This window comes from Arachis hypogaea, chromosome 19 (genome assembly GCF_003086295.3).
Source record: "Arachis hypogaea cultivar Tifrunner chromosome 19, arahy.Tifrunner.gnm2.J5K5, whole genome shotgun sequence".
In the NCBI taxonomy this organism is placed as follows: domain Eukaryota; kingdom Viridiplantae; phylum Streptophyta; class Magnoliopsida; order Fabales; family Fabaceae; genus Arachis; species Arachis hypogaea.
The window spans coordinates 55,083,440-55,155,528 of NC_092054.1; the positions used below are offsets into that span (position 1 = coordinate 55,083,440).

The 72,089-nt window shown below is 38.2% G+C and overlaps 5 non-coding genes across 5 annotated transcripts; 2 read left to right on the forward strand and 3 right to left on the reverse strand.

The window, feature by feature from the left end:
- The first annotated feature begins 8,563 nt into the window (after window positions 1–8,563).
- On the forward strand, window positions 8,564–8,670 carry LOC112780289 (small nucleolar RNA R71). The gene has a single exon (XR_003191136.1). It is a non-coding gene; the product is annotated as a small nucleolar RNA R71 (small nucleolar RNA).
- An 18,862-nt stretch (window positions 8,671–27,532) lies between these two features.
- On the reverse strand, window positions 27,533–27,640 carry LOC112782098 (small nucleolar RNA R71). Its single transcript, XR_003192837.1, has one exon. It is a non-coding gene; the product is annotated as a small nucleolar RNA R71 (small nucleolar RNA).
- Window positions 27,641–38,118: 10,478 nt separating this feature from the next.
- On the forward strand, window positions 38,119–38,225 carry LOC112780648 (small nucleolar RNA R71). The gene has a single exon (XR_003191470.1). It is a non-coding gene; the product is annotated as a small nucleolar RNA R71 (small nucleolar RNA).
- A 16,893-nt stretch (window positions 38,226–55,118) lies between these two features.
- LOC112782099 (small nucleolar RNA R71) lies at window positions 55,119–55,226 on the reverse strand. The gene has a single exon (XR_003192838.1). It is a non-coding gene; the product is annotated as a small nucleolar RNA R71 (small nucleolar RNA).
- Window positions 55,227–71,057: 15,831 nt separating this feature from the next.
- Window positions 71,058–71,164, reverse strand: LOC112781516 (small nucleolar RNA R71). Its single transcript, XR_003192291.1, has one exon. It is a non-coding gene; the product is annotated as a small nucleolar RNA R71 (small nucleolar RNA).
- Window positions 71,165–72,089: the final 925 nt, after the last annotated feature.

The following is a 72,089-nucleotide window of genomic DNA, read 5'->3' on the forward strand; positions in this document are numbered from 1 at the left end:
GGCAAACTTTTGGTCAAGCTTTTTGCTCCCTGGTTCGTTTTCAATTAATCCAAAAGTTTGAGCTAAAGTTTGAGGCAAACTTTTGCTCAAACTTTTTGTCCTCTCTTCCTCCTAGCCATTCCTTCTTGCTTCAACCTTTCTCCAAGCTTTCTTCACCTATCATTAATCAACCAAACACATCAAAGCTATGCTCAAAATCATGAGATATTCATTCTTTCATAATATGTGACAATTATAGCATAAAACCTCATGAAATAGCATGAATTCATACATGGTTGATTAAATCAAAGGAAGCATGAAAATCTACCCAATTGGCTTGCTTATGGCTCAAGAAAGTGCATAATTCAATTGAAAACAAAAGAAAAAGGCTAGTGAAACTAGGCTAAGATGACTTGTCATCAAGTTGTATTCCGTTTTTGTCTTCTTCAAGATGGTGATGAGCCGAATTCACACCCCATATAAAGATGGTGAATCCGTTCTTTGGCAAGCGCACCAAATATCATCAAGTAATAACCCACAATGGAGTGGGATCGTATCCACAGAGATTAACGGACTAAGGCAAACAATAGTTAATTGATTATCCTAGTTAGACTATTCATTAAGGAAAGATAATCAACAGGAAATGTAAATGACATAAAAGTAAAGGAAAGCAATAAAGTACAAGAAAGTAATGGCAAGGAAAGTAAAGTACAAGAAAGTAAAGTGCTAGAAAGTAAAGTGCTAGAAATGTAAAGTGCAAAAAATATAAAAAACCATAAAGTAAATAAAAGAAAGAAAGATAAAATAAGCATTGGGATCAAGAGATATTGCATTCTCTGGATTAATTGATTTCATCTCATCTTCAATCATGCAACTCATTGACCTCTTGGCAATCATGATTGATTGAGCCCCAATTCCTTGGTGACTCAATCTCTCAATTCTTGATCAATAGCTAATTCCTTGGTCTAATTTCTCATGAGAAGAGATGAAGCTTGTTCCTTGATTATACCACACACTTTTCTAGGTCCAAGTAGAGGGAGGATTATATGTCACCAGATCCAAACACCAAAACCCAAATCCTATTCAAGTGTGAGAAAGAATTTCAAGCATGGTTTTATGTTTCCTCTTCCAAGGTTCCCATAAAACCCAATTACATTCAATCTCTTTTCCAAGATAATTGAATGCTATCATGAAGAACGAAATTCTTTCTAGTAAATCAAAGAGAGATGAAGAGAAGAAGAAGAATAAAAATAATCAATCCATTGAAAAACAATAGAGCTCTCTTTCCCAATGGAAAGAGTTAGTAATTCATTACTAAAAGATATTTACAAAAGTAAGAAAGAAAAGAAAAGAAACTGATGGTGAATAGAGAGGGTCTGAAGACTTCCCCCAATCCAGCCATGACTCATTCTATGAAACTAAGGCCTTTATATAGGCTCTCTAATTACAAACTTAAATGAAATTAAAAGCAAATTACAATGAAATGAAAATAAACTATTCTAGATGCTTCTTGTGGCCTTGATTGGTTGAAAATTGTAGCTTGAATGAGATTGGAGTGGGCTTGATTGAAGGTTGGGGCTGCAGGAAGAAGTTGGCGTGTGGTTTCAAGTGCCACTCCCACTTGATTTTGCTCTTTGGAGTATGACCCACTTTGCAATGCTGAATTGATGGAGTTGTTTGGGCCTCAAATTGAATGTCCACTATGAAGTATTATATATTTTTGGAAAGTCGTAGATGTTATCTTTCAAACGCTTTGGAATCAACTCATTTGGACCTCTGTAGCTCAAGTTATGCCCATTTGAAGGTGAATAGGTCAGTTTGTCAGGTAGCCCGGCGTGCCACGCCCCATATGTTGTGAAGCTAGCGTGCCACGCCCAAAACTGGCGTGCCATGCCTTCAATGATTCACCAAAATCTCCTCTTTGGCCATTAGAACTGGCGTGCCACACCTAGAACTTGGCATGCCACGCCCATTATGAAAACAGGGCTGGCGTGCCACGCCTTCGATGTCAAGTGGCACGCCCAGATTTTGCAACGCTGGAATAATGGCCTTTTTACCTTCATTTTTAACGTCCACCCTAGAGTGTTATATATTGTTGGAAAGCTCTTGATGTCAGATTTCCAACGCCACCACGATCACATTATTTAGACCTCTACAACTCAAGTTATGTTCCTTTGAAGATGAAGAGGTCAGGCTGGTAACTCTGCAGTGATGTGTTTTGCTCCCTGTGTTTTCGGGGTCAATATCTTCCTCAATTCCAGTGTCCATCATGAAATGTTATATATGGTTGGAAATCCCTGGATGTCCACTTTCTAATGGCACTGGAATCACCTCATTTGGAGTTGTGTAGCTCAAGATATCTTCATTTGAATGAGAGGAGGTCAGGCTGGCATATGCCCCGGCGTGCCACGCCCAATGCTTGGCGTGCCACGCCCATAGTGGGGCTCAAAATCACTCCTCTAGAACTTAAGCCTAGTGTGCCACACCCAAAACACCAAGTGGCACGCCCTCTTTGAGATCTTGGCTTCATAACTTGGCGTGCCACGCCTAGAGCTCCAAGTGGCACGCCCATGTAAAATTCTTCAACCTTCTTTGCTGGAATGTTGGCCTAGCGTGCCACGCCCAGAGCTTCAAGTGGCACGCCCATTGTTGAAAGTTGGTTCAAAAGCTTGGCGTGCCATACCCTGAGTTTCAAGTGGCACGCCCAGCTTCACACGCCCATCCTTATTTGTTGTTTTCCTTCCCTTTTTGTTGCTCTTTTCACCTGAAATTCAGCACAAACCCATTTCAAAGTAATGTACCATAATATATATCATTTGGTTCATGAAATTGCATTGATTCAATGAGATTATGCTCTTTTTATGATCCTTTGATATAAGAAACAGGGTACATGATGCGCAGTCATCAGATGCGTCGCAAGGGAAAGGAGAAAGCCAACCCCTTGGCTCGCCCTCCTCCTCCCGTGCCGCTAAGTGACCATCCGGACACTTTCATCAACTCCGACGCCCAAGAACAATATAAGAAACTAGAAAAGTGTGCCTTTCATTATGAGAGGAAGCTAAACCTGCCTGAGAAGTATGCAGATGCCATTCTAAACAAAATCAATTTTTATCATTGGGGATTCATAAAATCTGACCCGGTGGAAGTAAATGAACACCAGGTAATTTTACGCCAATCTCCTCAAGAGGGATGCCCAAACTTTCTTTTTAAGAGGTGTCACCTTGGACACCTCTAATATTACTTTAGAGGCCCTCTTGGACATTCCACATATTCCTCCGGCTAGGGACGCTTACACTAAAATAATGACGGACGTCACCACGGGAAAGATTTCTTTGGATGCGGTCCTAAAAAAGATTGGCCAACCTGATGCTAAGTGGGAATATAGCAAGGGAGAGCAGCCTGTCCCCCCGAGCATTGCGTGCACGTACCTCAACCCAGAGGCAAGGATCTGGTAGCAAATCATTGTCAATTATATCCTTCCGAGCACGCATGCCACGCATATCAGGATTCGTGTGGCAGTGATACTATGGGCCATTCTGGAGGGGAAGAGGATCTCTGTTCTTCCCCTTATCAGAGAGTCAATGATGAAGGTGAACCAACAACTAAAATTTAACGTTCCCTTTCCATCATTGATTACCAGATTAGTAGCCTTATCTGGTGTAGAGAGACGCCCAACAGAACGGACGTCTGTCTACATCAGTAAGCAGCCGTATCTGCCATGGAAAGATTATGACGGGCCACCCCAGAAGAAGAGGAAGACCTTTGAGCCTTTATCAGCCACAGCAGAACCATCAGCACCTCCCACAGCTCCTGCACCCATACCTCGACCTCAGACACCATATGAGTTATGTCGAGATATCCTTCAGGCCGTGCACCGTTATGAGTGCCGCAACGCTCGTCGCTTCTAGTGGATAGTGGTGAAGTTTGAGGGTAGAGATCCTAGGCCACCTCCTCCTGATACACCAGAGCCAGAGGCCGAGGAGCCTATATCGGAGGAGCCAGTAGCTGAAGCTGGCCAGGTCGTCGACAACCCAGACCGGAGACTGGCAGAGACTACGATTGAGGTGGTAGTAATTGAGGAGGTCGTAGCTGAGGAGCATCGAGTTGAGGAGTAGAAAGTTGAGGAGCTTACAGAGTATATGGTTGAGGAGCCCACAGTCGAGCAGCCCAGCATCGTTGAGCAGGCAGCTGGACTTGAGCAGCGAGTAGAGATGGTAGTTGAGAGACATGACCCGACACTTGATCAGCCGAGAGCTGAGGCTGCGCCAGTGACATCCCGAGAGCTGATTGTATATCACCGTCATCATCATCACCGATCACCTTCTCACAGTTGACCTCTCCCAATTGGTTCCTTTAGCACTGAGGACAGTGCATGACTTAAGTGTGGGGGAGGATCTTCTAATTTTGGGTGTAAATATTCTTTCTTGAACACTTCTATTTAGTTTATTTTGAGTTTTTATTATGCTTTTTGTGGATATTTATAGTACTTTGACTTATGCACTGCTGTTTAGTACTTGGGTATATATATATATTAGTTGCTTCTAGTTACATCTAGTATTGCACTTTCATTCTAGTATAGACGTACATATTGCATTACTTATATTGCTGGTATATAGTATAATTATGGATTGTGATTGAATGATGTGAATAGCTTATGCCTGGTTATCTTGATCCTAATTGTTCATGTTACTTTTTTCTTGTTGAAAATTAGGAAAAGAACTAGGAAATTTTGAGAAATTTTTGCATCCATCACATCATACATACATATAGGGAATAATTTTGGTGAAAAAAAAAACAAATTTTTAAGAATTTTGTTTCAAGGGTATTCTATTGAATTGATTGAGAAAACTATTTTCAAACTTGCTTGAATGATTTTATTTTGGAACATAGAAGAGTAAAGAACAAATATCTTGTGAGTTTTGGGCTTATATCGAGTGGTTACACCTTTTAACCACTAACTTTGTTCATTGTGTGATATATCTCTTCTATGATTGTAATCTTGGTTTTGCTTAATTCTTTATTTCCATTGGTTGATGTATTGAATTGCATTGAGCATGATTGAGGCCATCTTTGATAAAAGCGTACTTTACCCATATAGCCTTACCCTTGCATCTACCATTGTTCACCCATTTTGAGCTTTATTTACCCTATTGTTCTTGATATTAGCACATCACAACCTTAAGCGAAAAACCATGATTTACCTTGGATTGCATCCTTGATTAGCTTAGGTTAAAGAAGTGTGTTTCATGTAAGTAAGGGGAAATCTTTTGGGAAACAATGGTAGGGAATGAAAATGTTTAATTTGGGTATCTCATTGAAAACTTTGGAAAATGGAAAAATTCTTGTATGAACTACTTAACCATATGCAATTCTCACTTAAAAAAAAATCATCATCATCATAAAAAGGGGATGAAAGTTACCCCCTAAGTGAAAGAAAATCAACAAGAAATGCATATGTGATATGAATGATAAGCCATACATGAGTGTTTGTGGAAAAGAAATGATGGAAGGTTAGAATTGTATTTTGATTTTGATTTGGTTGATATGGGTTGAGTTGGATACACTAATCAAGGATTTAACCATTTTAGTCCACTTAGCCATATCTATCCGACCTTAACCCTAACCCCATTACAACCATATGAAGTCCTCATGATAATTGCATTCATGCATCACTTGTGTTGATTGTTAGATGAAAAGCAATCCCTTGAAAGCATGATTAGAGAAGACTTGAGTGATTAAAACCCTAAACACCGAGTGATTAGAGTTTATACACACCTAATGAGGGTTCAATTACTCAACTCTATGTTTCCATAATTCTTATCATGTATTCTTGTAAGTTGCTTCACTTTGATGAGTTGAATCAATTCTATAGATTTTTTATTGCATTGGATCATTTCCTTGCTCTGCCCTACTTGTCTATACTTGCTTGGGAATTTGATTGTTTGTTTTCACCAATTTTATATAGATACTATAGATAGATAAATAGATAGATATATGGTATTTGCATACTTGCATGCATATAGGTAGTTGCATTTAATAAGTTGATTACCCCTTTTTTCATTCTCCTTATTGGTTTAGCATGAGGACATGCTATTGTTTAAGTGTGGAGGAGTTGATGAGTCCATATCTGATGGTATATTTCAACTCACTTTGAATGGATTTTAGCATATGAAATCAAACTTAAGCACCAAAATAGCATACTTTTGTGTTTGATCCCTAGTTTGATCTTAAATGCGAAAACATGCAATTTTGTGCTTTAATAGAGCAATTTAATCCCATCTTTGTGCCATTCGATGCCGTGATATGGTTTGTAAGTGATTTCAGGCCTTGAAGGCAAGAATGGAAGGATAAAAGTGGAAGAAAGCATGTACAAGGGAGAAAACATGAAGAAAACAAGGAAAAGCACACACAGCAAAGTGTGCGTGTGCACAGCCTTGTGTGCGCGCGCGCAGACAAAAATTTCCATGTGTGCGTACGCACACACCTGTGCGTACGCACAGGTCGATTTTCAGCCGCGTGTGTGGACGCACGCATCTGTGCGTCCGCACAGGTCTCTGCACGTGAATTCATTAATGAAACACGTGCTGTGCGAATTTGGAGGCCCTTGGCTCATTTTTGAAAGGCTGAAATGCTATTTTTGAGTGCTATATAAAGAAGACTTGAACACTTATCAAAGGGGGGAAGCATTGGAGCAACTTTTAGATAGTTTTCATAGTAATTAGGAGTAGGAGTAGTGTAGAGTAGATAGCTCTCCTAGGGTTTATCAATTTTCATTGTAGCATTTTATAGCAAGCTTTGATTCTGGATTTTACTTCTTCAATTGTAAGTACTCTCAATTTCTTCTTTAATTCAAGCACTTTCACTTTCATTTCCTCTTGGTTCAAGTTACTTTGTTCATATTGCAATTTTGTGTTTCTTGAAGTTTTGATTAATGGATTTTACATTTCATGCTTCCTTTATGTTTGATTGCTTGTTTATGTTTGGTTTTGTTGATAGTTGGTTATAGGTTTACAATTTACTTTGCAAATTTCCATGGTTCACTTTTATGCACATAAGGTGTTTGTGAAAATGCCAACTCTAGATTTTGAGTAGATTTTCCAACCTTGGCTTGTGGTTTGAGTTCCTAGGATACTAGACTCATAATGTCCGACATTTAGTGGTAATTCTTGGGTAGTTAGTTGACTCTTGTTTCCATTGACGCTAGCCTTTTATCAACTAGTTTGGTAAGTTTGTTAGGACTTATGGATTAAGGTCAATCATGCTTCCTTGACTTACTCCTCGATGGTTGTGGTTGACTAGGCGAGATTGACTCATGATAATTACCATAGTTGTGGTTATGCCAATGATAGGATTCCTTGGATCCTCACTCCCAAGTCAAGGCTCTTTAATTGCATTTTCACTAGTTTTGATTCTATTTACCCTTGCTTGCATCAATTTCCAATTTTGCTCATTACTTAGTTCTTTTATTGCTTGGTTCTTTTAATCTTTTGTTGTTCGATTACAAACCCCCCTTTTGTCCTTTTCACAACCGAAGGAAGTAACATTTCATTTGCATTCATAGGGAGAATGACCCGAGGTTTAATTACTCTCGGTTTATATTTTGTACTGAACTTATTATTTGATGGTGAGAATTCATTGTTGGTTTGGACTATGCTACCAACAAATTGATTCTAGTTTTGATTGACTCCAAACTATACAAGAATTTTCTCATCCCATCGTAGGCTTTGGTATTTGTTTAGACAAGCTCCCTAGTTGTTCTTCCAGTTTTGAAATTGCTGCCCCTTGGTTCCTTATGTTGGATCTGAACTCCTCTTGGTTTGCATCTATCTTCCTATCAGCCTGCATTTGTTTCTCCAAAATAGTGGAAACGGTCCCTGTTTGTTGTGCTATGGCAGCCTCCAATTTTGTAAAATTGCTGCTGATATCACATGGTTGCATGGTTGAGGACGATGTATCTTGATGGTGGTTATTGTGTGGTTGTTGGGTGGAGTGGTATGATGCATTTTGTGAGTTGTGGTAGGGTGTATTTTGTGAGTTGTGATAGGGTCTGTTGTTGCCTAATTGATGGTTGGGGTTGTGGTTGTTGTATTGGTTTGATTGGTATGGTTTGTGATCTTGGCTGTGGTTTTGTTGGTTTTTTCACCCAAAATTTGGGTGGTTCTTCCAACCTGGGTTGTATGTCTTGGCATTGGGATCATATGGTGGTCTAGAGGGATTGTTCACATAGTTAGCTTGCTCTCATTCACATTCAACTTCTGGTGTATCTCTTTCTTGTGGAGGTGCTTGGGCTTGGATAGCTGAGACTTGGTTCTTCTCCATCTTCTTGGTTAAGGCTGCTAGTTGTGCAGTGATCACCTTGTTTTGAGCTAACAAGGCATCCATAGAATTGAGCTCCATCACTCCTCTCTTTTGAGTTCTTTCTGAGGCATAGAAGTACTCATTTTTAGCTACAATCTCTATGACATCTATGGTCTCTTAAATGGTCTTCTTCTTGTTAAGTGAGCCCCCTGAAGAATGATCTACTGCCTATTTTGACTCATATGATAGCCTCTCATAGAAGATGTGCAGTTATACCCACTCATTGAACATATCCGGAGGGAATTTCCTTGTCAAGTCTTTAAATCTCTCCCAGGCCTCATAAAGGGTTTCACCATCTTGCGGTTTGAAGGTTTGCACCTCATCTCTTAATCTATTAACTCTCTGTGAAGGGTAGAATCTTGCTAGAAATTTGTTCACAACATCATCCCAAGTTGTCAAGCTATCATTGGGAAATACTTCCAACCACTTTGCTGCCTTATCTGTGAGAGAAAAGGGAAACAAAAGTAGTTTGTAGGTGTCAGGATGTACACCATTTAACTTTACAGTGTAACAAATTCTCAAGAATGTAGTCAGATGTTGGTTGGGGTCTTCTTGGGCACTCCTTCCAAATGAGCAATTATTCTGGACAAGTGTGATGAGTTGAGGCTTCAACTCAAAGTTGTTAGCATGAATTGTTGGCTTTAGAATGCTACCGCCACAGTTTCCTGGATTTGGGTTGATGTAAGAGCCTAGAACTCTCCTCTGTTGCCCAACATGATTGTCAGCATCCTCTCCAACATGGTTATGCACCTCTTTCTCCATAGTAACTCCCAGATCTTCCTCCACTACTTCCTCTCCAACTATTCCTTTGCCTCTTGCTTCCCTCCTTAATCTAAGGAAGGTCTTCTCAGGTTCACTATCAAAAGAGGATAAAGTTTCTCCTCTTCTACCTGTCATACATCCAACAAACAGCAACAGAGGACAAGTAAAGGAATCACTCCTGTTAAAACTGTTGGTTACTTTGGCTGATGCAATTAATCAAATAGTTAATAGAGCAGTAAAAAAATGGAAGTATAAACAATGAACAACTGAAATGATCAAACCGAAAAAAATAAGAAAATTAAAGAACTGAAATTAAAGTAATTAACAAGGTAATTAAAAGTGCTTAATCTAGCTACCCATCAATTTAATCATTGTCAAATTCAAACCAATCCCCGGCAACGGCGCCAAAAAACTTGATGACCGGAATTCACTCCCCATATAAAATGATGAATCTGTTCTTTTGGCAAGCGCACCAAAAATATCGTCAAGTAGGAGGGAGGGCGCCCCTGCTACTAGTTCTATCCGGGATAGGTGATTAGCTACCTGGTTCTCTGTCCCTTTTCTGTCTCTTATTTCTATATCAAACTCTTGCAGAAGCAACACCCATCTTATGAGCCTGGGTTTTGAATCCTGCTTTGTGAGTAGATATTTAAGAGCAGCATGGTCAGTGTACACAATCACTTTTGATCCTACTAAGTATGATCTAAACTTGTCAATGGCATAAACCACTGCAAGCAGCTCTTTTTCTATGGTTGTGTAATTTTTCTGTGCATCATTTAAAACACGGCTAGCATAATTAATGACATGCAGAAGCTTGTTATGCCTCTGTCCCAGTACTGCACCAATGGCATGGTCACTGGCATCACACATTAGCTCGAATGGTAATGTCCAGTCTGGTGCAGAAATAACTGGTGCTGTGACCAGCTTAGCTTTCAGAGTTTCAAACGCCTGCAGACACTCTGTGTCAAACACAAATGGTGTGTCAGCAGCTGGCAGATTGCTCAGAGGTTTTGTAATTTTTGAAAAATCCTTTATAAACCTCCTATAGAATTCTACATGCCCCAGAAAGCTTCTGATTGCTTTAACATTGGCAGGTGGTGGTAATTTTTCAATTACTTCCACTTTAGCTTGATCCACCTCTATTCCTTTGTTTGAAATTTTATGCCCAAGGACAATTCCTTCAGTCACCATAAAGTGACATTTTTCCCAGTTTAAGACTAGGTTGGTCTCTTGGCATCTTTTTAGAACAAGTGCTAAATGGTCAAGGCAGGAGCTGAATGAGTCTCTAAATACTGAAAAGTCATCCATGAAGACTTCCAGAAATTTCTCTACCAAATCAGAGTAGATAGAGAGTATGCACCTCTGAAAGGTTGCAGGTGCATTGCACAGACCAAAACGCATAATTCTATAGGCAAACACTCCAGAGGGACATGTGAATGCTGTTTTCTCTTGGTCCTGAGGATCTACTGCAATTTGGTTGTAACCTGAATAGCCATCCAAAGTGCAGTAATATTCATGACCTGCTAGTCTCTCTAGCATCTGGTCTATGAACGATAAAGGAAAGTGATCCTTCCTGGTGGTTGTATTGAGCCTTCTGTAATCAATACACATACGCCACCCTGTAACTGTTCTTGTAGGAACCAGTTCATTCTTTTCATTATGAACCACTGTTATGCCTCCCTTCTTGGGGACAACTTGGACAGGGCTCACCCAGGGGCTATCAGAAATAGGATAAATAATCCCAGTCTCCAGTAACTTGGTGATCTCTTTTTGCACCACCTCCTTCATGGCTGGATTTAGCCGCCTTTGTGGTTGAACCACTGGCTTAGCATCGTCCTCCAATAGGATCTTGTGCATGCATCTTGCTGGGCTGATGCCCTTAAGATCACTTATGGACCACCCAAGAGCTGTCTTGTGTGTCCTTAGCACTTGAAGTAATGCTTTCTCTTCCTGTGGATTTAAAGCAGAGCTTATGATCACCGGAAAAGTATCACCTTCTCCCAGAAATGCATATTTCAGGAATGGTGGTAGTGGTTTGAGCTCGGGTTTAGGAGGTTTCTCCTCTTCCTGAGGAATTTTCAGAGGCTCTTTTATTTCCTCTGATTCCTCCAGATCATGCTGCACATCTTTAAAGATGTCTTCTAGCTCTGATTCGAGACTCTCAGCCATGTTGATCTCCTCTACCAGGGAGTCAATAACATCAACACTCATGCAGTCTTTTGATGTGTCTGGATGCTTTATTGCCTCAACAGCATTTAGCCTGAACTCATCCTCATTGACTTTTAAGGTCACTTCCCCTTTTTGGACATCAATGAGGGTTCATCCAGTTGCTAGAAAAGGTCTTCCTAGAATGAGAGTTGCACTCTTGTGCTCCTCCATTTCCAGCACTACAAAGTCAGTGGAAAAGGCAAATGGCCCAACCTTGACAATCATGTCCTTAATTATGCCTGATGGATATTTAATGGAGCCATCAGCAAGTTGAAGACATATCCGGGTTGGTTTGACCTCTTCGGTCAAGCCAAGCTTTCTGATAGTGGATGCAGGGATTAGATTGATACTTTCCCCAAGGTCACAAAGAGCTGTCTTGGTAAAAGTACCTTCTAATGTGCATGGTATCATAAAGCTTCCGGGATCCTTAAGCTTTTCTGGTAAGCTTGTTAGAATGACTGCACTGCATTCTTCAGTGAGAAAAACTTTTTTTGTTTCTCTCCAATCCTTCTTATGACTTAAGATCTCTTTCATGAACTTATCATAAGAGGGTATTTGCTCAAGTGCCTCTGCAAACAGAATCTTTATTTCAAGAGTCCTGAGATAGTCTGCAAAGCGGGCAAACTGTTTATCCTGTTTCGCTTGGCGGAGTTTCTGAGGATAAGGCATTTTGGCTTTATATTCTTTAACCTTAGTTGCTGCAGGTTCATTTCCTATAGAGGTAGGTTGAAAACCCTTCTTGAGGGAGTTATTATCAGCACTTGCAGGTGTCTGATCCCTCACTGGCGTTTGAACGCTAGAACTGGACATGGATTGGGCGTTTAACGCCAATTTTTCATCTTTTTTTGGCGTTTGAAGGCCAGACTTATTCCTCTCTGGGCTCTTACTGTCCTCAGAGGAATTTTGGGTAGCAGATTGCTCATCCTCTGTCAGCTGTTCTTTTCTTGGCTTTCTGCTGCTTTGAGTTGAGATATTTAATGTTTTTTCACTTCTTAATTGAACTGCTTGGCACTCCTCGGTCATCTGTTTTGAAAACTGTTGTTTTGTCTGATTCAATTGTGATTCTATATCCTTTTTAGAATTTTTAGTTTCTTGTAGCATCTCCTTAAATTCTGCTAATTGCCTTGTTATAGAAGATAGTTGCTGATTGAGTTCAACAACTTGTTCCTGAGGACTAAAGTCAATTGACACTGCCTTAGCTTCTTCTTTCATGGAGGACTCATTACTTATGTACAGATGCTGATTTCTAGCAACTATATCAATAAGCTCTTGAGCCTCTTCAATAGTCTTTCTCATGTGTATAGATCCAGCAGCTGAGTGGTCTATAGATATCTGAGCTTTTTCTATAAGCCCATAGTAGAAGATGTCTAATTGCACCCACTCTGAAAACATTTCAGAGGGGCATTTCCTTAGCATCTCTCTGTACCTCTCCCAGGCGTTATAAAGGGATTCATCATCCTCTTGTTTAAAGCCTTAGATGTTCAGCCTTAGCTGTGTCATCCTTTTTGGAGGGAAATATTGATTTAGGAATTTGTCTGATAACTGTTTCCATGTTCTTATGCTTGTTGTGGGTTGGTTATTTAACCACCTCTTAGCTTGATCTTTTACAGCAAACAGAAATAGTAACAGCCTGTATACATCTTGATCTACCTCCTTGTCACGCACTGTGTCAGTAATTTGCAAGAACTGTGCCAGAAACTCAGTAGGTTCTTCTTGTGGAAGACCGGAATACTGGCAATTTTACTGCACCATGACAATGAGCTGAGGATTTAGCTCAAAACTGCTTGCTTTCATGGGAGGTATACAGATGCTACTCCCATATGCAGCAGTAATGGGGTTAGCATATGACCCCAGAGTCCTTCTGGACTGTTCATTTCCATTTAGGTCCATGATGGATAAAATGGAATTGATATGAATTGCAAACAAAATATATTTTTGTTTTTATTTTATTTAAGTAGAAACAAACCGAATTATTAAGAATAAATAAAAATAATAAGATAAAATAAAATAATTAGAAATTAAAATATAAATTTCGAAAACCAAGAGAAAAATAAAGGAAACAAAAATTTTTAGATCAAAACAAAGGAAACAAACAGGAAAACCTTGAATATCACGATGAACGCTAAGAACAACTTTTGAAAAATTTTTAAGAAAACAGAAACACAAAGGACACCAAACTTAAAAATTTTTATATTCTAAGCACTAATAATTCGAAAAAAATGAAAGAAAAATAAAATCGTGCAATTGACACCAAAGTTAAAATGTGAAACTAAACTCAAACAAAAAACTCAATTATTAGTTTATAAAAATTTTTAAAAAATTTAAAAAAAGAAAATAAGGATTAAAAAAAATTTTAACCAAAAACAATAATTCGAACAATCCCCGGCAACAGCGCAAAAAACTTGGTGCGAGAATTGTAAATCACACTTTTCACAACTCGTACCACTAACCAGCAAGTGCACTGGGTCGTCCAAGTAATACCTTACATGAGTAAGGGTCGATCCCACGGAGATTGCCGGCTTGAAGCAAGCTATGGTTATCTTGTAATTCTTAGTTAGGATATCACCGATAATTCTTAATTTCAATAGTAAAAAGTAAAAGAGCATCAAATAAATACTTGTTATGCAGTAATTGAGAACAGATTGAGGTTTTGGAGATGCTTCGTCTTTTGGATCTCTGCTTTCCTCCCATCTTCTTCTTCACACACACAAGGCTCCTTCCATGGCAAGCTGTATGTTGGTGGATCACCGTTGTCAATGGCTACCATCCGTTCTCTCAGTGAAAAGGGTCCATGTACATGGCTAATCATCTGTCGATTCTCACTTGTGTTGGAATAAGATCCATTGATCCTTTTGCGTCTGTCACTACGCCCAATACTTGTGAGTTTGAAGCTCGTCGCAGTCATCCCTTCCCGGATCTTACTCAGAATACCACAGACAAGGTTTAGACGTTTCAGATCTCAGGGATGCTGCCAATTGATTCTAGCTTTTACCACGAAGACTCTGGATTAAGCGATTTGAACGCTCTGTTGTCAGGAGAGGCAATCAAACTCCTGAACCAGGAGCCCAAGAGATATACACTCAAGCTATTACAGATAGAACGTAAGTGGTTGTCAGGCACGCGTTCATAGGTTGAGAATGATGATGAGTGTCACGGATCATCACATTCTTCACGGTTAGGTAAGAGTGAATATCTTAGAACAGAAACAAGCGTGTTGAATAGAAAATAGAAGTAATTGCATTAATTCATCGAGACACAGCAGAGCTCCTCACCCCCAATCATGGAGTTTAGAGAGTCATGCTGTAGAGATACAATGTAAAACTTGAAAATGTCATGAGATGCAAAATAAATCTCTAAAAGTAGTTTTTATACTAAGCTAGTGACCTAGGTTTACAGAAATTAAGTAGACTAAGATAGATAGTGCAGAAATCCACTTTCGGAGCCCACTTGGTGTGTGCTTGGGCTGAGCATTGAAGCTTTCATGTGTAGAGACTTTTTTTGGAGTTAAACGCCAGGTTGTAGCCTGTTTCTAGCGTTTAACTCTAGTTTGCAACCTGTTTCTGACGTTTAACGCTAGAATAGGGTAAAGACTTGGTGTTAAAGGCGAATTTTTGTGGTCAAAGCTTGGGCAAAGTATGGACTATTATATATTGCTGGAAAGCCCTGAAAGTCTACTTTCTAAAGCAATTGAGAGCGCGCCAATTGGGTATCTGTAGCTCCAAAAAATTCATTTCGAGTTTAGGGAGGTCAGAATCAAATAGCATCTGCAGTCCTTTTTCAGCCTCTGAATCAGATTTTTGTTCAGGTCCCTCAATTTCAGCCAGAAAATACCTAAAATCACAGAAAAATATACAAACTCATAGTAAAGTCCAGAAATATAATTTTTGCATAAAAACTAATAAAAATATACTAAAAAGTAGCTAGATCCTACTAAAAACTATATGACAATACCCCTAAAAGCATATAAAATATCCGCTCATCAATAACCCACTAGGAGTGGGGTCAAATCCATAGAGATTGGTAGATTTGAGTAATTTTAATCAATGGGTAAATTAGTCAAGCTGAGCAATATAAATTGTGATTGCAGAATTTTAAATTAGCAGAATTATAAATGACTCAAAAGTAAAGAGAAGCAGTAAAGTGCAGAAAAGTAAATGACGAGAATGTAAAGTGCTGAAACATAAATAACTGAATTATAAATGGGAATAGGGAATAACAGAATGTAGAGAAAGCTATAAAGAATATGGAAGATAAGAATAGGGGAAATTCATTGGGGTCAGGAGATATTCTTCTCTTTGGATTAAATCCAGCTCATCTCATCTTCAATCATGCAACTCATTGACCTCTTGGCAATCATGATTGATTGAACCCCAATCCCTTGGTGATTCAATCTCTCAAATCTTGATAATCAGCCAATTCCTTGGTATAATTGCTCATGAAGTGAGATATGCTTGGTCCCTGATTATACCACACATCCTCATAGATCCAAATAGTGGTTGGATTATATGTCACCAAATCCAATCACCAAAACCCAGATCTACTCAATTGTGAGAAGGGATTTCAAGTATGGTTTCATGTTTCTTTTTCCAAGGTTCCCATAAAACCCATTTTGCATTCAACCTCTTTCCCAAGATGATTGAACACTAGCATTAAAACAAAATTCCTTCTAGCAAATCAAAGAGAAGATGAAGAGAAGAAGAAATTCACTATCATTAATCCATCAAGTACAACAGAGCTTCCTCTCCCAATGAGAGGGAATTTAGCTACTCATAGCTTAGAGAAAAGTACAAGAGATGGAAGAGATGAAGTGAAAAGTAAAAGTTAACAACACTACTTGCCAATGAACCAACTACTCACCAACCCCTTTCTCAGTACTTTCCGGGGTTATTTATACTACTCCTATCACTAGAATTAAGAAAATACAAAAGAGAAAAGAAAATTACAGCTAGAGGGAAAGAAAAACTTAATAAATGTGACTCCTCAAGCTTGGCGTGTGCCTGGCATTTGAGTGGCGTGCCACGCCTAGCCACTAAATTTGGCTTGACATGCCATGCCCAGCTCCTCAAGTGGCATGCCCTTTGAACCGACTTCCTTGGCGTGCCACGCCCTCGAGACCAAGTGGCACGCCCAGGGTCTTTTTCAACCATTGGTTAGCCTGGCGTGCCACGGCTTCGATCCCAAGTGGGACGCCCAGGTTTTTTCTTCTTCTTCTCCTCTCTGGAAAATTGAACTGGCGTGGCACACCTAGGGTCTGGTGTGCCACACCCACTGTGTGCTTCATCTTCCTCTCTGGAACCTTGAACTGGCGTGTCACGCCTAGGGTCTGGCGTGCTACGCCCATTGTGTGCACCGTTTTCTTCTCTGGAAAATTAAACTAGCGGGGGCCCATTGTGTGTGTTTGGTTTCTTGGTTGGCATGCCACGCCCAAAATTCAAGTGGCACGCCCATGGTCTTCTAGTCTTAGCGTGCCACACCTTGAAGCTCAAGTGGCATGCCCAATCTTCTTCTTGTTGAGTGATGAGGCTGGCGTGCCATGCCTTCGACACCAAGTGGCATGCCCAGTGAGTGGTTTAGCATTAGCGTGCCATGCTTGAGACTCAAGTGGCACGCCTAAGTGAGGAATGATAGTTGGCGTGCCACGCCTTCAATACCAAGTGGCACGCCCAAGTGTTTGGCCCTTCACCTCCTCCTCTGGAAACTTGTACTGGCGTGTCACGCCCTGATGTTCAAGTGGCACGCCCATATTGGTGTGTTTCCTTCAAGCTTGGCGTGCCACGCCTAGGTCCTCAAGTGGCACGCCCAAGTGTTGGGTTAGAGTTGGTGTACCACGCCTTCGATACCAAGTGGCACGCTCAGTGTGTGTCCTCTTCTGGCATGCCACGCCCACAAGTTCAAGTGGCACACCCATGGTGTACAATGGAGTTGGCGTGCCACGCCCCCTTTGTGGCCTTCAACTTTGCTCTCTGGAAAATGTAACTGGCGTGCCACGCCCATTTTAAAGCTTTGAGAACCTTTTCTGGAAAATACAACTGGCGTGCCACGCCTGGCTCCTGGCGTGCCACGCCTGGCTCCTGGCGTGCCACGCCCATACACTTTCATGGCGTTTGTTCCAAGTGGCACGCCCAGCTCTACACGCCCAGCCTTATTTTTTGTTTTCTTCCATTTTTATTGCTCTTTCCACCTGAAATTCAGCACAAACCCACTTCAAAGTAATGTACCATAATATTCATCATTTAGTTCATGAATTGCAATGATTTAATGAGATTATGTTCTTTTATGGTCCTTTTTAGATAAGAAAAAAATGGTAGATGATGCAAGTCATCAAATGTGCACTATCAAACAATGAGGAAGGTCCCAACAGAAGGATGCCTAGGGGATAGAAAAACAACAATATCCCCACTGAAGGCTTCTCAGCAGGGATGAGGGTAGTATTCCCTGCAAGCCCAATCCTGTCTCTTGAGCATATTAAATTGATCCATGAGAGCACAGGAAGGAAGCTCCCAGTGAGGAGTGAGGATTTATTCCTCTATGACTATCTTCCTCCTTAAAGGAACTGACCGTCAAGCTAGTGACGGTAAAGAAGCGCTTGTTGGGAGGCAACCCAACCATAAGTAGCCCATTGTATTTTCTTTTCTATTTTATTTCAGTTATTTTAGTTTGATTTAATATTATTTTATTTTCTCTTGTTTTTCATAGTTTTCTTAGTTTTTCTAACGTTTATGATCATGTGTTGCCATTAGAACAGAAACAGGAACGCATGGGAGAGAAACAGAACATCCTGGAGGGCATCCCCTTTCTGGCATTCAATACCAGAAAGGAGAAGAGAGTTTAGGCGTTCAACGCCCATAAGGGAAGCAGTTCTGGCGTTCAATGCCAAGAGGGACCAAGTTTTCTTTGCTTAGGGATAAGCAAACTTTTTAAGTTTAGTGTTGCAGAGCAAGCTCTAGGTGTATAGTATCATCAATAGCACCAAAGGGAGGTGAATCATCTTCATAGAAGAGCACAGCCTGAGCAACCATCAGCTCTAAGGTGGTTGAGTTTTATTCTCCCTTTCTTTCTATTTTTCAGTATTCTATTATATTTTTTGTTATCTATTCTAGCTCTTGCATGATCACTATTAAGATTTCCTTTGCTTTCCAGTCTAGTAGTTCAATTTTGAAAATTCAAAAAAAAAAAAAATTGGGCAGAAGATATCTCACGCATTACTCATTAAAGCTTAAAAAGAAAATTTTTTAAAATGAAGTAGTAAAATACATAAGATCTTGAGTTATATCATATGTTATTCCAATTACTTTGATGTGGTAGCCTTGCATTTACTTTCTGAATGTATGAATTAACTGTGCATAATTGATATTGAAGTTGAGCATATTGGCTCTTGAAGAACAGTGAATTTAGAGAAGTACTATTGGTTCTCTGAAAATTCAAAAATATTGATTTTTGAAGCAAAAAAAAGTAGCAAAAAAAAAATAAAAGAAAAAGAAAAATAAAAAGCTCAAAAGAAAAAAGACAAGAGCAAGGATCCAAGGGTTTGAGCATCAATGGTTAGGAGGGTCAAAAATTGGCCTAAAAAGCTCAAATGAGTTGCTATCCCTAACTATATGCTTGTGGTGCAAAGGTGTCAAGTAAAAAGCTTTATACTGAGCAGTTAAAGTCGTGATCCAAAGCAATAAATGACTACGCTTAAGAACTATGGGCACCACTGTCTGGGAATTTAAGCAAAGCTAAATTCGAATCAAAAGGGTTCCCTCAGTTAAGTGCCTGTGCCGTTAATGTATCCGGTGGTAATACTTGAAAATAAAATGCTTAGAGTCACAGCTAGGTCTAAAGGTGAAAAGCACAAAAAAGAAGCTGTGTTCAAGAATCAAGAGAATCAATAATATCATCCAGATTCTAGTTCCAAGAGATGCCAATACTTCTGAGCTTCAAAGGAAAGTGAAATACCAAAACTGTTCAGAAGTAAAGAGCTAATAGCCCCATTCAATATTTGGAACTGAGCTTCATTGACAACTCTGAGACTTTAATGACCACGAGCCATTACTTAATCACTTACAGCCTTGCCATTGAATGAATCACTCATCATTAAAGTAGTGAGTAAAAAGTATTAGTCTGGAAGAACAAGCATCTCCGAGGCCTTAACTGATTTCCTATCATTGTTTCAACGTCTTTTTATTATTGTTTTGTTTATGCGCCTACAACAACAACAATCAACTTTTTATTCGCCTTACTCAGATTTGCAGGATAACCACAACTTGCTCAATCCGGTAATCCTCGTGGGATTCAACCATCACTCACCTGAGGTATTACTTGGATGACCTGGTGCACTTGCCGGTTCAGTTGTGCAAGTTCTAATTTCACGAACCAATTATTCACAAAATGAATTACAAGCATGATTCTGAAAACCAGACTTGACCAGCCGGTCAAATTGGTCCAATGTAAATCGGTAGCTATTTGTTGCGTAAGCATCTTATACCCTTTTTATAGTTATTTTTATATTGTTTTTAGTTAGATTTTATTAAATTTTATTATATTTTAGTGAAAAATTCATCTTTGGATGCTACTTTGAATTTTTCTCATGTTTTTATGATTTAGATGAAATTCGGAGCAGTTTGGAGAAGCCTGGAATAAGAAAGGAAAATGTTGTTAGCTCCCCCCTGGGTGCTGAACTCCCAAAGTGGCGTTCAATGCCAGCAGAGGGGCATCAAGTCAGAGGCGCACTTCCCTTCTGGGCATTCAACGCCCAATCCTGGCGTTGAATACCAGCTTGCTGTCTGAGTTGCACACTTTTGGGCCTCCAAGTGGATTTTGGCACTTGTTAGGCTTATCTTATTTTATCTTTGTAATATTTATATTTAAAATAATATCTTTTAGGTTTATCATTTATTATTAGGTTAGTATTTATAGGAGAAGATCAATTAGGTTTAGGAGATCTTCTTCCTTCCGCACTTTTCAGAACCCTATTTTCTCTGTAAGTTATGAGTAACTAAACCTCTACGTTAAGGAATTGGGAGCTCTATTTATTTCTATGGATTAATATTATTACTCTTCTATTTTAATATATGTTTGATTCAATTCTAAGGTGTGCTCTCATTCTTAATCTAATGAAACTGGGTGGAACGGAAGTATGACCCTTTTTCTACATGAGTTCTTGTGAGACTCGAAAGAGGTATCAAGAACTATAGCTTGAGAACACACCTCCTAGACGTCTAATCCACAACCTATTGGGGACATGGGAACATCTATTCAGCGAGGATCTGGGGTGATTAGGGCCTTTGTGGTATAAACTAGTTTTTTGAATTTCACCCTTTAATTCGAATTGGATGACCACGGAAGTGGCATTTGATGAGGATTAGAGGAGATTAAATTGCTAAGGAATTAGGGTTTAATCACTTACTGTTTACCATAGAATGAATCATTCATTATTAAAATAGTTAGTAAGAAGTTTTGATCCGGAAAGATAAACATCTCCGAGACCTTAACTGTTTTCTTATATTGATTTTACACCAATCTTTTATTGCTTTTCTTATTTATCTGTCTTATGATTTTTCAACAACAACTTTCTTTACTGTTCGCCTGACTAAGCCCAGCAAGATAACTACTACTTTTCAATCCAACAATCCTCGTGGGATCGACCCACACTCACTTGAGGTATTACTTGGATGACCCGGTGCACATGCCGGTAAAGTTATGTGAGTTCTAATTTCACACACCAAGTTTTTAGCGCTGTTGCGGGGGATTGTTCGTGATTGACAACTACCGGTTGTCTTGTGGCTTAGATTAGGTATTTTTATTAGATTTGATTATTTACTTTCTCTTTCAAGTTTCGATTTTTTACTTTTACTTATTTTTCTCTATTTTCGAATTTTTCCTTATCTATTTTCTCTTATTTTTAAATTTTAAGTTTGGTGTCCCGTTAGTGATTTTCTCTTTTTTTGGTTTAATCAATTTTCTTTTTAATTATTGAATCCGATCTTGTTTATTTTTCTTGATTTTTGATCTTTGTTTTATTTATATTTTCCTTGATTTTTGAATTTTATTTTATTTATTTTCATTCAATCTCAAAAATTAAGTTTGGTGTCCTTTAACATTTCCTCTATCTTTTTTAATTTGAAAGTTTTTTTTTTAAATCCTTTTCTTTCTACATTTCGAAAGATTTTTTTAGTTAATTACTCACTTTATTTTATTTTATTTTATTTCTTTTTTAGTGAAAACATGCTTTTTAGGCCTTAAATTCGCCAATTTTAATTCACCTTAATTCCATTCGATGCCTTGATATGTTTGTTGAGTGATTTCAGATTCATAAGGCAAGTATTAGATGGAAGAATTGAAGACAAAACATTGCAAAGTGGAGAATTCATGAAGAAATGAGCATTTGGAGAATTAAGGGCCACGCGCATGTGTCATCCACACGTACGCATGAGAAGAATATCTGAAACCCACGCGCATGCATGATGAGCGGATAATTTATATGCTTTTTGGCATTATTTTTAGTATATTTTAGTTAGTTTTTATTATGTTTTTATTAGTTTTTAAATAAAAATCACTCTTCTGGACTTTACTAGGAGTTTGTGTGTTTTTCTATGATTTCAAGTATTTTCTGGCTAAAATTGAGGGACCTGAGCAAAAATCTGATTCAGAGGCTGAAAAAGGACTGCAGATGCTGTTGGATTCTGACCTCCCTGCACTCAAAGTGGATTTTCTGGAGCTACAGAAGCCGAATTGGCACACTCTCAATTGCGTTGGAAAGTAGACATCCTGGGCTTTCCAGAAATATATAATAGTCTATACTTTTCCCGAGATTTGATGGCCCAAATAGGCGTTCCAAGTCAGCTCAAGAATTTTGGCGTTTAACTCCAAAACTGGCACAAAAGCTGGAGTTAAACGCCCAAACTGGCACAAAAGCTGGCGTTTAACTCCAAGAAAAGTCTCTACACATGAAAGCCTCAATGCTCAGCCCAAGCACACACCAAGTGGGCCCAGAAGAAGATTTCTACATTAATTACTGATTTCTGTAAACCCTAGGCTACCAGTTCTCTATAAATAGGACCTTTTGCTATTGTATTTTACACACTTTTCATATACTTTCATAAATCTTTTCACATTTGGGGGCTGGCCTCATGGCCATGCCTAGACCTTGTTCTTATGTATTCTCAACGGTGGAGTTTCTACATGATGGTATTTTTGTGGAAAACTGAATTTTCCAAAACACCCAAAACTAACCGGCAAGTGTACTGGGTCGTATCAAGTAGTAAAACTCACTTAGAGTGAGCTCGATCCCACAGGGATTGATGGATCAAGCAACTTTAGTGGGTGATTAGTTTTGTCAAGCTAACATTGAGTGATTTGAGTGACAATTGAAGCAGCAGAAAGTAAATGACAAGAGAAATTGAAGTTGCAGAAAATAAATTACATTGAAACTTAAAGAGCAAGAAATGTAAATTGCAAGAATCTTAAATGACAAGAAATGTAAATTGCATAAAATGTAAAGGGCTGGGTGCTGGAAGCAATGTAAACAGAGAAGCAAAATTTCAGTGAATAAGAACTTAGAGCAATTGCAAGAGTTGTAAATTGCAGGAAATGTAAATTGGAAGCAATGCAACAGAAAGTAAAACTGCTTGAAGAATGAAAACAGAAAGACTATGCTTAATTTGCAGCAATTTAAAAGAAGGTTGAAGATCTCAAGAGTGGAAGAGACTAGAAAACAAGTCTAGATCTCAAATCCTTCCTTGATCCAACAAGAAAACAATATTGCAGAAGAAAAAGAAGATGAAAGCAATAAAGGAAACTCAGATTTTATGCAGAAGAGGAACAAAGAGATTTCAGATCAAGTGAAACAGAATTCCTTCAATTCTTGATCCAAAATTTAAAACAGAAATGAAAACTAAGAGAGAGCTCTCAAATTCTAATGCTCCTCAGTGGAGCCAGCCTCCTCCTCTCTCTAATGGAGCTCCTTTAGTGAATTGAAGCAGATGCCTTTTTATAGGCTTTTCACAAAATGAAAATGAAAATGAAAAAGAAAAATAAAATTCTAAACAAATTACAATTAAAAATAAATTCCTAAGCTAACTTGTTCTTGTGCCTTGAAGTGATGGTGTGGGCTTTGCTTGCTTTGGATTTGAGGAGAAATGGGTTTGGTTGGCCTTGATTCAATTTGGTGAGGAATTGAATTTAAATGGAATTTTGGTTGAATTTTTAGCCCATGGGTGTTGCTCCCAGGGCAAAGCTCGGCTCTTGGCAAGAGCTTTGGCCAAGAGCTTTGGTTCCCTTCCTTGCCAAAGTGTGCGCACGTTCCTTCCTTGTGACAAGAGAACAAAGCTCTTTGCAAGAGCTTGAAAGCTCTTGGCAAGGGCTTTACTTGTCCTTGAGGTCCTTGGTTCAAGTCTTGGGTGGAGCACTTTGTGGAGCAAATTTCCTTGGCACAAGAGTAGCGCTTAGTGTCTTCCCTTGGTATCCCTCTTCGAATCCTGGTGGAAGCACTTTGATTCATTTTCGCTTGTTTTTGGCCCTTAAAGATGCCTTTCACCCGTGCCTCAATTCTATGTCAAATATAGATTGCCATATATCGTTGGAAATCTCTGAATGTCAGCTTTCCAATGCAACTGGAAGCACATCAATCAGATATCTGTAGCTCAAGTTATAGCCCTTTGAAGGAGGCATGGTCATGCTGTGAGCGCCCAAGTTTAACTTAGCCAAAATTTTTGCTTCCAAGCTCATTTCCCTTGATTTTTCCTTGAAGAAGCCCGAAAAAGCTCTTGGGCAAGAGCTTTTAAGCTCTTGGCAAGAGCTTGGCTTTTGATTATTTGAAGTAAAGCTCTCCACAAGAGCTCTAAAGCTCTCGGCAAGAGCTTTGTGCTCTTGCTCCTTGTTTTGAGCCACGCTTTTCTTCCTTTGGGCCATGCTTCTCTTCCTTGATTTGGTCATGGGCCACGCTTTTAAAAGTGTGGCCTAAGCCTCTAAAATGTGCTCCAACTTCAAAGTGTGCCCAAAATTCCTCTTTTCTTCTTTTTAGCTTATTTTGTGCTCTTTTTTGCTTCTTTTTCTTCTTATTTCCTACAAAGTTTATCAAATCAAAAGATCAAAGAAATATACCATTTAAGCACCAAAGAATGCAATATTTAAGCACTAATCATAAATTTCTTGTATGAAAAAGCATAGAAAAACATGACATGGTGACATGTCATCACTACATACCATAGATTATGGTGTGGAGCTCTGCTGTTCTTCATGAATTAATACAAAGTACTATTGTTTTTCTATTCAACTCAAGTCTATTTCTTCTCCAAGATATTCATTCGTTCTTCAACTTGATGAATGTGATGATCCGTGACACTCATCATCATTCTCACCTATGAACATGTGCCTGACAACCACCTCTGTTCTACTAGCAATGGCTTGAATGCATATCTCTTGGGTGTCTAATCTAAGATTGGAACCTTCGTGGTATAGGCTAGAATTATTGGCGGCCATTCCTGAGATCCGGAAAGTCTAAACCTTGTCTATGGTATTCCGAGTAGGATCTGGGAAGGGATGACTGTGACGAGCTTCAAACTCGCAATTGTGGGGCGTGTGACAGGCGCAAAAGGATCAATGGATCCTATTCCGACATGATCGAGAACCGACAGCTGATTAGCCGATGTTGTGACAGAGCATCAGGACCATTTTCACTGAGAGGACGGGATGTAGCCATTGACTACGGTGATGCCCAACATAAAGCTTGCCATGGAAAAGAGTATGAATGATTGGAAGAAGGCAATAGGAAAGCAGAGGTTCAAGGGAAACAAAGCATCTCCATACGCTTATCTGAAATCCACCAATGAGTTACATAAGTATCTCTATCTTTATTTTATGTTTATTTTCATCACCTTAAACTCCATAATCATTTGAATTCGCCTGACTAAGATTTACAAGATGACCATAGCTTGCTTCAAGCCGACAATCTCCGTGGGATCGACCCTTACTCACGTAAGGTTTATTACTTGGACGACCCAGTGCACTTGCTGGTTAGTTGTGCAAAATTGTGACAAAGTGTGATTCACGTTTAAGAGCTCCAAGTCTTTGGCGCCATTGTTGATGATCACAATTTCGTGCACCAAGTTTTTGGCGCCGTTGCCGGGGATTGTTTGAGTTTAGACAACTGACGGTTCATCTTGTTGCTTAGATTAGGTACTTTTCAGAATTTTTAAGAATGAATTCTAGAGTTTCAAGGTGATGTTCTTAGCATCACGAAAGCTGATTGATTCTCATCAATTTAGCTGCTGAATGTAATGTCTTGCTGAAGCTTGGCCAAACATGTCTAATCTTTTTAGACTGAAGCTTTAGACTAACATTGCATGATTCCTGGAATTCTCATTAAAAGTTTTGAATCCCGTTATTTTCTTTTCCATATAATTTTTGAAAATCACAAAAAAATTTATAAAACCATAAAAATCAAAACTATTTTATGTTTCTTGTTTGAGTCTAGTATCAATTTTTAAGTTTGGTGTCAATTGCATGTTTTTATTCCTCTTGCATTTTTCGAATATATACATTATGTTCTTCATTAATCTTCAAGTTGTTCTTGATGATTTCATTGCTCTGATCTTTAAATTCTCTTGTTTTGTGTATTTTATTGTTTCTCATATGCATTCTCAATTTGTTAGTGTCTCTTATATGAAAATTTTTAAGTTTGGTGTCTTGCATGCATTGTTTGTTTGATTTGAGTTTCCTAAGATTAATTATATTTTGATTGTTTCTCATCATTAAAAATTCAAAAATACTTTCAAAATTGTGTCTTTTCAGGTCAATAATACAGAGAATTGAAGATTCAGAACATTCAGCAGAGGAATCAAACAGAAAAAGCTGGGCGTTCAAAACGCCCATTGAAGAAGAAAAACTGGCATTTAAACGCCAGCCAGGGTACCTGGCTGGACGTTTAACGCCCAAAAAGGTAGAGATTTGGGCGTTAAACGCCAGAATGGGCACCATTCTGGGCGTTTAACGCCAGGATAACACTAGAGGGAAGATTTTGTTTTTAATTCACATTTTTTTTCAAGTTTTCATAATTTTTCAAAATCAAATCTTTTTCAAATCATATCTTTTCAATCATATCTCTTTCAAAATCAATTTCTTTCCATTTTATATTTATTTTTACTATTTTCAAAAATCCTTGCTATAATTAAAGATTTACTTCAAAATTTTCAAGTTGTTACTTGCCTATTAAGAAAGGATCAAACTTTAAATTTTAAAATCATATCTTTTAATTTCTTGATAGTCAAGTAATCAACTTTAATTCTAAAAATTTTTCTTTTTCTAAATTGATTTACAATCATATCTTTTCAATCACATCTTTTTCAAAATTAATTTTTTTCAATCATATCTTTTTCTAATTTCAAAATCTTTTTCAAAAATCACTTTATTTCTTTCCTAATCTTAGTTTTTGAAAATCTCAATCAAATTTTCAAATTTCTTTTTAATTATTTCAAAATCTTTTTAAATTATTTTCGAAAATTCTTCCCCTCTTTTCACATCCTTCTATTTAAAGGACTAAGACTCCTCATCAAGGTGAAATTCGAACTCTGTCCCTCTTGATAAGTTCGAATTCCCTCTTCTCCACCTCCTCCTTCTATTCTTCTTTTCCTCTGACACCTCAAGGAATCTCTATACTGTGACATAGAGGATTCCCTATTTTTTTGTTCTCTTCTCTTTCATATGAGCAGGAACAAAGATAAAGGCATACTTGTTCAAGCTGATCCTGAACATGAAAGGACCTTGAAGAGAAAGCTAAGAGAAGCTAAAGAACAATTCTCTTTAGAGGGCCTAACAGAACTCTTCAAAGAAGAATAAACCATGGCAGCCGAAAACAACAACAATGGCAACAATGCAAGGAAGGTGTTTGGTGACTTTACTGCACCTACTCCTGATTTCTATGGGAGAAGCATCTCTATCCCTACCATTGGAGCAAACAACTTTGAGCTTAAGCCTCAATTAGTTCCTAATACAACAGAATTGCAAGTTTCATGGACTTCCATTGGAAGATCCTCATCAGTTCTTAGCTGAGTTCTTGCAAATCTGTAACACTGTCAAGACCAATGGGGTTGACCCTGAAGTCTACAGACTTATGCTCTTTCCTTTTGCTGTAAGAGACAGAGCTAGGACATGGTTGGATTCACACCTTAAAGAAAGCCTGAACTCTTGGAAAAAGCTAGTCAATGCCTTCTTGGCAAAGTTCTTTCCACCTCAAAAATTGAGCAAGCTTAGAGTGGAAGTCCAAACCTTTAGACAGAAGGATGGTGAGTCCCTCTATGAAGCTTGGGAGAGATACAAGCAATTGATCAGAAGGTGCCCTTCTGACATGCTTTCAGAATGGAGCATCATAGGAATCTTTTATGATGGTCTGTCTGAACTATCCAAGATGTCATTGGATAGCTCTGCTGGAGGATCTCTTCATCTGAAGAAGACGCCTGCAGAAGCTCAAGAACTCATTGAAATGGTTGCAAATAACCAATTCATGTACACTTCTGAAAGGAATCCTGTGAATAATGGGTCAACTCAGAAGAAAGGAGTTACTACAAGAAAATGGAACATTTGTAACAAAAAATTTGTATCAAATTTAAAATTGTTACAAAAAAATAGTATTTTGTAACTATAATTAGTGATTGTTACAAAAGGATAATGTTTTGTAACAAAGGAAACAAGTTGTTACAAAACATGATAATATTTTGTAACAATCTGTTTTATTTTGTTACAAATAATGTTAGTTTTTGTAATGAGATTGTGTTTTGTTACAAAATATAGTAATATTTTGTAACAAAAAAAAAATAAGTTGCAAAAATTCAGAATATTTTGTAACAAAATAACTTTCTGTTTCAAAAACTCTAATTGTTTTGTAACAAAAATTTAATTTGTCACAAAATTTAATATTGTTTGTAACAAGTTAATTATTTGTCATAAAATATAAGTATATTTTACAACAATTTTTTTTCAAAATGTTAAACACTTTAAGAATAAAAAAAATTGTGTATATATTTTTTTCAAAATAATTTCATTTTGTTTCAAAAAATAAAATTTTAAAAATTATAAATATTATTTTAGATTCTTCTAAAATATTAATATACAATTTTTATTAATAATCAAATTTTAAAATTAATTAAAATTTAATTCATGGAACTTAAAGAAATTTTAAGTTAAATTATAAATATAAATAAAAGTAAATAAATATAAAAGAAAAAAAAAACTACATTACTAAATGCTGAAAGTAAAAAGAAGCTTAGTAGTGCAGTTACTCAGATTTTGAAAAATTAATAATAAATTATTTATGATTTATTTTATTTATTTGAGAACATATTTTTAGAAATTTTTGTGTTAATTAAGTACTTTTTTTATTGATTTAAAACTTTAATGATTTAAAAACAATGAGGATTTTATATGCACTAATTTGAATAATTAGATTTTGAAGATTATTTTATAATTTTAAAAAAAATTAATTTGATTATATCTAATTATTGAATTAGAGTGTTTATTTGAAAATAAATTAAGTTCATAATTAAATAAATATTTTTATAAATATTAGTATTAGATTAAAATTAGTTTTCAATTACTCTATTACCCTAATTTTATTAAAATTATTAAATTATCTAAAATTTCCAATTTCACACACAAAATCCTAATCCCCAAGTTAAAATCCTAACCCTTTTTACCCAATCGACACACACGTAACCTCCCCTCCACTAGTTGTTCAATCTTCAATTAGCCACGTTCAGCCTTTCATCACCGCCACACCGCTTCCCTTTCTTTCAAAATGTTAACACCCAGCAACAGAAATACAAAGAAAGAAAGCAAAGAGAGAGAGAGATATCAGATACGAGAGTGAGGGAAACAGAGGAAGGAGAAGGCTGCTGCACCGGCGTCGCGCCTCACCGCCGTTCAGCTTCCTTCTGCTCACATCTGGTCCGCCGTAGGGGAAGCCGTTCGCGATGTCGCCATCGAATTGGGCTTGTCACTACCGCTGCTGCCGAGCCGCCATCGATGCAAGAAACCGCGCGCGAGAGAGGGAGGACTCGTCGAGGGAGAAGAGGTAGCGCAGAGGAGGGAAGCGTTGCTGCCTGCGCCGCTGCCTTGCCTCCATCGCCGCTGGAGCTTCATTGTCGCCGCCGTGGTTGTCGCGGTGTGCAGGCTTCGCGAAGAGAGAGAGAGAGACGAACGCGAAGGACCAGGGTAGGAGCGAGGCCCTGTTCCGCGCCGCCATGCCTTCACGCCGTCAAACCACCACCGCCACTGCTAGGGTTTGACTCCCTCATGTCCTATTGCCGCCGGAGTTAGCCGCTATTAGAGCTGTTGTTCTGCTATCGTCAAACTTGAAGGAGGACGTCATTGCTGTTGTTGCCAGTAGCACTATTACTATTCTGGTTCTGGTCTATTCTTTTATTTAATTCTGTTTCATTTACACACTTCAATTTGTCACTGCCATGCTTGTGAACGATTTGATTTAGTATATTCCTTGTCCTAAATTTCCAGAGTTGTGTTTGCTCTTGATTTCTATTCAATTCGAATCCTTTGTCCTGGTACAACCATCGTCGCTGCCTTAGGAAATTGACACTGTTGCTATTCTGGTTATGTTGGAATGTCGCCGCTGCTGCAAATTTAGAACAAAAGAGGGTTTGTCATGTTTAATTTCTGAGTTCGACTAGCTGAGGTAGGGGATTTGTTTTGAAAAATAAATGTTTTAAGTTATGAATGCCAATAAAATTAAATGAGTAACTGCAAATGGTTTATGGTTTCTTTGTGTGAATAATTGTTGGAATTGAGTTGAATCATGGCTGTAGTTGGTGATTGGTTTAATGATTTAATGTAGTAATTATTGACGATGTTGTGTATTTTGAAGTTATACTTGCTGCTAGTACTTATTGATATTGATTTTGTGTATGGAATGTTGCTATGGCTGCTGGAAATTGATTTGATGAATCAGAACTTGAGATATGTTATAGATGAGATGCTGAAGAATAGATGTTGTGATAATATGGTTACTTTGCACCTATGATATGAAATTGTGATATATTGAATTAAGAGTTCTTGGGCAACTTTGGTTAGTCAAAATAAAGTTAGAAATGTGATTTTAGATGAATCCTAGGCTTGAATATAGGATTTGGTATGTGATATATGGAATTTATGTTTGCATGCCTTGCCTAGCTTCTTAATCATGCCATTTTTTGTTTTGTTTTGTTTGTATTCTCGCAGTCCTGATTATTCGATGTGTTTTGCTATTGGAATTGGAATACTTCACTATTGCTCTAGTTCTTAGTCTTAATCTTACTATATTTTTCTGCTGCCGTCTAAAATTAGAACAATTGGATGATTAGTATTTTAAATATGGACTGGTAACTGGCAATATCGCAGGGCTTATGTTTTATTGGGTAAACTTTCAGTTTTTGCATTGTTGACGAGGAAATCTTAGGTTCATTTTAAATTCTTAACCATGGAACATCAAGATTTAGTGGATAAGAATGAAGAGAGCGTTCAATCGATCGAAAAGGTTAGCAATACTGAAGATCGGGATAAGATGAATGAGGTTGAAGGTGTGAAATCTGAGTTGATTAATGTTGATGAGAGCAAGGATTTGCAATTTGAAACTAGTTCTATTCAAGAAGTGCAAGGGAGTAATTCCAAGGGATTTGAAGCTGAAATTAAAGTCAATACTAATGCACAAGAGTACTCTTGTCTGAAGGCTAGTATCTAGAAAGCCCAGAGGTATGGATTTAATTACCCTATATACAACTAAAACCCATGCAGAAATCCTCATATATAGTCTTTGTTTCATATTCTTTGATCATTTTATATTTGTTAATCATATGATCAGACAAATCTGCTGAATATTTTAATTGATTATCTTGGTACAATTCTTAGGTGTCATTACTATCTTTGTAATTGTTGTCTGGTGGTGTAGGCTGTTGAGTTTGGACGAAAGCTTGCTAGCAAACTCTTCTTTTATCATGTTCTATGGTGCCTTATTATTTTACTCTAGTGCCTTATTATTTTGATTCTATTTTTTGCATTTTTTTGGTGATTTTGATACTTTTTGTTTTCTTAAATTTTTGTGTTTTTAGGTAACTACATCATCATTATTAACATAGAAATATTAATTCAATTTTGTTATTGATTTTGTGTTTTTTACAATGCATTGAATTAGGATAGTTTGTATTGTGGAGTTATAGAGAACCGCCTTGGAATTTAGTTTACATAGAGCCCTTTGAAAGTGATAGTCGCTGTGATGCTAGGTTATGGCATAAAGGCTTAGAAATCTAAGTTAAGGATTCAATTACAATTTCAAGAGGCAATGCAAGACCGTGAGGAGCTAACAAAGAAAATAGATGTGCTCAAAGAAAAACTTAAAAAGCAACAAACATGCCAAAAGGAAGAATAAACTCGAGTGAAAGCTCAATTGGAAGCTCAACAAGCTATTGTGAACTCTCTCATAGCGCGCTTTGACAATGAAACAAACTAGACCCTAAAGGTACTCCTAAAGTTGCTTATGGTTTTAATACATTTTCGTAGATGATTCCCATTTTATATTAGTATACTTTAATTTGTATATGGATCTATTTATCACATTTTACTTGTGTCATGGTTGAAAAATGACAAATGTCCTATTATTTGGTTTGATAAATTTGGTTGGGTATGGCTAAGACATAAGTTGTGAATTGGTTGTGTTTGTTGGAACTGTGGACGGTGGAAATATCCAAGTTTTAGGGGAGGTTCTGCCGAAATTTTTCTAAACATTTTGGATAAAACTTAGTGAAAAAATTATAATTAGTGTTATATTTTGTTTCTAACTTTTTTGTTTCGGTTTTTCTTATTTTGTTTCACTAAAAATCCACTTGACTCGGTAGCCTCTTCCTCTTGTTTTTCCTCCATCTTCGTTGCACTCACCAATTGAGCTAGCTGCACTTCCATGTTTTTGAGGGAGTTTTCTTGTTCTTTCCAAACTTTTGTTGTCTTCTCCTCATATCTTTTGAGCATGGATTCAAACTTTGAGAACCTTGAGTGGTTCATGGAAGTTTGTGTGGGTGGTGAGTTTTGAAAGGGGCTTTCTGTTGAAGCATGGTCAAGTGATGATAACTTTGGATGAATATCATATGGAGCATTAGAATTCCCTTCCCAGCCACCATTAGAATCATGACTTGTATCATTTTGTGGTGGAAGAAAATATTCCATATGGTTTTCTTGCTCATCTTGTGTCTCTGAAGCAAATCTCCATGAATTGGAGTGCTCAGAATGTGTATTCTCTTGGTGATATTCCCAGTCACCATTAGAGATTGATGATGGTGGGTAATATCCCATAAAACATGTTTGATCATAAGATGAGTTGAACTCCATTTGAGTTTTGTAACACACACAACCAAGGAAAATTGAAATTACTCATATCAGATATGAGAATTTCTTAGTGAGGCAAAAACTCAAACACCTTGGTTTCACTTTGAAACAGAAAACAAAAACAAAGAAAATGCTTGATCTAGACTTCTCACCCACTTAATCATTGTCGATCTAAATCAATCCCCGGCAACGGCACCAAAAACTTGATGGTGTTTTTGTGGAAAACGAATTCCAAACACACAAAACTCACCGGCAAGTGTACCGGGTCGCAGCAAGTAGTAAAACTCACTTAGAATGAGGTCGATCCCACAGGGATTGATGGATCAAGAAACTTTAGTGAGTAATTAGTTTAGTCAAGCTATCATTGAGTAAATTGTGTGAATTTGTAGCCAACAAAATGTAAATAACTAGGAATTTAAAATTGCAGAAAGTAAATTGGACAGAAACTTAAAGAGCAAGAAATATAAATTGGCAAAATATTAAATGACAAGAAATGTAAATTGCATGAAATGTAAATGGGAGTGGGTGCTAGAAATTAAATAAAGTAATAGATCAAGGCTTAGAGCAACTACAGAAAGCTTAAATTGCTGGAAAGTAAACTGAGAGCAATGTAAATAGAGAAGCAAAATTGCAGTGAATCAGAATTTAGAGCAATTGCAGAGGAATTTAAAATTGTGCAGGAAATGTAAATGAGATTTGCAGCAAGCTTAATGTAAATTGAATTGAGGAACCAAACAGAGAGTGAAATGCAGCTCAATTGCAATAACTAAAGGAAAGTTGAAGATCTCAGGGGTTGGATGAGACTAGAGACCAAGTCTAGATCTCAATTCCTTCCTTGATCCAATAGAGAATAATTGCAGAAGAAAATAGAGAGGAAAGCAGTAAAGACAATTTAGATCCAAATCACAATTCCTTGAAATTATGCAAACGAGTAAACAGAGAGAATTCTCAAGGAGAGATTGAAACATAATTTCTTCAATTCTCAACCCAAGATTCAAAACAAAAATGAAAACTAAGAGAGGGAACTCTCAAATCCTAATGCTCCCTAGTGCTCTCTGATGGAGCTCGCCTCCCCTAACAAAGATGAAAATGATGCCTTATATAGGCTTTACAAAATGAAAATGAAAAATGAAATTGAAATTAAAAACAAATTACAATTAAATGAAATTCCTATTTTAACTATCTCTTGTGCCTTTGAGTGATGGTAATGGGCTTAGCTTGCTTTGGATTTGAGGAAGAATGGATCCGGATGGCCTTGATGGAATTGGGATCATTCATGTTTGAGTCAACGTTTAAGGCAAACGTTGACTCAAACGTCTTGTAATGGCATTATGCAGAATGGGGGTTTGCTGTCACTCACGTTTGAGGTCAAACGTGAGCTCAAACGTTAAGTCCTCCTGGGTGTGTTTTTAGCCAACATTTGACCTCAAGTTTGAGGCAAACGCTGGCGCAAACGTGGCTTCCTCCAGGGTGTATATGCTATGCCAACGTTTGCCTCCAAGTTTGAGACAAACTTGGTCGCAAACATTGGTCCCCCCGGTACCCATGCTATGCCAACGTTTGCCTCCAAGTTTGAGGCAAACTTGGACGCAAATGTTGGCTTCCTCCAGGCCTTTTTTTTTTCTTTTTACTTTCGTTCATTGGCATTTAAATGCATGCTTTGAATAATGCTTTGCTTAATGTATGCATGCTTTACCGTGAAGCTTTCTTTTATCAATTCATGCATGCATGTATAATGCTGTTAACGACTTGGCATAAATTTAAATTATGCATTCATTTCTAATTAGCATTAAATGCTTTATGCATGCATGGCCATGGCATTCATTCATTAAATGAATAAGCCAATGAATATATAATGCCAATTACTTTATATTAATGCGTGAAGCTTGATTGGCATTTATTAAATGCATGTATGCTTTAATGAATGCATAAGGCATTACTAAATGCCACGGTTTCATGGTCATGGGCTACGCTTTTAAAAGCGTGGCCTAAGGCTCCAAGGTGTGCTCAATCTTCAAAGCGTGTCCAAAATGTCTCTTTTCTTCTTTTTAGCTTATTTTGTGCTCTTTTGCTTCTTTTTCTTCTTATTTCCTACAAAATTTATAAAATCAAAAGATCAAAGAAATATACCATTTAAGCACAAAAGAATGCAATAATTAAGCACTACTTATAAATTTCTTGTATAAAAAAGCATAGAAAAACATGACATGGTGACATGTCATCACTAATATTATTTTGTTTCAAGACAATTTTAGCTAAAAGGATCTTTTTTGACTTATGTATGTTTTTGCATATTATATAAATGTAAACTTGCATATTAAAATCGTTAATATATTAGATAATTTAAAAAATAATTTAGTAAATTATGCATGTAATTTGTAATAAAAAAAAGTTGTTATAAAATAATTAATTTGCTTTCGTAACTAAAGAAAAAAAATGTTACAAAATCATGTTACATTTTGTAACAAAATTTTTTTATAGGAAAAGAATTGACTGTCACGAAAAATACCTTCAAGATCAAAATTTGTTACCACTTTTGTAACGGCTTTTGGTTTTTTGTATCAGAAAAAATTGTTACAAAATATGGTATTGAATTGTAATAGTTCCATTTTTCGTTACAAAAACTTTTTGTAACGGGACTTACAGCAATGGACCCTTTTTTTGTTACAAAAAAACTTTTGTTTCAAAATTTCGACGTTTTGTAACAATATTTTTTGTTACAAATGCGCCTTTTTCTTGTAGTGAGTTCTTGAGATTGATACTCTGAATGTCATATTGGCTCAGAATAAAATATTGACCCAACAAGTCAATATGATTCCTCAGAGTCTGTCTGGAATGCAAGCAGCAACAGGCAGTACTAAGGAAGCTTCCTCTGAAGAAGAAGCTTATGATCCTGAAAACCCAGCAATGGAAGAGGTGAATTACATGGAAGAATCCTATGGAAACACCTATAATCCTTCATGGAGAAATCATCCAAATCTCTCATGAAAAGATCAACAGAGACCTCAACAAGGTTTCAGCAACAATAATGGTGGAAGAAACAGGTTTAGCAATAGCAAGCCTTTTCCATCATCTTCTCAGCAACAGACAGAGAATTCTAAGCAAAACCCCTCTGACTTAACAACCATTGTCTCTGATCTAATCAAAACCAGTCAAAGTTTCATGACTGAAACAAGGTCCTCCATTAGAAATTTGGAGGCACAATTGGGTCAGCTGAGTAAGAAAATTACTGAACTCCCTCCTAGCACTCTCCCTAGCAATACAGAAGAGAATCCAAAAAGAGAGTGTAAGGCCATAACCACAACCCACACGGCCAAACTTGGAGAGGAGGAAGAAGCAGTGATTCCCACAGAGGAAGACCTCAATGGATGCCCACTGACCTCCATGGAGTTCCTTAATGAGGAACCATGGGAATCTGAGGCTCATTCTGAGACCATAGAGATTCCATTGAATTTACTTCTGCCTTTCATAAGCTCTGATGAGTATTCTTCCTCTAAAGAGGATGAAGATGTTACTGAAGAGCAAGTTGCTAAGTACCTTGGAGTAATCATGAAGCTAAATGCCAAGTTATTTGGTAATGAGACTTGGGAGAATGAACCTCCATTGCTCATCAAAGAACTGGATGACTTGACTAGGCAGAGATTACCTCAAAAGAGACAGGACCCTGGAAAGTTCTCAATCCCTTGTACCATAGGCACCATGACCTTTGAGAAGGCTCTGTGTGACCTAGGGTCAAGCATAAACCTTATGCCTCTCTCTGTAATGGAGAAGCTAGGGATCATTGAGGTACAAGCTGCAAGAATCTCACTAGAGATGGCAGACAATTCAAAGAAACAGGCTTATAGACTTGTAGAGGATGTCTTGGTAAAGGTTGAAGACCATTACATCCCTGCTGATTTCATAGTCCTAGAGACTGGGAAGTGTATGGATGAATCCATCATCCTTGGCAGACCCTTCCTAGCCACAGCAAAAGCTATGATTGATGTTGACAGAGGAGAATTGATCATTCAAGTGAATGGAGACTCCCTTGTGTTTAAAGCTCAAGGATATCCCTCTGTCACCATGGAGAGGAAGCATGAAGAGCTTCTCTCAATACAGAGTCAAACAGAGCCCCCACAGTCAAACTCTAAGTTTGGTGTTGGGAGGCCACAACCAAACTTTAAGTTTGGTGTTGAACCCCCACATTCAAACTCTAAGTTTGGTGTTGGGAGGTTCCAACATTGCTCTGAACATCTGTAAGGCTCCATGAGAGCCACTGTCAAGCTATTGACATTAAAGAAGCGCTTGTTGGGAGGCAACCCAATCGTTACTATTCTATGTTAAATTTCTATTTTCCTTTGTTATTTTATGTTTTCTGTAGGTTGATGATCGTGTGAAGTCACAAAAACAATTGAAAAATAAAAAACAAAGTGAAAAACAGAATGAAAAATAGAACACCCTGGAGGAGAACGACCCGAGGTTTAAATACTCTCGGTTTATATTTTGTACTAAACTTATTATTTGATGGTGAGAATTCATTGTTGGTTTGGACTATGCTACCAACAAATTGATTCTAGTTTTGATTGATTCCAAACTATACAAGAATTTTCTCATCCCGTCGTAGGCTTTGGTATTTGTTTAGACAAGCTCCCTAGTTGTGCTTCCAGTTTTGGAATTGCTGCTGCCCCTTGGTTCCTTATGTTGGATCTGAACTCCTCTTGGTTTGCATCTATCTTCCTATCAGCCTACATTTGTTTCTCCAAAATAGTGGAAACGGTCCCTGTTTGTTGTGCTATGGCAGCCTCCAATTTTGTAAAATTTCTGCTGATATCACATGGTTGCATGGTTGAGGACGATGTATCTTGATGGTGGTTATTGTGTGGTTGTTGGGTGGAGTGGTATGATGCATTTTGTGAGTTGTGGTAGGGTGTATTTTGTGAGTTGTGATAGGGTCTGTTGTTGCCTGATTGATGGTTGGGGTTGTGGTTGTTGTATTGGTTTGATTGGTATGGTTTGTGATCTTGGCTGTGGTTTTGTTGGTTTCTCCACCCAAAATTTGGGTGGTTCTTCCAACTTGGGTTGTATGTCTTGGCATTGGGATCATATGGTGGTCTAGAGGGATTGTTCACAGAGTTAGCTTGCTCCCATTCACATTCAACTTCTGGTGTATCTCCTTCTTGTGGAGGTGCTTGGGCTTGGATAGCTGAGACTTGGTTCTTCTCCATCTTCTTGGTTAAGGCTTCTAGTTGTGCAGTGATCACCTTGTTTTGAGCTAACAAGGCATCCATAGAATTGAGCTCCATCACTCCTCTCTTTTGAGTTCTTTCTAAGGCATAGAAGTACTCATTTTTAGCTACAATCTCTATGACATCTATGGCCTCTTAAATGGTCTTCTTCTGGTTAAGTGAGCCCCCTGAAGAATGATCTACTGCCTATTTTGACTCATATGATAGCCTCTCATAGAAGATGTGCAGTTATACCCACTCATTGAACATATCCGGAGGGAATTTCCTTGTCAAGTGTTTAAATCTCTCCCAGGCCTCATAAAGGGTTTCACCATCTTGCTGTTTGAAGGTTTGCACCTCATCTCTTAATCTATTAACTCTCTGTGGAGGGTAGAATCTTGCTAGAAATTTGTTCACAACATCATCCCAAGTTGTCAAGCTATCATTGGGAAATGCTTCCAACCACTTTGCTGCCTTATCTGTGAGAGAAAAGGGAAACAAAAGTAGTTTTGTAGGTGTCAAGATGTACACCATTTAACTTTACAGTGTAACAAATTCTCAAGAATGTAGTCAGATGTTGGTTAGGGTCTTCTTGGGCACTCCTTCCAAATGAGCAATTCTTCTGGACAAGTGTGATGAGTTGAGGCTTCAACTCAAAGTTGTTAGCATGAATTGTTGGCTTTAGAATGCTACCGCCACAGTTTCCTGGATTTGGGTTGATGTAAGAGCCTAGAACTCTCCTCTCTTGTCCAACATGATTGTCAGCATCCTCTCCAACATGGTTATGCACCTCTTTCTCCATAGTAACTCCCAGATCTTCCTCCACTACTTCCTCTCCAACTATTCCTTTGCCTCTTGCTTCCCTCCTTAATCTAAGGAAGGTCTTCTCAGGTTCACTATCAAAAGAGGATGAAGTTTCTCCTCTTCTACCTGTCATACATCCAACAAACAGCAACAGAGGACAAGTAAAGGAATCACTCCTGTTAAAACTGTTGGTTACTTTGGCTGATGCAATTAATCAAACAGTTAATAGAGCAGTAAAAAAATGGAAGTATAAACAATGAACAACTGAAATGATCAAACCGAAAAAAATAAGAAAATTAAAGAATTGAAATTAAAGTAATTAACAAGGTAATTAAAAGTGCTTAATCTAGCTACCCATCAATTTAATCATTGTCAAATTCAAACCAATCCCCGGCAACAGCGCCAAAAAACTTGATGACCGGAATTCACTCCCCATATAAAATGATGAATCCGTTCTTTTGGCAAGCGCACCAAAAATATCGTCAAGTAGGAAGGAGGGCGCCCCTGCTACTAGTTCTATCCGGGATAGGTGATTAGCTACCTGGTTCTCTGTCCCTTTTCTGTCTCTTATTTCTATATCAAACTCTTGCAGAAGCAACACCCATCTTATGAGCCTGGGTTTTGAATCCTGCTTTGTGAGTAGATATTTAAGAGCAGCATGGTCAGTGTACACAATCACTTTTGATCCTACTAAGTATGATCTAAACTTGTCAATGGCATAAACCACTGCAAGTAGCTCTTTTTCTGTGGTTGTGTAATTTTTCTGTACATCATTTAAAACACGGCTAGCATAATTAATGACATGCAGAAGCTTGTTATGCCTCTGTCCCAGTACTGCACCAATGGCATGGTCACTGGCATCACACATTAGCTCGAATGGTAATGTCCAGTCTGGTGCAGAAATAACTGGTGCTATGACCAGCTTAGCTTTCAAAGTTTCAAACGCCTGCAGACACTCTGTGTCAAACACAAATGGTATGTCAGCAGCTGGCAGATTGCTCAAAGGTTTTGCAATTTTTGAAAAATCCTTTATAAACCTCCTATAGAATCCTACATGCCCCAGAAAGCTTCTGATTGCCTTAACATTGGCAGGTGGTGGTAATTTTTCAATTACTTCCACTTTAGCTTGATCCACCTCTATTCCCTTGTTTGAAATTTTATGCCCAAGGACAATTCCTTCAGTCACCATAAAGTGACATTTTTCCCAGTTTAAGACTAGGTTGGTCTCTTGGCATCTTTTTAGAACAAGTGCTAAATGGTCAAGGCAGGAGCTGAATGAATCTCTAAATACTGAAAAGTCATCCATGAAGACTTCCAAAAATTTCTCTACCAAATCAGAGAAGATAGAGAACATGCACCTCTGAAAGGTTGCAGGTGCATTGCACAGACCAAAAGGCATAATTCTGTAGGCAAACACTCCAGAGGGACATGTGAATGCTGTTTTCTCTTGGTCCTGAGGATCTACTGCAATTTGGTTGTAACCTGAATAGCCATCCAAAATGCAGTAATATTCATGACCTGCTAGTCTCTCTAGCATCTGGTCTATGAACGATAAAGGAAAGTGATCCTTCCTGGTGGCTGTATTGAGCCTTCTGTAATCAATACACATATGCCACCCTGTAACTGTTCTTGTAGGAACCAGTTCATTCTTTTCATTATGAACCACTGTCATGCCTCCCTTCTTGGGGACAACTTGGACAGGGCTCATCCAGGGACTATCAGAAATAGGATAAATAATCCCAGTCTCCAGTAACTTGATGACCTCTTTTTGCACCACCTCCTTCATGGCTGGATTTAGCCACCTTTGTGGTTGAACCACTGGCTTAGCATCGTCCTCCAATAGGATCTTGTGCATGCATCTTGCTGGGCTGATGCCCTTAAGATCACTTATGGACCACCCAAGAGCTGTCTTGTGTGTCCTTAGCACTTGAAGTAGTGCTTTCTCTTCCTGTGAATTTAAAGCAGAGCTTATGATCACCGGAAAAGTGTCACCTTCTCCCAGAAATGCATATTTCAGGAATGGTGGTAGTGGTTTGAGCTCGGGTTTAGGAGGTTTCTCCTCTTCCTGAGGAATTTTCAGAGGCTCTTTTATTTCCTCTGATTCCTCCAGATCAGGCTGCATATCTTTAAAGATGTCTTCTAGCTCTGATTCGAGACTCTCAGCCATGTTGATCTCCTCTACCAGGGAGTCAATAACATCAACACTCATGCAGTCTTTTGATGTGTCTGGATGCTTTATTGCCTCAACAGCATTTAGCCTGAACTCATCCTCATTGACTTTTAAGGTCACTTCCCCTTTTTGGACATCAATGAGGGTTCATCCAGTTGCTAGAAAAGGTCTTTCTAGAATGAGAGTTGCACTCTTGTGCTTCTCCATTTCCAGCACTACAAAGTCAGTGGAAAAGGCAAATGGCTCAACCTTGACAATCATGTCCTTAATTATGCCTGATGGATATTTAATGGAGCCATCAGCAAGTTGAAGACATATGCGGGTTAGTTTGACCTCTTCGGTCAAGCCAAGCTTTCTGATAGTGGATGCAGGGATTAGATTGATACTTACCCCAAGGTCACAAAGAGCTATCTTGGTAAAAGTACCCTCTAATGTGCATGGTATCATAAAGCTTCCGGGATCCTTAAGCTTTTCTGGTAAGCTTTTTAGAATGACTGCACTGCATTCTTCAGTGAGAAAAACTTTTTCTGTTTCTCTTCAATCCTTCTTATGACTTAAGATCTCTTTCATGAACTTATCATAAGAGGGTATTTGCTCAAGTGCCTCTGCAAACAGAATATTTATTTCAAGAGTCCTGAGATAGTCTGCAAAGCGGGCAAATTGTTTATCCTGTTCCGCTTGGCGGAGTTTCTGAGGATAAGGCATTTTGGCTTTATATTCTTTAACCTTAGTTGCTGCAGGTTCATTTCCTACAGAGGTAGGTTGAGAAGCCTTCTTGAGGGAGTTATTATCAGCACTTGTAGGTGTCTGATCCCTCACTGGCGTTTGAACGCTAGAACTGGACATGGATTGGGCGTTTAACGCCAGTTTTTCATCTTTTTCTGGCGTTTGAAGGCCAGACTTATTCCTCTCTGGGCTCTTACTGTCCTTAGAGGGATTTTGGGTAGCAGATTGCTCATCCTCTGTCAGCTGTTCTTTTCTTGGCTTTCTGCTGCTTTGAGTTGAGATATTTAATGTTTTTCCACTTCTTAATTGAACTGCTTGGCACTCCTCGATTATCTATTTTGAAAACTGTTATTTTGTCTGATTCAATTGTGATTCCATATCCTTTTTAGAATTTTTAGTTTCTTGTAGCATCTCCTTAAATTCTGCTAATTGCCTTGTTATAGAAGATAGTTGCTGATTGAGTTCAACAACTTGTTCCTGAGGACTAAAGTCAATTGACACTGCCTTAGCTTCTTCTTTCATGGAGGACTCATTACTTATGTACAGATGCTGATTTCTAGCAACTATATCAATAAGCTCTTGAGCCTCTTCAATAGTCTTTCTTATGTGTATAGATCCAGCAGCTGAGTGGTCTAGAGATATCTGAGCTTTTTCTATAAGCCCATAGTAGAAGATGTCTAATTGCACCCACTCTGAAAACATTTCAGAGGGGCATTTCCTTAGCATCCCTCTGTACCTCTCCCAGGCGTTATAAAGGGATTCATCATCCTCTTGTTTAAAGCCTTAGATGTTCAGCCTTAGCTGTGTCATCCTTTTTGGAGGGAAATATTGATTTAGGAATTTGTCTGATAACTGTTTCCATGTTCTTATGCTTATTGTGGGTTGGTTATTTAACCACCTCTTAGCTTGATCTTTTACAGCAAACGGAAATAGTAACAGCCTGTATACATCTTGATCTACCTCCTTGTCACGCACTATGTCAGCAATTTGCAAGAACTGTGCCAGAAACTCAGTAGGTTCTTCCTGTGGAAGACTGGAATACTGGCAATTTTACTGCACCATGACAATGAGCTGAGGATTTAGCTCAAAACTTCTTGCTTTCATGGGAGGTATACAGATGCTACTCCCATATGCAGCAGTAATGGGGTTAGCATATGACCCCAGAGTCCTTCTGGACTGTTCATTTCCATTTAGGTCCATGATGGATAAAATGGAATTGATATGAATTGCAAACAAAATATATTTTTATTTTTATTTTATTTAAGTAGAAACAAACCGAATTATTAAGAATAAATAAAAATAATAAGATAAAATAAAATAATTAGAAATTAAAATGTAAATTTCAAAAACCAAGAGAAAAATAAAGGAAACAAAAATTTTTAGATCAAAACAAAGGAAACAAACAGGAAAACCTTGAACATCACGATGAACGCTAAGAACAACTTTTGAAAAATTTTTAAGAAAATAGAAACACAAAGGACACCAAACTTAAAAATTTTTATATTCTAAGCACTAATAATTCGAAAAAAATGAAATAAAAATAAAATCATGCAATTGACACCAAAGTTAAAATGTGAAACTAAACTCAAACAGAAAACTCAATTATTAGTTTATAAAAATTTTCAAAAAATTTAAAAAGAGAAAATAAGGATTAAAAAAAATTTTAACCAAAAACAATAATAGAAGACTCTAAACCAAAAGGAAAATTTTTCCTAATCTAAACAACAAAATAAACCGTTAGTTGTTCAAACTCGAACAATCCCCGGCAACAGCGCAAAAAACTTGGTGCACGAATTGTAAATCACACTTTTCACAACTCGTACCACTAACCAGCAAGTGCACTGGGTCGTCCAAGTAATACCTTACATGAGTAAGGGTCGATCCCACGGAGATTGCCGGCTTGAAGCAAGCTATGGTTATCTTGTAATTCTTAGTTAGGATATCACTGATAATTCTTAATTTTAATAGTAAAAAGTAAAAGAGCATCAAATAAATACTTGTTATGCAGTAATTGAGAACAGATTGAGGTTTTGGAGATGCTTCGTCTTTTGGATCTCTGCTTTCCTCCCATCTTCTTCTTCACACATGCAAGGCTCCTTCCATGGCAAGCTGTATGTTGGTGGATCACCGTTGTCAATGGCTACCATCCGTTCTCTCAGTGAAAAGGGTCCATGTACATGGCTAATCATCTGTTGATTCTCATTTGTGTTGGAATAAGATCCATTGATCCTTTTGCGTCTGTCACTACGCCCAATACTTGTGAGTTTGAAGCTCGTCACGGTCATCCCTTCCCGGATCTTACTCAGAATACCACAGACAAGGTTTAGACGTTCTGGATCTCAGGGATGCTGCCAATTGATTCTAGCTTTTACCACGAAGACTCTGGATTAAGCGATTTGAACGCTCTGTTGTCAGGAGAGGCAATCAAACTCCTGAACCAGGAGCCCAAGAGATATACACTCAAGCTATTACAGATAGAACGTAAGTGGTTGTCAGGCACGCGTTCATAGGTTGAGAATGATGATGAGTGTCACGGATCATCACATTCTTCACGGTTAGGTAGGAGTGAATATCTTAGAACAGAAACAAGCGTGTTGAATAGAAAATAGAAGTAATTACATTAATTCATCGAGACACAGCAGAGCTCCTCACCCCCAATCATGGAGTTTAGAGACTCATGCTGTAGAGATACAATGTAAAACTTGAAAATGTCATGAGATGCAAAATAAATCTCTAAAAGTAGTTTTTATACTAAGCTAGTGACCTAGGTTTACAGAAATTAAGTAGACTAAGATAGATAGTGCAGAAATCTACTTTCGGAGCCCACTTGGTGTGTGCTTGGGCTGAGCATTGAAGCTTCCATGTGTAGAGACTTTTTTTGGAGTTAAACGCCAGGTTGTAGCCTGTTTCTGGCGTTTAACTCTAGTTTGCAACCTGTTTCTGTTGTTTAACGCTAGAATAGCGTAAAGACTTGGCGTTAAAGGCCAATTTTTGTGGTCAAAGCTTGGGCAAAGTATGGACTATTATATATTGCTGGAAAGCCTTGAATATCTACTTTCCAAAGCAATTGAGAGCGCGCCAATTAGGTATCTGTAGCTCCAAAAAATTCATTTCGAGTGTAGGGAGGTCAGAACCAAATAGCATCTGCAGTCCTTTTTCAGCCTCTGGATCAGATTTTTTTCTGGTCCCTAAATTTCAGCCAGAAAATACCTAAAATCACAGAAAAATATACAAACTCATAGTAAAGTCCAGAAATGTGATTTTTGCATAAAAACTAATAAAAATATACCAAAAAGTAGCTAGATCCTACTAAAAACTATATGACAATACCCCTAAAAGTATATAAAATATCCGCTCATCAATAACCCACTAGGAGTGGGGTCAAATCCATAGAGATTGGTAGATTTGAGTAATTTTAATTAATGGGTAAATTAGTCAAGCTGAGCAATATAAATTGTGATTGCAAAATTTTAAATTAGCAGAATTATAAATGACTCAAAAGTAAAGAGAAGCAGTAAAGTGCAGAAAAGTAAATGACGAGAATGTAAAGTGCTGAAACATAAATAACTGAATTATAAATGAGAATGGGGAATAACAAAATGTAGAGAAAGCTATAAAGAATATGGAAGATAAGAATAGGGGAAATTCATTGGGGTCAGGAGATATTGTTCTCTTTGGATTAAATCCAGCTCATCTCATCTTCAATCATGCAACTCATTGACCTCTTGGCAATCATGATTGATTGAACCCCAATCCCTTGGTGATTCAATCTCTCAAATTTTGATAATCAGCCAATTCCTTGGTATAATTGCTCATGAAGTGAGATATGCTTGGTCCCTGATTATACCACGCATCCTCATAGATCCAAATAGTGGTTGGATTATATGTCACCAAATCCAATCACCAAAACCTAGATCTACTCAATTGTGAGAAGGGATTTCAAGTATGGTTTCATGTTTCTTTTTCCAAGGTTCCCATGAAACCCATTTTGCATTCAACCTCTTTCCCAAGATGATTGAACACTAGCATTAAAACAAAATTCCTTCTAGCAAATCAAAGAGAAGATGAAGAGAAGAAGAAATTCACAATCATTAATCCATCAAGTACAACAGAGCTCCCTCTCCCAATGAGAGGGAATTTAGCTACTCATAGCTTAGATAAAAGTACAAGAGATGGAAGAGATGAAGTGAAAAGTAAAAGTTAACAACACTACTTGCCAATGAACCAACTACTCACCAACCCCTTTCTCAGTACTTTCCGGGGTTATTTATACTACTCCTATCACTAGAATTAAGAAAATACAAAAGAGAAAAGAAAATTACAGCTGGAGGGAAAGAAAAACTTAATAAATGTGACTCCTCAAGCTTGGCGTGTGCCTGGCGTTTAAGTGGCGTGCCACGCCTAGCCACTAAATTTGGCTTGGCACGCCACGCCCAGCTCCTCAAGTGGCATGCCCTTTGAACCGACTTCCTTGGCATGCCACGCCCTCGAGACCAAGTGGCACGCCCAGGGTCTTTTTCAACCATTGGTTAGCCTGGCGTGCCACGGCTTCGATCCCAAGTGGCATGCCCAGGTTTTTTCTTCTTCTTCTCTTCTCTGGAAAATTGAACTGGCGTGGCACACCCAGGGTCTGGTGTGCCACGCCCACTGTGTGCTTCATCTTCCTCTCTGGGACCTTGAACTGGCGTGTCACGCCTAGGGTTTGGCGTGCTACGCCCATTGTGTGCACCGTTTTCTTCTCTGGAAAATTAAACTAGCGTGGGCCCATTGTGTGTGTTTGGTTCCTTGGTTGGCATGCCACGCCCAAAATTCAAGTGGCATGCCCATGGTCTTCTAGTCTTGGCGTGCCACACCTTGAAGCTCAAGTGGCACGCCCAATCTTCTTCTTGTTGAGTGATGAGGCTGGCGTGCCATGCCTTCGACACCAAGTGGCATGCCCAGTGAGTGGTTTAGCATTAGCGTGCCATGCTTGAGACTCAAGTGGCACGCCTAAGTGAGGAATGATAGTTGGCATGCCACGCCTTCAATACCAAGTGGCACGCCCAAGTGTTTGGCCCTTCACCTCCTCCTCTGGAAACTTGTACTGGCGTGTCACGCCCTGATGTTCAAGTGGCACGCCCATATTGGTGTGTCTCCTTCAAGCTTGGCGTGCCACGCCTAGGTCCTCAAGTGGCACGCCCAAGTGTTGGGTTAGAGTTGGTGTGCCACGCCTTTGATACCAAGTGGCACGCTCAGTGTGTGTCCTCTTCTGGCATGCCACGCCCACAAGTTCAAGTGGCACACCCATGGTGTACAATGGAGTTGGCGTGCCACGCCCCCTTTGTGGCCTTCAACTTTGCTCTCTGGAAAATGTAACTGGCGTGCCACGCCCATTTTAAAGCTTTGAGAACCTTTTCTGGAAAATACAACTGGCGTGCCACGCCTGGCTCCTGGCGTGCCACGCCCATACACTTTCATGGTGTTTGTTCCAAGTGGCACGTCCAGCTCTACACGCCCAGCCTTATTTGTTGTTTTCTTCCCTTTTTGTTGCTCTTTCCACCTGAAATTCAGCACAAACCCACTTCAAAGTAATGTACCATAATATTCATCATTTAGTTCATGAATTGCAATGATTTAATGAGATTATGTTCTTTTATGGTCCTTTTTAGATAAGAAAAAAGGGTAGATGATGCAAGTCATCAAATGTGCACTATCAAACAATGAGGAAGGTCCCAACAGAAGGATGCCTAGGGGATAGAAAAACGACAATATCCCCACTGAAGGCTTCTCACCAGGGACGAGGGTAGTATTCCCTGCAAGCCCAATCCTGTGTCTTGAGCATATTAAACTGATCCATGAGAGCACAGGAAGGAAGCTCCCAGTGAGGACTGAGGATTTATTCCTCTATGACTATCTTCCTCCTTAAAGGAACTGACCGTCAAGCTAGTGACGGTAAAGAAGCGCTTGTTGGGAGGCAACCCAACCATAAGTAGCCCATTGTATTTTCTTTTCTATTTTATTTCAGTTATTTTAGTTTGATTTAATATTATTTTATTTTCTCTTGTTTTTCATAGTTTTCTTAGTTTTTCTAACGTTTATGATCATGTGTTGCCATTAGAACAGAAACAGGAACGCATGGGAGAGAAACAGAACATCCTGGAGGGCATCCCCTTTCTGGCATTCAATACCAGAAAGGAGAAGAGAGTTTAGGCGTTCAACGCCCATAAGGGAAGCAGTTCTGGCGTTCAATGCCAAGAGGGACCAAGTTTTCTTTGCTTAGGGATAAGCAAACTTTTTAAGTTTAGTGTTGCAGAGCAAGCTCTAGGTGTATAGTATCATCAATAGTACCAAAGGGAGGTGAATCATCTTCATAGAAGAGCACAGCCTGAGCAACCATCAGCTCTAAGGTGGTTGAGTTTTATTCTCCCTTTCTTTCTATTTTTTAGTATTTTATTATATTTTTTGTTATCTATTGTAGCTCTTGCATGATCACTATTAAGATTTCCTTTGCTTTCCATTCTAGTAGTTCAATTTTGAAAATTTAAAAAAAAATTGGGCAGAAGATATCTCACGCATTACTCATTAAAGCTTAAAAAGAAAATTTTTTAAAATGAAGTAGTAAAATACATAAGATCTTGAGTTATATCATATGTTATTCCAATTACTTTGATGTGGTAGCCTTGCATTTACTTTCTGAATATATGAATTAACTGTGCATAATTGATATTGAAGTTGAGCATATTGGCTCTTGAAGAACAGTGAATTTAGAGAAGTACTATTGGTTCTCTGAAAATTCAAAAATATTGATTTTTGAAGCAAAAAAAAGTAGCAAAAAAAAATAAAAGAAAAAGAAAAATAAAAAGCTCAAAAGCAAAAAGACAAGAGCAAGGATCCAAGGGTTTGAGCATCAATGGTTAGGAGGGTCAAAAATTGGCCTAAAAAGCTCAAATGAGTTGCTATCCCTAACTATATGCTTGTGGTGCAAAGGTGTCAAGTAAAAAGCTTTATACTGAGCAGTTAAAGTCGTGATCCAAAGCAATAAAAGACTACGCTTAAGAACTATGGGCACCACTGTCTGGGAATTTAAGCAAAGCTAAATTCGAATCAAAAGGGTTCCCTCAGTTAAGTGCCTGTGCCGTTAATGTATCCGGTGGTAATACCTGAAAATAAAATGCTTAGAGTCACGGCTAGGCCTAAAGGTGAAAAGCACAAAAAAGAAGCTGTGTTCAAGAATCAAGAGAATCAATAATATCATCCGGATTCTAGTTCCAAGAGATGCCAATACTTCTGAGCTTCAAAGGAAAGTGAAATACCAAAACTGTTCAGAAGTAAAGAGCTAATAGCCCCATTCAATATTTGGAACTGAGCTTCATTGACAACTCTGAGACTTTAATGACCACGAGCCATTACTTAATCACTTACAGCCTTGCCATTGAATGAATCACTCATCATTAAAGTAGTGAGTAAAAAGTATTAGTCTGGAAGAACAAGCATCTCCGAGGCCTTAACTGATTTCCTATCATTGTTTCAACGTCTTTTTATTATTGTTTTGTTTATGCGCCTACAACAACAACAATCAACTTTTTATTCGCCTTACTCAGATCTGCAGGATAACCACAACTTGCTTAATCCGGTAATCCTCGTGGGATTCAACCATCACTCACCTGAGGTATTACTTGGATGACCTGGTGCACTTGCCGGTTCAGTTGTGCGAGTTCTAATTTCACGAACCAATTATTCACAAAATGAATTACAAGCATGATTCTGAAAACCAGACTTGACCAGCCGGTCAAATTGGTCCAACTGTAAATCGGTAGCTATTTGTTGCGTGAGCATCTTATACCCTTTTTCTAGTTATTTTTATATTGTTTTTAGTTAGATTTTATTAAATTTTATTATATTTTAGTGCAAAACTCATCTTTGGATGCTACTTTGAATTTTTCTCATGTTTTTATGATTTAGGTGAAATTCGGAGCAGTTTGGAGAAGCCTGGAATAAGAAAGGAAAATGTTGTTAGCTCCCCCCTGGGTGCTGAACTCCCAAAGTGGCGTTCAATGCCAGCAGAGGGGCATCAAGTTAGAGGCGCACTTCCCTTCTGGGCATTCAACGCCCAATCCTGGCGTTGAATGCCAGCTTGCTGTCCGAGTTGCACACTTTTGGGCCTCCAAGTGGATTTTGGCACTTCTTAGGCTTATCTTATTTTATCTTTGTAATATTTATATTTAAAATAATATCTTTTAGGTTTATCATTTATTATTAGGTTAGTATTTATAGGAGAAGATCAATTAGGTTTAGGAGATCTTCTTCCTTCCGCACTTTTCATAACCCTATTTTCTCTGTAAGTTATGAGTAACTAAACCTCTACGTTAAGGAATTGGGAGCTCTATTTATTTCTATGGATTAATATTATTACTCTTCTATTTTAATATATGTTTGATTCAATTCTAAGGTGTGCTCTCGTTCTTAATCTAATGAAACTGGGTGGAACGGAAGTATGACCCTTTTTCTACATGAGTTCTTGTGAGACTCGAAAGAGGTATCAAGAACTATAGCTTGAGAACACACCTCCTAGACGTCTAATCCACAACCTATTGGGGACATGGGAACATCTATTCAGTGAGGATCTGGGGTGATTAGGGCCTTTGTGGTATAAACTAGTTTTTTGAACTTCACCCTTTAATTCGAATTGGATGACCACGGAAGTGGCATTTGATGAGGATTAGAGGAGATTAAATTGCTAAGGAATTAGGGTTTAATCACTTACTGTTTACCATAGAATGAATCATTCATTATTAAAATAGTTAGTAAGAAGTTTTGATCCGGAAAGATAAACATCTCCGAGACCTTAACTGTTTTCTTATATTGATTTTACACCAATCTTTTATTGCTTTTCTTATTTATCTGTCTTATGATTTTTCAACAACAACTTTCTTTACTGTTCGCCTGACTAAGCCCAGCAAGATAGCTACTACTTTTCAATCCAACAATTCTCGTGGGATCGACCCACACTCACTTGAGGTATTACTTAGATGACCCGGTGCACTTGCCGGTAAAGTTGTGTGAGTTCTAATTTCGCACACCAAGTTTTTAGCGCTGTTGCCGGGGATTGTTCGTGATTGACAACTACCGGTTGTCTTGTGGCTTAGATTAGGTATTTTTATTAGTTTTGATTATTTACTTTCTCTTTCAAGTTTCGATTTTTACTTTTACTTATTTTTCTCTATTTTCGAATTTTTCCTTATCTATTTTCTCTTATTTTTAAATTTTAAGTTTGGTGTCCCGTTAGTGATTTTCTCTTTTTTTACTTTTAATTATTGAATCCGATCTTGTTTATTTTTCTTGATTTTTTATCTTAGTTTTATTTATCTTTTCCTTGATTTTTGAATTTTGTTTTATTTATTTTCATTCAATCTCAAAAATTAAGTTTGGTGTCCTTTAACATTTCCTCTATCTTTTTTAATTTGAAAGTTTTTTTTAAATCCTTTTCTTTCTACATTTCGAAAGTTTTTTTTAGTTAATTAGTCACTTTATTTTATTTTATTTTATTTTATTTCTTTTTTAGTGAAAACATGCGTTTTAGGCCTTAAATTCGCCAATTTTAATTCACCTTAATTCCATTCGATGCCTTGATATGTTTGTTGAGTGATTTCAGATTCATAAGGCAAGTATTAGATAGAAGAATTGAAGACAAAACATTGCAAAGTGGAGAATTCATGAAGAAATGAGCATTTGGAGAATTAAGGGCCACGCGCACGTGTCATCCACGCGTACGCATGAGAAGAATATCTGAAACCCACGCACATGCATGATGAGCGGATAATTTATACGCTTTTTGGCATTGTTTTTAGTATGTTTTTAGTATATTTTAGTTAGTTTTTATTATGTTTTGATTAGTTTCTAAATAAAAATCACTCTTCTAGACTTTACTATGAGTTTGTGTGTTTTTCTGTGATTTCAGGTATTTTCTGGCTGAAATTGAGGGACCTGAGCAAAAATCTGATTCAGAGGCTGAAAAAGGACTGCAGATGCTGTTGGATTCTGACCTCCCTGCACTCAAAGTGGATTTTCTGGAGCTACAGAAGCCCAATTGGCGCGCTTTCAATTGCGTTAGAAAGTAGACATCCTGGGCTTTCCAGAAATATATAATAGTCTATACTTTGCTCGAGATTTGATGGCCCAAATAGGCGTTCCAAGTCAGCTCAAGAATTTTGGCGTTTAACTCCAAAACTGGCACAAAAGCTGGAGTTAAACGCCCAAACTGGCACAAAAGCTGGCGTTTAACTCCAAGAAAAGTCTCTACACATGAAAGCCTCAATGCTCAGCCCAAGCACACACCAAGTGGGCCCAGAAGAAGATTTCTGCATTAATTACTGATTTCTGTAAACCCTAGGCTACCAGTTCTCTATAAATAGGACCTTTTGCTATTGTATTTTACACACTTTTCATATACTTTCATAAATCTTTCCACATTTGGGGGCTGGCCTTACGGCCATGCCTAGACCTTGTTCTTATGTATTCTCAACGGTGGAGTTTCTACACACCATAGATTATGGTGTGGAGCTCTGCTGTTCTTCATGAATTAATACAAAGTACTATTGTTTTTCTATTCAACTCAAGTCTATTTCTTCTCCAAGATATTCATCCATTCTTCAACTTGATGAATGTGATGATCCGTGACACTCATCATCATTCTCACCTATGAACATGTGCCTGACAACCACCTCTGTTCTACTAGCAATGGCTTGAATGCGTATCTCTTGGGTGTCTAATCTAAGATTGGAACCTTCGTGGTATAGGCTAGAAATATTGGCGGCCATTCCTGAGATCCGAAAAGTCTAAACCTTGTCTGTGGTATTCCGAGTAGGATCTGGGAAGGGATGACTGTGACGAGCTTCAAACTCGCGATTGTGGGGCGTGTGACAGACGCAAAAGGATCAATGGATCCTATTCCGACATGATCGAGAACCGACAATTGATTAGCCGATGTTGTGACAGAGCATCAGGACCATTTTCACTGAGAGGACGGGATGTAGCCATTGACAACAGTGATGCCCAACATAAAGCTTGCCATGGAAAAGAGTATGAATGATTGGAAGAAGGCAATAGGAAAGCAGAGGTTCAAGGGGAACAAAGCATCTCCATACGCTTATCTGAAATCCACCAATGAATTACATAAGTATCTCTATCTTTATTTTATGTTTATTTTCATCACCTTAAACTCCATAATCATTTGAATCCGCCTGACTGAGATTTACAAGATGACCATAGCTTGCTTCAAGCCGACAATCTCCGTGGGATCGACCCTTACTCACGTAAGGTTTATTACTTGGACGACCCAGTGCACTTGCTGGTTAGTTGTGCAGAATTGTGACAAAGTGTGATTCACGTTTAAGAGCTCCAAGTCTTTGGCGCTATTGTTGATGATCACAATTTTGTGCACCAAGTTTTTGGCGCCGTTGCCGGGGATTGTTTGAGTTTGGACAACTGACGGTTCATCTTGTTGCTTAGATTAGGTACTTTTCAGAATTTTTAAGAATGAATTCTAGAGTTTCAAGGTGATGTTCTTAGCATCACAAAAGCTGATTGATTCTCATCAATTTAGCTGCTGAATGTAATGTCTTGCTGAAGCTTGGCCAAACATGTCTAATCTTTTTAGACTGAAGCTTTAGACTAATATTGCATGATTCCTGGAATTCTCATTAAAAGTTTTGAATCCCGTTATTTTATTTTCCATATAATTTTCGAAAATCACAAAAAAATTTATAAAACCATAAAAATAAAAAATATTTTATGTTTCTTGTTTGAGTCTAGTATCAATTTTTAAGTTTGGTGTCAATTGCATGTTTTTATTCCTCTTGCATTTTTCGAATATATACATTATGTTCTTCATTAATCTTCAAGTTGTTCTTGATGATTTCATTGCTCTGATCTTTAAATTCTCTTGTTTTGTGTGTTTTATTGTTTCTCATATGCATTCTCAATTTGTTAGTGTCTCTTATATGAAAATTTTTAAGTTTGGTGTCTTGCATGCATTGTTTGTTTGATTTGAGTTTCCTAAGATTAATTATATTTTAATTGTTTCTCATCATTAAAAATTTAAAAATACTTTCAAAATTGTGTCTTTTCAGGTCAATAATACAGAGAATTGAAGATTCAGAACATTCAGCAGAGGAATCAAACAGAAAAAGCTGGGCGTTCAAAACGCCCAGTGAAGAAGGAAAACTGGCGTTTAAACGCCAACCAGGGTACCTGGCTGGGCGTTTAACGCCCAAAAAGGTAGAGATTTGGGCGTTAAACGCCAGCCATTCTGGGCGTTTAACGCCAGGATGACACTAGAGAGAAGATTTTGTTTTTAATTCACATTTTTTTTCAAGTTTTCATAATTTTTCAAAATCAAATCTTTTTCAAATCATATCTTTTCAATCATATCTCTTTCGAAATCAATTTCTTTCCATTTTATATTTATTTTTACTATTTTCAAAAATCCTTGCTATAATTAAAGATTTACTTCAAAATTTTCAAATTGTTACTTGCCTATTAAGAAAGGATCAAACTTTAAATTTTAAAATCATATCTTTTAATTTCTTGATAGTCAAGTAATCAACTTTAATTTTAAAAATTTTTCTTTTTCTAAATTGATTTTCAATCATATCTTTTCAATCATATCTTTTCAATCACATCTTTTTCAAAATTAATTTTTTTCAATCATATCTTTTTCTAATTTCAAAATCTTTTTCAAAAATCACTTTATTTCTTTCCCAATCTTAGTTTTCGAAAATCTCAATCAAATTTTCAAATTTCTTTTTAATTATTTCAAAATCTTTTTAAATTATTTTCGAAAATTCTTCCCCTCTTTTCACATCCTTCTATTTAAAGGACTAAGACTCCTCATCAAGGTGCAATTTGAACTCTGTCCCTCTTGATAAGTTCGAATTCCCTCTTCTCCACCTCCTCCTTCTATTCTTCTTTTCCTCTGACACCTCAAGGAATCTCTATACTGTGACATAGAGGATTCCCTATTTTCTTGTTCTCTTCTCTTTCATATGAGCAGGAACAAAGATAAAGGCATACTTGTTCAAGCTGATCCTGAACCTGAAAGGACCTTGAAGAGAAAGCTAAGAGAAGCTAAAGAACAATTCTCTTTAGAGGGCCTAACAGAACTCTTCAAAGAAGAAGAAACCATGGCAGCCGAAAACAACAACAATGGCAACAATGCAAGGAAGGTGCTTGGTGACTTTACTGCACCTACTCCTGATTTTTATGGGAGAAGCATCTCTATCCCTACCATTGGAGCAAACAACTTTGAGCTTAAGCCTCAATTAGTTTTCCTAATGCAACAGAATTGCAAGTTTCATGGACTTCCATTGGAAGATCTTCATCAGTTCTTAGCTGAGTTCTTGCAAATCTGTAACACTGTCAAGACCAATGGGGTTGACCCTGAAGTCTACAGACTTATGCTCTTTCCTTTTGCTGTAAGAGACAGAGCTAGGACATGGTTGGATTCACAACCTAAAGAAAGCCTGAACTCTTGGGAAAAGCTAGTCAATGCCTTCTTGGCAAAGTTCTTTCCACCTCAAAAATTGAGCAAGCTTAGAGTGGAAGTCCAAACCTTTAGACAGAAGGATGGTGAGTCCCTCTATGAAGCTTGGGAGAGATACAAGCAATTGATCAGAAGGTGCCCTTCTGACATGCTTTCAGAATGGAGCATCATAGGAATCTTCTATGATGGTCTGTCTGAACTATCCAAGATGTCATTGGATAGCTCTGCTGGAGGATCTCTTCATCTGAAGAAGACGCCTGCAGAAGCTCAAGAACTCATTGAAATGGTTGTAAATAACCAATTCATGTACACTTCTGAAAGGAATCCTGTGAATAATGGGTCAACTCAGAAAACAGGAGTACGTTCTTGAGATTGATACTCTGAATGCCATATTGGCTCAGAATAAAATATTGACCCAACAAGTCAATATGATTCCTCAGAGTCTGTCTGGAATGCAAGCAGCAACAGGCAGTACTAAGGAAGCTTCCTCTGAAGAAGAAGCTTTGATCCTGAGAACCCAGCAATGGAAGAGGTGAATTACATGGAAGAATCCTATGGAAACACCTATAATCCTTCATGGAGAAATCATCCAAATCTCTCATGAAAGGATCAACAGAGACCTCAACAAGGTTTCAGCAACAATAATGGTGGAAGAAACCGGTTTAGCAATAGCAAGCCTTTTCCATCATCTTCTCAGCAACAGACAAAGAATTCTAAGCAAAACCCCTCTGACTTAACAACTATTGTCTCTGATCTAATCAAAACCAGTCAAAGTTTCATGACTGAAACAAGGTCCTCCATTAGAAATTTGGAGGCACAATTGGGTCAGCTGAGTAAGAAAATTACTGAACTCCCTCCTAGCACTCTCCCTAGCAATACAGAAGAGAATCCAAAAAGAGAGTGTAAGGCCATAACCACAACCCACACGGCCAAACTTGGAGAGGAGGAAGAAGCAGTGATTCCCACTGAGGAAGACCTCAATGGATGCCCACTGACCTCCATGGAGTTCCCTAATGAGGAACCATGGGAATCTGAGGCTCATTCTGAGACCATAGAGATTCCATTGAATTTACTTCTGCCTTTCATAAGCTCTGATGAGTATTCTTCCTCTGAAGAGGATGAAGATGTTACTGAAGAGCAAGTTGCTAAGTACCTTGGAGTAATCATGAAGCTAAATGCCAAGTTATTTGGTAATGAGACTTGGGAGAATGAACCTCCATTGCTCATCAAAGAGCTGGATGACTTGACTAGGCAGAAATTACCTCAAAAGAGACAGGACCCTGGAAAGTTCTCAATCCCTTGTACCATAGGCACCATGACCTTTGAGAAGGCTCTGTGTGACCTAGGGTCAAGCATAAACCTTATGCCTCTCTCTGTAATGGAGAAGCTAGGGATCATTGAGGTACAAGCTGCAAGAATCTCACTAGAGATGGCAGACAATTCAAAGAAACAGGCTTATGGACTTGTAGAGGATGTCTTGGTAAAGGTTGAAGACCATTACATCCCTGCTGATTTCATAGTCCTAGAGACTGGGAAGTGTATGGATGAATCCATCATCCTTGGCAGACCCTTCCTAGCCACAGCAAAAGCTATGATTGATGTTGACAGAGGAGAATTGATCATTCAAGTGAATGGAGACTCCCTTGTGTTTAAAGCTCAAGGATATCCCTCTGTCACCATGTAGAGGAAGCATGAAGAGCTTCTCTCAATACAGAGTCAAACAGAGCCCCCACAGTCAAACTCTAAGTTTGGTGTTAGGAGGCCACAACCAAACTTTAAGTTTGGTGTTGAACCCCCACATTCAAACTCTAAGTTTGGTGTTGGGAGGTTCCAACATTGCTCTGAACATCTGTAAGGCTCCATGAGAGCCACTGTGAAGCTATTGACATTAAAGAAGCGCTTGTTGGGAGGCAACCCAATCGTTACTATTCTATGTTAAATTTCTATTTTCCTTTGTTATTTTATGTTTTCTGTAGGTTGATGATCGTGTGAAGTCACAAAAACAATTGAAAAATAAAAAACAAAGTGAAAAACTGAATGAAAAATAGAACACCCTGGAGGAGAAACTTACTGGCGTTTAAACGCCAGTAAGGGTAGTAGAATGGGCGTTAAACGCCCAGTCTGGCACCATTCTGGGTGTTTAACGCCAGAAAAGGGCACCAGACTGGCGTTTAACGCCAGGAATGGGCAAGAAGCTGGCGTTAAACGCCAGAAATGGGCAGCAACCTGGCGTCTAACACCAAGATTGGCAGAAAGGGGCGTTTTGCACGCCGCTTAGTACAGGGATGAGATATCCTTGACACCTCAGGATCTGTGGACTCCACATGATCCCCACCTACCCCACCACTCTCTTTCTTCTTCACCCATTCACCAATCACCTCAATACCTCTTCCCCAAAAAACTCCTCACCTATCAAATCCCACCATTCTCTTCACCACTCACATCCATCCTTTATAAAACCATACACACCCCTCTCACCCCTATATAAACCCATCTTCACTCCTTCATTTTCACACAACCTAAACACTACTTCTCCCCCTTGGCCAAAACATAAAGCCCACTCTATCTCCTCTATTTCTTCTTCTACTCTCTTCTTTCTTCTTTTGCTCGAGGACGAGCAACCTTCTAAGTTTGGTGTGGTAAAAGCTAAAGCTTTTTGTTTTTCCATAACCATTTATGGCATCAAAAGCCAGAGAAACCTCTAGAAAGAGGAAAGGGAAGGCAAAATCTTCCACCTCCGAGTCATGGGAGATGGAGAGATTCCTCTCAAGGGTGCATCAAGACCACTTCTATGAAGTTGTGGCCAAGAAGAAAGTGATCCCCGAGGTCCCTTTTAAGCTCAAAAAGGGCGAATATCCGGAGATCCGACATGAGATCCGAAGAAAAGGTTGGGAAGTTCTCACCAACCCCATTCAACAAGTCGGAATCTTAATGGTTCAAGAGTTCTATGCTAATGCATGGATCACCAAAAATCATGATCAAAGTATGAACCCGGACCCTAAGAATTGGCTTACAATGGTTCAGGGGAATTACTTAGATTTTAGTCCGGAAAATGTAAGGTTGGCATTCAACTTGCCTATGATGCAAGGAGATGCACACCCATACAAAAGAAGGGTCAACTTTGATCAAAGGTTGGACCAAGTCCTCATGGACATATGTGAAGAGGGCACTCAATAGAAGAGAGACTCAAGAGAGAAGCCGGTTCAACTAATAAGGCATGACCTCAAGCCTGTGGCTAGGGGATGGTTGGAGTTCATCCAACGCTCAATCATTCCCACTAGTAACTGGTCCGAAGCTACTATAGACCGGGCTATCATGATACATAGCATCATGATTGGAGAGGAAGTGGAAGTTCATGAGGTTATATCTCAAGAACTCTACAAGGTGGCGGACAAGTCCTCTCCTTTGGCAAGGTTAGCCTTCCCTCATCTCATTTGTCACCTTTGCAATTCGGTTGGAATTGACATAGAGGGAGACATTCTCATTGATGAGGACAAGCCCATCACTAAGAAAAGGATGGAGAAAACAAGAGAACCTCATCAAGAGCATGAGGAAATTCCTCATCATGAAATTCCTGAGATGCCTCAAGGGATGCATCTTCCTCCACAAAACTATTGGGAGCAAATCAACACCTCCCTAGGAGAATTAAGTTCCAGCATGGGACAACTAAGGATGGAGCACCAAGAGTATTCCATCCTCCTCCATGAAATTAGAGAAGATCAAAGAACCATGAGAGAGGAGCAACAAAGGCAAGAAAGAGACATTGAGGAGCTCAAGCACTCCATAAGATCTTCAAGAGGAAGTACAAGCCGCCATCACTAAGGTGGACCCGTTCTTTAATTTTCTTGTTCTTTATTTTCCTGTTTTTCGAATTTTTATGCTTATGTTTATTTATGTTTGTGTCTTTATTACATGATCATTAGTGTCTAAGTGTCTATGCCTTAAAGCTATGAAAATGAATCCATCACCTTTCTTAAATGAAAAATATTTTTAATTGAAAAAGAAAAAGAAGTGCATGAATTTCAAATTTTAAAACAGTTTAATTATTTTGATGTGGTGGCAATGCTATTGTTTTTCTGAATGAATGCGTGAACAGTGCATATTTTTGAATTTGTTGATTCATGAATGTTAAAATTGTTGGCTCTTGAAAGAATGAAAGGAAAAGGAGAAATGTTATCTGATGATCTGAAAAATTATAAAATTGATTCTTGAAGCAAGAAAAAGCAGTGAAAAGCTTGCAAAAAAAAAAAGAAGAAAAGCAAGCAGAAAAAGCCAATACCCCTTTAAACCAAAAGGCAAGGGTGATAAAAAAAAGGATCCAAGGCTTTGAGCATCAGTGGATAGGAGGGCCCACAAGAATAAAATCCTGGCCTAAGCGGCTAAACCAAGCTGTCCCTAACCATGTGCTTGTGGCATCAAGGTGTCAAGTGAAAACTTGAGACTGAGCGGTTAAAGTCGAGGTCCAAAGCAAAAAGAAGAGTGTGCTTAAGAACCCTGGACACCTCTAATTGGGGACTCTAGCAAAGTTGAGTCACAATCTGAAAAGGTTCACCCATTTATGTGTCTGTGGCATTTATGTATCCGGTGGTAATATTGGAAAACAAAGTGCTTAGGGCCACGGCCAAGACTCATAAAGTAGCTGTGTTCAAGAATCAACATACTTAACTAGAAGAGTCAGTAATACTATCTAGATTCTGAGTTCCTATAGATGGCAATCATTCTAAACTTCAAGGGATAAAGTGAGATGCCAAAACTGTTCAGAAGCAAAAAGCTAAAAGCCCCACTCATCTAATTAATACTGATCTTCATAGATGTTTTTGGAATTCATTGTATATTCTCTTCTTTTTTATCCTATTTGATTCTTAGTTGCTTGGGGACAAGCAACAATTTAAGTTTGGTGTTGTGATTAGCGGATAATTTATACGCTTTTTGGCATTGTTTTTAGTATGTTTTTAGTATATTTTAGTTATTTTTTATTATATTTTTATTAGTTTTTAAATAAAAATCACTCTTCTGGACTTTACTATGAGTTTGTATGTTTTTCTGTGATTTCAGGTATTTTCTGGCTGAAATTGAGGAACCTAAGCAAAAATCTGATTCAGAGGCTGAAAAAGGACTGCAGATGCTGTTGGATTCTGACCTCCCTGCACGCAAAGTAGATTTTCTGGAGCTACAGAAGCCCAATTGGCGCGCTCTCAATTGTGTTGGAAAGTTGACATCCTGGGCTTTCCAGTAATATATAATAGTCCATACTTTGCTCGAGATTTGATGGCCCAAACAGGCGTTCCAAGTCAGCTCAAGAATTCTGGCGTTTAACTCCAAAACTGGCACAAAAGCTGTAGTTAAACGCGCAAACTGGCACAAAAGCTGGCGTTTAACTCCAAGAAAAGTCTCTACACATGAAAGCTTCAATGCTCAGCCCAAGCACACACCAAGTGGGCCCGGAAGAAGATTTCTGCATAAATTACTGATTTCTGTAAACCCTAGGCTACCAGTTCTCTATAAATAGGACCTTTTGCTATTGTATTTTGCACACGTTTCATATACTTTCATAAATCTTTTCACGTTTGGGGGCTGGCCTCACAGCCATGCCTAGACCTTGTTCTTATGTATTCTCAACGGTGGAGTTTCTACACACCATAGATTAAGCTATGGAGCTCTGCTGTTCTTCATGAATTAATACAAAGTACTATTGTTTTTCTATTCAACTCAAGTCTATTTCTTCTCCAAGATATTCATTCGTTCTTCAACTTGATGAATGTGATGATCCCTGACACTCATCATCATTCTCACCTATGAACATGTGCCTGACAACCACCTCTGTTCTACTAGCAATGGCTTGAATGCGTATCTCTTGGGTGTCTAATCTAAGATTGGAACCTTCGTGGTATAGGCTAGAATTATTGGCGGCCATTCCTGAGATCCAGAAAGTCTAAACCTTGTCTGTGGTATTCCGAGTAGGATCTGGGAAGGGATGACTGTGACGAGCTTCAAACTCGCGATTGTGGGGCGTGTGACAGACGCAAAAGGATCAATGGATCCTATTCCGACATGATCGAGAACCGACAACTGATTAGCCGATGTTGTGACAGAGCATCAGGACCATTTTCACTGAGAGGACGAGATGTAGCCATTGACAATGGTGATGCCCAACATAAAGCTTGCCATGGAAAGGAGTATGAATGATTGGAAGAAGGCAATAGGAAAGCAGAGGTTCAATGGGAACAAAGCATCTCCATACGCTTATCTGAAATCCACCAATGAATTACATAAGTATCTCTATCTTTATTTTATGTTTATTTTCATCACCTTAAACTCCATAATCATTTGAATCCGCCTGACTGAGATTTACAAGATGACCATAGCTTGCTTCAAGCCGACAATCTCCGTGGGATAGACCCTTACTCACGTAAGGTTTATTACTTGGACGACCCAGTGCACTTGCTGGTTAGTTGTGTGGAATTGTGACAAAGTGTGATTCACGTTTAAGAGCTCTAAGTCTTTGGCGCCATTGTTGATGATCACAATTTCGTGCACCAACGCGTTATCCACGCGTACGCATGAGGATGAATTTTGGCCAGCGACGCGCACGCGTCATCCACGAACACGCGTGACGAGCGACACGTGACTCACTTAAAGTGAAAATGCTGGGGGCAATTTCTGAGCTGCCCAGGCCAAAATCCAACTCATTTCTGAATCTATTTGATACATAATTGAAGATTGGACAAAGGGGGGGAGCAATTAGTTAGTGTAGGAATCACGCTTTAGGTAGTTTCTAGAGAGAGAATTTCCCTCTTCTCTCTAGAATTAGGGTAGTTTAGGTTAATTTTTTCTTAGATGTAGCTTTAATTCTTGTTTTTGTCTTGTTTTCCTTTTAATTTCTTGTTATTACATCTTTCCTCTCTTAGTTCCATGGTTAATTTTTCTTTTATGTCATTTTTGTGTCGATGAACTCTTGTTAATTTTCCTTTTCGTTTAATGCAATTTATGTTTTATGTTCCTTTATTGTTTAATTGAGTTGTTATTATTGTTTCCTTTCAATTGGTAGTTGTAGATTTTATTCTTTCTTGCAATTTTACCATGCTTTCCTTTTATGCCTTCCAAGTGTTTCACAAAATGCTTAGTTAGATGTTAGAGTAGTGTTTGAGCATTCTTGTCTTGGAAAGAGAAATTAGGTAATCTTGAGTCATTATTACCCAATTTAGATTGGTGATCTAGAGTTGTTAGTTAATATTGTTTCCATTGACTCTAATCTCTTACTAATTCAATTAGTAAGTTGATTAGGACTTTTGGATTGAGATTAACTAGTCTTATTAGACTTTCTTCGAGTGTTGGAGATGACATTGTACCTTCTCTCGTTGGGGATGACTTAATAGGATAAACTCTTGCTAATCATTGTATGATAATTAATGACTAGGATAGAAAGCTTATATTCTCAATCCTTGCCATGAATGCCTCTTTTTAGTATTTGTTTTCTTAAATTGCTTGCTTTACTTTTGTTGTCATTTATTTTCTTGCCTTTTACCAACCCACCCCTTGGATACCATAACCAATAATACGCATACCTCACTGCAATTCCTTTAGAAGACGACCTTGGACTAATACTCTCGGTTATTTTTATTGGGTTGGACTTGTGACAACAACAAATTAAACTTTGATTTGAGGATCGATTATCGGTTTGGGTTATGCTCACAACGAAATTATTTTGTTAAATTCTGAACCGGTATAAATCTTTCACATTAAGTTTTTAGCGCCGTTGGGAGTTACAATGTGTGCTTGTTATTAGTTATTGTATATATGTGAATATTGTGGATATGTTTGCCTTTTGTTTCTTTGTTAGTTTTTACATGTTTTAAGATTTGGTTTTCTTTGTTTCTTATTAGATTTTATTTTCATTTGCTTTTGCTACTATAAATTCTCACCCATTTGGCTATGAGTTTGGTTCTAACTATGTTGTAGGGAATGAAAGCTACAATGACAACATGCATCAAGGATGGGACAATCAAAGGTGGGAGGAGCCTCAAGCATTTGATCAACCTTCATGGCAATAACCTCCACCAATGTACTATGATCAAGAAACATACCATGATGCATACCAGTCTAATGTGTGTGGTGACCTTCATTGTGATTCTCAACTACAACCACCACATACATATGACCCTTCCCTCAACATAGTCCTCAACAATCTTACTCACAAGCCTCATACCACTGAACACCTCCTTATGATCCTAACCCATATCCACCATACCAACAACCATATGAGCCATACTTAGAGCCACCACCATTCCAACATCAATATTCTCAAGAACCATCAATTCTATATACATCACCTCCATACCCTTACCAAGATGAACCACCTTCTAATTATGAACCCTTTTCCCCAAACAACGAACCCTCTCTTCCACCCACACTTTCATTGGACCAATCTCTCCAACCCCTAATGCAAGAACAACAGGAACTTCTAATTTATTGCCAAAAGTAAGGGGAATATACCATTATTGTAAAATGTAGAGGATTAGTTGAGAAGGACAATGAGAAGGAGAATTTGGAGCTTCAAGGTGGAGAAGAGGAGTTGAAGCAAGAAGTGCAACAAGAGGAGCAAGTTAAGATAATTGAGTCGAAAGGAGCGGTTGAAGAATTGGGAGAGGTCATCAAGAGTTGGACTCAATCTTTGATGAGTTATTGTCCACACTAACAACTCACCTCGAGGATCCTATTGAACTTTCTTCCATTGAGCTTGAAAGCAATGTCAAGAAGGGTGCGTAACCTCTAAAGCATATTGTGAATGATGAAGAAGTGGAAGAAGGTGAGCAAGCAACAAATCTTCCTCTTGAAGATGATCCCACACCAACGCATGATCCTTTTGAAATTGAGGAGTCTTCTCCCATTAAAATTGAGGTAAATGTTGAGATAAGTTCCACATTACCTCTAAGTTGTGACATGAAGGATGGAGAAGAGCTAGAAGAAATTAGTGAGGAAGTTGTTGAATGTGAAGAACTTTGTCAAGAAGTGGACATGGAAGATGCTTGTCAAGAGGTAGAAGTTGCCGAAGAAGAGTACAAGGGAGTAGACCTTTGATGAGGGAAAAACGATTCCACACAAAACTCACTGGCAAGTGTACCGGGTCGCATCAAGTAGTAATAACTCACAAGAGTGACGTCGATCCCACAGGGATTGATGGATCAAGCAACTTTAGTGAGTGATTAGTTTAGTCAAGCTAACATTGGTGAATTGAATGAAATCGAAGCAACAGAAAGTAAATTGCATGAATTTAATGTGCAGAAATTAAATTTAGCAGAAGCTTAAAGAGCAAGAACAGCAAATTGCAGAAAATGTAAAGGGGGTTGGGTACTGGAAATTAAAGAAAGCAATAAAGCAAGCAATCAGAGAGATCTTGAGAACAAGTAACAGGAAATTTAAATTATAGAAAAATTAAATCAAGCTGAATCATGAATAGAATTGTAAAACTGCAGAAAGTGAAATTACAGAGAAGGAAATCATGACTTAGAGCAATTGCAGAAAATTAAACTTGCAGGAAGAGTAAATCAAATTGAATCATGAACAGAAATGTAAAGTTGCAGAGAAGTAGAAGTGCAGAAGAGTAAATCAAGCTCAATGAAAATGAAACTGTGAAATTGAATTCAAGACTGAAATATAACAATTGCAAAAAGATAAAAGTGTATCAAAGAGAGTTTTCTATTCTACTCCTACTCCTACTCCTATTGCTCTCTAGCAGAGCCAGCCTTCTTAATGAAATGAAATTAATGCCTTTATATAGGCTTTTACAAAAATGAAAATGAAATTGAAATTGAAAACAAATTACAATTAAATGAAATTCCTAATCTAACTGATCCTGGTGCCTTTGAGTGATGTCAATTGGGCTTTGCTTGCTTTGGGACTTCAATGAAATGGGTTGATTTAGATTTGGCCTTGAATGAAAATGGGTTGGAATGGCTTGTTGGCTTCAGTGGGGCGCTCTGTTTCATTAGTGAACGTTACGTTCACTGCCCCAAGCATGTTCCTTGTGTGCTTCCTTTGTTCCCTGGCGTTCATTTAGTGAACTCCACGTTCACTTATTGAACGTTGTTCCTTGTGGTGCGCGAGTTCTTCATGAGCGTTCACTTTAATGAACGCTGTGTTCAATTCCTTTGAATGCCACCTTGCTTCCAAGCCAAAATCATGAAAAAAGTGAACAGTGTGAATGCCACGTTCACTTTGGAATTGAACGCTAGGCTTCCTTGCTTTCCTTTGCTTTTATTAACGCCTTAGCTTTAATAATATATGCATGCTTTCATTAACTTCTTTAGTAATGCCGTAGCATTCATTCATTGCATTCATTCACTTGGCATTAATGATTTAATGTTTCATGCATGCATGCTTTTATTTGTTTAATTAATTAGTAATGCCATTTGCTTATCTTTAGCGTTCATTCATTTTAACGCTAGCGTTTATTCCTTGGCATTATTAATTAAATGTTTCATGCATGCATAAACATTAATACATGATAATTCATGATAATTCATGCATAAAGCATTAATAATCAAATGCATGCATGCTTTAGTTATTAATGCATATGTATCATGTTACTAATGCCAAGGCTTCATGGTCATGGGCCACGCTTTCCAAAGCGTGCTCAAACTTCAAAGTGTGTCCCAAAATTCTTCTTTTTTCTTTTTGAGCTTAATTTGTGCTTTTTTTGTTTCTTTTTCCACTTATTTCCTACAAGATTTATAAAATCAAAAGATCAAGGAAATATACTATTTAAGCACAAAAACACTCAACATTTAAGCATTAATCATTAATTTCTTGTATGGAAAAGCATAGAAAAATATGACATGATGGCATGTCATCACAACACCAAACTTAAATCTTGCTTGTCCTCAAACAAGAAAAGAATCATGCAATAAATTTTGACAAACCAAGGTGGGAAGAATAGCAACTCAATGTTCATGGTTGGCTAGTTTTCTATGCATGCCACAATCACAAAAGAAATGTAAATGATTGATGCTTCTATCTAGGTCAATTTATGAAATCTTTTCCTTATATTTCTTCCTTAAAACAAGCTTTTGATTTTCTTATTAGCTTCTCCTTTTGGGTGTTTTACCCCATGAGTTGATAACAAAGCTACAACTCTAAGTGCTTTATTTTCAAGTATTACCAATTGATACACAAGCACCACAAGCATTTAATTAGAGGACTTCTTTAAGCTCATTTGTTTCTTTTCTTTACTCTCTAATCATTGATGCTCAGAGCCTTGAGCTTTGAGGGAGTGCATTTGCACTTGAGCCTAGCCTTGACTCTAAGTGTTTTGTTTTCAAGCTTTTTTCCTGATACATAAACACCACAAGTACTTAACAAATGAATTGCCATTGGTACTCAGAGCCTTCAACTTTCTTGCCTTTTTTGCATTTGATTCCTTCAAGGTTTTCATGATTTCAAAAAGATTTCATAAAATGTCCTAGATGAAAACTTTAATTAAATAAAATCTAAGGTAATTGAGCAACAATTAACCATACTAGCCTTCCAATACTTGTATGCACATGCTAAGTTCTTCTTTAATGCCTTGTTTGTTTATGATCATGATACTTTATTGCTTTTGAATTCACAAAACTAAAGTTGGTAGTCATAACAGCAACATGTTAGAAATCAGTAATCAAACTATGCTTATTCATAACACACATGCATACAAAGAAGATAAAGATAATCATTCAATTTACAGTACTGGAAGTAAGTAGGAGGAGAAAGGAACGTTACCACCTTGTAGTTCATCTTCCTTGTTGTTGTCCTTTTCCTCCCATTCTTCCCTTTCCCTTGCCAAACTCAGAATGCTTGCTCATCCTCAAGCAACAATTAGAACAATGGCTATGGGGCTAAGATGGATCATGAATGTCATATACAATGAAATGTTAGTAGTACATGTGTTTTAAGCAAGCAAAATTAAAGATAACAATCAAGGCACAGGAAACAGAGACATTGTGATTGCAAACATAAGAGGGTGTGCATGATACATTGCATAAAAATATAAGTGGCACACCAAACTTAGTGTGACACTCTCACTTGGAATTGATGCAAGTATCTAGTATGGATTGGAAACAAATTTTGTTGCATAGCAACACCAAACTTAGAATGCAATCCCATGTCAATTTATTTGAAATAAAACTAAGAAAATAAAACTGTTGTATGTTAAATACAATCACCAAGCCAAGAATCTGTCATAAGTAAGGATTTCTTGGTGAGGTATTTAACAAAAAACAGTCAAAGAGCAAAATAAATGAAAGCATAAAAAACAAAGAATTGACTAAAACAAAGATAACAATAAAAATGTTAAACCAAAGGAAAGATAACTTTGCAGAGGCATTATGATTATGCAGACAAGTGGTGTTGCTGAATGACTTGCATAGAAAAATAAGTGGCACACCAAACTTAGAATCTTAGTGTGACACTTTCAATTAGAATTGATGCAATCATCCAGAGGGATTGCAAACAAATTGTTGCAGGGCAACACCAAACTTAGAATGTAATCATATGCCAATTTATTGAAATTTAAACAAAGAAAAGAAAGAAAATAAACCAAGCAGATAAATGAAATGTTACCTAAGGTTGGGTTGCCTCCCAACAAGCGCTCTTTTAGTGTCATTAGCTTGACATGCTGTTCTTCACTTTCTTCCTTTTCTTCCAGTTTGTTAAGAGGAATGCCTCAAGGGGAGAGATGAACCAGCTAGTGTCCCCTGTCTTGGTCTCTCCTCAACAAGCTTTCTTTTGTTAATGACTTGATTGAGCTTTGATGCCAGGGCATTTTGGTTAGTTTCACCGACCTTTTCTTTACTGTTTTAGGGTAGTTTCATGCATTTTCTTAGTTAATAAGCAAGTTTTGGGTAGATAATCACTTACATCTTGATTCAAGCAAACATTGTGAATTTCATGTAGTTTTATGAGAATTATGCATGAATTGAATGACAAATTGGATAATGCATGTCTCATAACTTAGATTAGAGCTTTGATGCACTTTATTTGCTTGATTTCAGGACAAAGGAAGCAAGGAAGAGCCACATTAGCAGCCACGTTAATCTAATTAACGTGACCACTAACGTGGAATGGGAATAAACTTGCAACGTTAATGAGAAAAGTGATTGCTAATAACGCCTTCGAAACCATCATGGCCCATGTTAATTGCCACGTTAACTACATTAACGTGGTAGTTAACGTGGAGAGAAAGGGAGCTCCAGCGTTAGTGGTAAAAGTGAATACCACTAACGCTCCAAATTGGCAATTGGCCACGTTAAGAGTCACGTTAACTCAGTTAACGTGAACTCTAACGTGGAAAAGGAAGACAATGCCAACGTTAGTGACACTCACCTTTGTCACTAACGTTGGACTAAGCCCAATTGGCCACGTTAAGAGTCACGTTAACTACATTAACATGAACTCTAACGTGGGAGGAGCAAGGAATCGCCAACGTTAGTGACACTCACCTTTGTCACTAACGTTGGACCAAGCCACTATGAGCCACGTTAGTTGCCACGTTAATTGCATTAACGTGGAAGCTAACGTGGAGGAAAGAAATGATGAGCCAACGTTAGTGACACTCACCTTTGTCACTAACGTTGGAGATGGCAATCACCACCACGTTAGTGGCCACGTTAAGACAATTAACGTGAGGCACTAATGTGAGAAGGGGCGTTTGGAGCGTTAGTGACAAAGGTAAGTGTCACTAACGCTCTCGAGGCTAAGGCATGCCCACGTTAGTTATACTAACCTGGACTCTAACATGAGAAAAGAGGGGCTAAGAGTAACGTTATTGGCAAAGGTGAACGCCAATAACGCTTGCGATGGACCAAGAGGCAACGTTAGTGGTCACGTCAGTGCCACTAACGTTGAAGTTAACGTGAACCATCTTGGGCTAGGAACGTTAGTGAAAAAGGTGATTGTCACTAACGTTCTCGAACCCACATTTTCACTTAACGTTAACGCCACTAACGTCCTAGCTAAAGTCCATGCCTACTTCACACTTTCTCTGCAAGTAAAGCTGAGCCCACTGAAGATTCCAAACTGCTTCAACTCAAGATCCAAAGGCCCATATCCAAAGACTTGAAGAGCCAACTAGAAGATCAGAAGAGTAGTATATATAGGAGTAGTTTTGAACTAGAGAGAGAGCTTTTTGGCCATTGGGAGAACTACTCTCTATAGAATTTTACTTTTTCTGCACTTTTAGTTCTGCTTTTGAGAATGTATTTTCCATCTTTGTTTTCCATTCCCAGAGCTATGAACAACTAAACCCCTTTCATTGGGTTAGGGAGCTCTGTGTAATTTGATGGATCAATAATAGTTTTCATTATTCTTCTTCTTTCTTTTCTCTTGATTTTACTAGAAAGATTTCAATCTTCATCCAATTGGGTAGTTGTCTTGGAAAAGAAGCTATTCATACTTGGATCTCTTCGGAACCTTAGAAGAGGAATGAAGAGATCATGCTAGAAATGCTTTCTCATGTTGGACCAAATTGGGGTTTGGATGGATATAGTGACATATAATCCTACCAACATTTTGATTTGGGAATACATGTGGTATAATCAGTGACCACACTTCATCTCTTCTTATGAGCAATTAGACCAAGGAATTGGCTATTGATCAAGATTTGAGAGATTGAATTACCAAGGAATTGGAATTCAATCACTTAAGATTGCCAAGGAGATCAATGAATGCATTGATTGAGGAAGAGATGAAAATGAACTTGATCCGGAGAATACAACATCTCCTGAGCCCAATGAACTCCCAATTTCTGATCTTACCCATTCTTTTTACTTTCTGCCATTTACTTTTATGTTCATCTTCCCCATTCCCCATTTAAGACTCTGCAATTTACTTTCCGTCATTTACATTCAGTCCTTTATTTCCAGTAATTACATTTTTCGCCATTTACTTTTCGCCATTTAATTTCCTACAATTCTCCAATCAAATTTTGCTTAGCTCAACTAGAATATTCCTCCAATTAAAGTTGCTTGACCAATCAATCCCTGTGGGATTCGACCTCACTCTATTGTGAGTTTTTACTTGACGACAATTCGGTATACTTGCCGAGGGAAAATTGTTGAGAGACATGTTCCGTGCATCAAGTTTATGGCGCCGTTGCCGGAGATTGATTTTGTATCAACAATGATTAAATTGGTGGATAACTAGATTGAGCATTTTTCTTTTGTTTGATTTAAATTCTGTTTGAGTAATTTACTTTCAGTTTTAGTTATTTTCTTCCCTTTACCCCTACCCGTTTGTGGTGTTCTCGTATTTGTTACAATTCAGTTCATTAACCCACTAACTATTTGATATATTGCATCACTCACACTAACAGCATTTTTAACAAGAATATTCTCTATCTCCCTTTTGCTTTGGCCTTGTTGGTTGTATGATAGGTAGAAGAAGCGGGGCTTCAACTTCTGTTGATTCTAAACCTGAGAGGACCTTCCTTAGATTAAGGAAGGAAGCAAGAAGAAAGAGAGTTGTTGGTGCTGAGGAAGAGGAAGAGTACTTTGAACCAGACATAGATGAGAATATGGAGAACCATCATGAAGAAGAGGCTCATAACCATGGCAGAGAAGGTCCAGTGCATCATGCTGGGCAAGAGAGAAGAGTTATGGGATCCTACATAAATCCAAACCCAGGAAACTGTGGAAGTAGCATCCAAAAGCCAACCATACATGCTAATAATTTTGAACTAAAGCCACAGCTCATCACCCTTGTTCAGAACAACTGTTCATTCGGAGGAAGTGTCCAAGAAGATCCCAATCAATATCTCACCACATTCCTGAGGATATGCAATACTGTGAAGTCTAATGGTGTTCATCCTGACACCTATAAACTGCTTCTGTTTCCCTTCTCACTCAAGGACAAAGCATCCAAATGGCTGGAGTCCTTCCCGAAGGAGAGTTTAACAACTTGGGAAGATGTGGTGAACAAATTCTTGGCGAGATTCTATCATCCTTAAAAAATCAACAGGTTAAGAGCTCAGGTACAAACCTTCAGGCAACAAGATGGTAAAACTCTATATGAAGCATGGGAGAGGTTTAAGGACTTGACAAGAAGGTGCCCGCCAGATATGTTCAATGAATGGGTGCAGTTACACATTTTCTATGAAGGTCTTTCTTATGAATCAAAGAAGGCAGTGGACCACTCATCTGGGGGATCTCTGAATAAGAAGACCATTGAAGAAGCCATAGATGTCATTGAGACTATAGCTGAGAATGATTACTTCTTTGCTGTTGAAAGAGGCAACACTAGAGGACTAATGGAGCTAAATAATGTGGATGCATTGCTGGCCCAGAACAAGCTGATTACCAAGCAGTTGGCTGACCTTACCAAGAAGATGGAGAGGAACCAAGTGGCAGCAATCACCACCTCATCAGCAACCCAAGAAGGAGTGAATGCAGAAGTAGAGGGTGAGCAGAAACAAGCCAACTACATTAGAAACTCACCTAGGAAGACCCATGATCCATACTCCAAAACTTACAATCCTGGTTGGAGGAACCACCCAAACTTTGGGTGGGGAAATCAACAAGATCAAGGCTAAGATCAGAGACGTCACAACCCCAATAACAATGCAGCTCACCAACATTCCACACAGAGTTCATATCAGCACCCACCTAACAACACCTCTTAACATCCATATCAAAACCAAAATGGCCATTCTCATCCCTCCAACTCTAACTCACCATCATCCGAAGATAGACTCTCAAGGATTGAGACCCTACTTGAAGGCATATGTAAGGAACTCCAAGAGAACAAGGTGTTCAAGGAGGAGGTGCGAGCTAATATCAAAAACCAGGGAGACACCATTAAGAGGCTAGAATTTCAAGTGAGATACCTCTCTGAGAAGATTCTCGAACCTACTGACAGCTTCCCAAGTGACACAGAGAAAAACCCAAGAGGTGAAGCAAAGAAAGTAAGATGGGAAGAATGCAAGATGGTCACTATAAGTGATAAGGGGACTGAGGAAGAGCTGAACAAACCCTTCGAACACTCTGGAGAT